Source organism: Coptis chinensis, chromosome 3 (genome assembly GCF_015680905.1).
Source record: "Coptis chinensis isolate HL-2020 chromosome 3, ASM1568090v1, whole genome shotgun sequence".
NCBI lineage: Eukaryota > Viridiplantae > Streptophyta > Magnoliopsida > Ranunculales > Ranunculaceae > Coptis > Coptis chinensis.
In genome coordinates this window covers 119,214,958-119,287,046 of record NC_141458.1, presented here as the reverse complement: position 1 = coordinate 119,287,046, position 72,089 = coordinate 119,214,958, and the positions used below count along the sequence as shown (strand labels likewise).

Here is a 72,089-nt window from a genome sequence, read left to right as displayed (position 1 = left end):
TTACTGTTAACCCTGCTTATATGTCGTGGTATCAAACTAATCAGCTTATTGTTAGTTATATTACATCTACTCTCATTGAGTCTCTATTGGGTATTATTGTTAGCACCACCACATCTCACTCTACTTGGGAGTGTCTTTCGTAGTCACTTTGCACAACAGTCAGTCGCTAATGCTGCCAATATTCGGTTTCAACTTCTTGATATTAGCAAAGGAACCAAAACTGTTTATGAGTTTCTTCAGTACACAAAATCCTTAAGTGATTCTCTTGTTTCTATTAGTGAATCGGTTGCGAACAGGGATCTTGTGCATTATATTCTGCGTGGTTTGGGTCCTGATTTTAAAATGATTGTGACTGCCATTCTTAATTTTCCTCCATTGCCACAGTATGAGGATCTTCGTGCTAGCCTCCTTTCTTTTGAGACACAGATTGCTCATTCTACTTCTGTGGTGCCTCCTCATATAGTTTTACTTGCGAATGCATTTGTCCCTACTACACCTTATGGTCAGCAGCCTCCTTATGGTAATAGGAATAATCGTGGGAATCAACAACACAACAAAAACAACAACATAGGTAACAATGGATATTGGAACAATAATAGAGGCAATACTGGGAACTAGAACCGTAACAGAGGCAACAACTGGAATTGGAACAGTAATAGATGTAATAATGGTAACTTAAATCGAAGTAATTTTCCTGGTATTATTGGTACTTCTCCCGCCATTCAGTGCTATTCTTGTGGAAACTTTAGCCATATTGCTTCTTCATGCCCTCATCGCATTCCCTCCCAGTTTCAACAAACTGTATTTGCTGGCTTACAATAGGGTCCACAGATGGTTCCTAATTGCTATTCTGATACAGGAGTAACACATCACATGACTAGCTCTACTGATTCTATGTTGTATCCTACTCCATATAATGGTAATGACTCAATTCTTTTTGGCAACGGTACTTATCTTAGTATATCCCATACTGGTACTATTCCTCTTCAATTAGGTAGTCTCATCTTAACAATGCCTATCATGTTCCTGCTATGACCAAAAATTTGTTGTCTATTGCTAAGTTCACAAAAGATAATAATGTTAGTTTTACCTTTCATCCTTCTGGTTATTCTATTACTGATTCCAAGTCGGGTCCTACTCTTTTTTTTAGGGCCCATGTAAGGATGGTCTTTAACCTGTCTCCCACAGTTCTCCTTCCCCTCAAGCTTTTGTTGCAGTTTCTTCTCACATGTGGCACAATAGGCTTGGCCATCCTAATGTCAAGACCTTGTCGGTCTTATTTAGGGTCTAGTAAATTGTTAGGTCCAAAATTTACATTTGGATGCTCTTTTTGTAAAGGTTGTGCTCAAGGTAAATCCACACACCTTCCTTTTTCTATTAGTAATGAAATAAGTGCCCAATTTCCTTTTTTCCTTGTGCATTCTGATGTGTGGATGTCTCCTGTATTATCTGTTTTTGGTTATCGCTACTATGTGTTATTTACTAATGATTTTACACGTTACGCTTGGATATTTCCCATGCGTCATAAGAGTGAAGTTTTCACCCATTTTCAAACTTTTCTTAATCGTGTACGAAATTTGTTTAATAGCACTATTAAATATTTTCAGAGTGATGGGTGGTGAGTATGTTAGTACAAAATTTGCTGATTTTTGTCGCTTTATGGGTATTCATCACCGTCTCACACACTAGAACAAAACGGTTTTGTTGAACGTAAGCATCGTCATATTGCCGACATGGCACGTACAATACTAGCGACTTCTTTTGCTCCTCTTAACCTTTGGGTTGAGGCAGTGTCCACCGCGGTTATCTTATTAACCGCCTTCCTACCCTTGTTCTTCATTGGGCTTCTCCTTATTCCTGTCAGTTTGGTCGTTCTCCCTCTTATTTTGATCTTCGTATTTTTGGTTGTGCATGTTACCCGCACTCAGGGGATTATGTTTTTAACAAATTGTTGCCAAGATCTGCTGAGTGTGTCTTTGTAGGGTACAGTACGTGCACATCACAAAGGATACATGTGCCTTGATCCAAAGACAAACAGGGTGTATATTTCTCGTCATGTTCAGTTTTATGAGTCAGTATTCCCTTATGTTCTTTGTACATCGCATGATTATTCCTCTGAAGCTCCTGAGTATGTTAAGCTGGAGCTTACTCCTATTGAACAGCTTACCATCTACCTTTGCATCTGACATTTTAGTAAAACGTACCTCTCTTTCTTCTGGTCGCACATTTGAGAGGTCGTCTCCTATTCTTACTGAGCTACTACCTGCACAAGATCATTCTTCTAGTGTTCCTCCTGTTCATTATGAGGTTCCTGCACTGAGTACTTCTGATGGTTCAGATAGTGCACATATGCCATTGAGTGTTTCATCTACTAGTACTTCCTCTTCCAGAGCATTGTTACACCCACAGCTCCTAATCCACAGACCGATCTTTCGCATCACTATGGTACTCGTCTCCGGGATGGTATTCGTCAACCTCTCATTCGCACTGATGGCACTGTACGCTATCCCCTTCCCAAGGCCTATGCAGCACACCTTGCTTCTTTTCCAGCTGAGCCGACTTGTTATTCTCAAGCAGTTTGAATTCCAGAATGGCGTGTTGCTATGACAGATGAGTTCAATGCCTTGCTTAAGAATTGAACTTGGTCAGTATTGCCTCCTTCATTATCTCAGAACATAGTGGATCTGTAACGCCCGTATTTAAAATATGTATTTTTCTATTTATTAATTAATTAAATTATTTATTTAAAAATCGGTTGGATTGGATTTGGGATACTGGGCCCGATTTTAGGCGAAGTGCGTGTTGGTTTGGGTTTCAAACCCAAGTATATAATCACATTGTTCTGGAAAATAGGGTTCATAGAGAATAAAATATATTAAAAATGGAGGCAGAGATAGAAACTCGTTTGCTAGAGCGTTGGAGCGCAACGATTCGGACGATGACGATTCGTCGAGCTGTTAGTAAATGTGAGTAGCTATTTTTGCTATTTCACCGAATTTATAGTTCAACCGGCCAGATATCTTTGTTAAAAGTTTACGCTCATATTTTCGGTTCATTATTTTGTTATTAGCATTCGTCCTGTTTTGAAACTCATATTGTTCATACTGTTGAGACTGTATTTTGTCCTGCTCATACTGTTATTAGCATTCGTCCTGCTCATACTGTTAAAAATTGGTTAAACTGTATTTTTGAAACTCTGTTGAGACTCGGAGATCGACAAAGTCGTTAAAAATACCTTAAACTAACCTTTGTATTGAACTCGTTTTACTGTTGTGCATGGGTTGTTTTTGTTTTGGTCGATGTCGGGAGTTTAGAGAATGGACGTCGGGATTGAAATGGGTGGTTGAACTGTCGGTGGTAGTGGGGAGTTTGGGCGTTGATTGAAACTTCAAGGACGCGAGAATGGCGGTGGCCGAACCGGTTGTTGGGCTGTTTTTTTGGTTTAATTGGAGTGTGGGGCTATATGTTAGACTGGTGTATAGTTGATTGTAGTGTGTGGGGCTGTCGAAGGAGGGTTGTCAAAGCTCAGAGAGAAGCCATTAATGGCGGCGGGAATTTGTCTAAGATCTAGTTTGGTGAAGTTTGGATTTAAGGATTTGAAGTTTTTGTTTTTATTAATGTTGTTTGGTTTTTATGGGGATTACAATCGGTGGCTTAAGAGAGGAGGACGAGTGGTGGCCGGACTTGAGGAGCTGGTGGAGGAAGAAGCTTGGAGGAAGAAGAATTGTTGACCGGCTGGGCCTGGGGCTTGAGCTTGAGGCTTGGGCCCGGGTTTGTTTTGTTTTGGTTGGGACGACCTTATTTTGTTTTGGTTGGGCCGATTTTTTTTTGTATTGCTTGGCCCGATCCATATTAGTTTAAACTGTTTTGGGCCAGTTTGGTTCAAAGTTTTTGGGCCCAATTTTAGTTTGTTTTGTTTGGGCCTTTTCCAATTAGTTTTTGGGCCTGTTTCTAATATTGCTTGGGGCCACCCATAGGGACTTAAGAGATCAAAAACGTCTTTCAACATTTAGACTTTTGGGTTAAGGTTTAGGTTTGGCTGTTGGGTCCGAACCATTACCTTAATCATGAGCCCATAAGCCATTGACCTTGACCACCTTTATGAACCTTGGCTATGACCGAACCTGTTGAAGATAGAGATGACAGTTTGACTTTGACCATGACGTGTTGACTTTGACGTTGACCGTTGACTTTGACCGTTGAGTGGGGAATGTTGACTTTTTCCAGTTTTTCACATGTTTAAGAATATGGACAAATGTAGTAATAAAATATTATCGAATATTATATAACGTTGTTTGTCATTATCTAATTAAGATTTAACGTGAGTAGTGTGTAAAACATATATATATTGGGCTTTGATTGTGAACTGTGGACTGTTTAATTGTGTTACATTTTATGTTGTAAATTGTATGGACAAATCAAATGCTAAAATGCTGTGGAAGCTTGTATAAATTTGGTGGTCATTATCTAATTAAGATTTGACATTGATATTGTGACATTATATCATATGTTGGTATATATATATTAAATGCAATAGTTTTGGAGAAATAAATATATAGACACTCCATTATTTTATCTGTGAGATACTAGTAGAGTATTTGTAGTAATTTCCCATGGGATTGTGGCGTAGTGCAATAATATATTGGCACGTGAAAGAATGAAAGTGGTTATGAGATATAATTGAGATATTTCTAAATATTGTGGCTTAGTGCAATAAGGTAATTGACTTGCACGTGATATAGTGGAATGATTATGAGTCATAAATGTATGACACCTGAATAAATTACGTAACGAAAATCCTAGAACCTGACTACCACAACTCATGTGATTTGCCATATGTGGGCGTATGTGATATGATTGGCCCTTGTGTAGGGTGTATATATATATGAGATGTTGATTGACCCATGTGTTGGGCAATCGTAGCCGAATAGTGGCTTGATTATTCCGTTCGCAAAATAGAACTAGACGCGCGATATTTTATGCCGAATAGTGGCAGTACTTGCATAATGGCTTCCATGTGAGGGTTTTTGTTGCGGCATCCATTTCGAGGTAGTTCTGAACGGAGTGGTTCATTATGTAAGGGGAGGCATGTGGATGTACATGTCGGCGTTGGGAAGCGATTGTGGTAGCCGTGGAAACTAGGTAAGACATAGATACGACGTGAATTTTAGGAACACACAAAGAAAGCCTTAATTAATATAATTATGGTAATATGTTGGTTAATGATATATCTTTAGGTAGATGATTGTATATGCTTGGCTGGTTATAGTTTAGTTAGAACCTAAAACCTCGTGGAGGAACTAAATGCCTTTTATTATGTGTATGGTTTGTTGTGTGGTTAGTGGGAAGTTAAAGGCCTCGGTGGAGGAACTACCTGCCTTAATTATTGTACTTAAGGATGTTGTATTAGTCGTTGAAAGTTAAGGCGCCTCGATGGAGGAACTAACTGCCGTATGGATTGTGTATATATATGTATAATTATATATTGTATTCTAGAGCTACTCACACCAAAGCATTTTTATAATCTTGACCGATTTGCATGTTTGTTTATCGGGTGTGTTCATTAAATGAACATAGTTGATAAGTTTTGACGGAGTTTAGTGTTGAAGAAGATTGGTTCTTTGCTTGAGGTTTGCGTTAGCGTTGCATTTCAGGATATGTTTTGTTTTCCCTTGAGGTGATATAGAGTTTCCGTTGAGACAAAATTATTTGTATTTTCATTTGTAAATTTTTGTAATGAAGAAGACTTTTGTTTAAGTTAAAATTTTTATTGGTTTTTAATTATCCCATATTTAAACCTGTTTATGGGTTTTGAAGTTGAGAGTCGTCACACCTCGAGAGATCGAATAGTCGGGGAACAAATAATGTTTTTTCAATTCGTCGAAATTGAGTGTGTAATGATTTGGTATCAGAGCATTTGGTTAGCTTAGGCTTAGGTGAGTCTAAGTGATTCTCGGATCATGGTTTATGGGTAGTGTTTAAGAAGTATTATTTTCAAAACTATTTTCCGCTAGTTGTTTTATTTTTTACAAAGAAAATGAAAGAGATATAGAAATAAAGAAAGTCAATTTTTTCTTGATTTGTTTGTATGTGTAATGTGTATATTTATATTAGTTACTCTTGTGGAGTGCATATGAAATGATTTTTTTGTTTTTTTATCGTAGGAGGAGTAGTTACATTTATTATATGTTAATTATTAATGGATTTGATCAAAATGATGTGTACTGCTATAATGTTGTTTTATTGTTTGTGTTCATTTTAACGTGGAGTATGGATTAAGTGCGATAACATGTCTGTGAACTTTGTATTTGAGTGTTATGTTATTATTCAAGAAACAATAAGATATTTTAATCTATATTGAATGAGCTGCATTAACTAGTGACTTTGTGACGTACTGAGTAAGGAACTAATTGCCTCGATATTGGAGGAACTATCTCGCCTCACTTGTACATTGTAATGGATGAATAATGTTTTAAAGTATAAGAGATTAATCTGTTAGAGGTGATTAGTTAGAAATAGACCGAATAATAAATAAAATATACGTGTATTCTTTTTGAGATGTGTATACTTGTGTATACACGTGTATTCTTTTTGAGATGTGTATACTTGCGTATACACGTGTATTCTTTTTGAGATGTGTATACTTGCGTATACACGTTTTTATACTATTGTATATAGAGGAACTATTACCGTGTGTATGAGAGGATTAATATTGTTTTACCAAGAAAACATGCATGTGTAGGTTGTTTTCTTAGGGTCACTTTATTAATGATTAATTAAAATAATAGTGATAATTGTTTTTTTTTAAACTATATTGGAATTTATGTAGAGGATGTCTTAATATAATGTGGATCTTATTTCAACAACAAACGGATTTTTTATTTTTGTTTTATAAGTGTGTTTCATGTCGATAAATTTTGACATGATGGATTATTATTGTTACATTCGTTTTACATTGATTTTTGCATATTCGAGTATTCTTAAAATATATACCTTGATTTATGGTTCATAAATATTACCGTGAGAATATAACTTGGTATGGGTGATATATTAGAAGTGAGTTTATATTATCCTAATTTTTTTTAAAATTCGTGTTATACGGTAGCAAGTCTTATGGTAATTGTCATTGTATATGCAGATTAAATTTTTGAATCTTTTCACCGTTTAAAATAAATAGTACTAATAATAATAGCAATGAGCGTCGAGTATTTATTCTTAATTGTTTTGTTTCAGTCTATATGATTTTGAAAGATGAATATAAACAATTATTTTTGGATATGTGCTATGTTTGATCCAGTTGCAAGCATGAATTAGGATTCAAGGGTTGTTTTAAATTTAATATTTCTGGGAGCATGACTAAACTAAATATAAAGTTTTATTGTAGTATCAATGACATGAGTGATTTTTGTTTTAAGTGTATTAGGGCACTAATTTTTCTTTGGTGCACGATAATGAAAACTCCATATTGTTTTATGTAGGGATGAACTTACCACACATTATTGATTAATTTAAGTAAAATATTATTTTTCGTAAAGACTGCTACGTGTCAAGAAACTGCATGTTAATGAGAAATGATATATTTACCTTGCGTTTAAGTGACAGTAATAATTTGTTTTAATATAGACAGTTAAAATATGATAGATTTTGTAATGGCATGAAGACATATATTATGGAATTATTTAAAATAATTAATACCAACGTTATCTTACTTAAGTTTAATCTATGTACATTCTTGTGTAGGTTCTAAGTTAATAACCAACGTTATTTGTTCGTATAGCTTTACTTCTGAATCTTGGGACGAGATTCTTTTGAGATGTGTATAGTTGTAACGCCCGTATTTAAAATACGTATTTTTCTATTTATTAATTAATTAAATTATTTATTTAAAAATCAGCTGGATTGGATTTGGGATATCGCGGGGCCGATTTACGGGCCGAAGCGTGTTGGGCTTGGGTTTCAAACCCAAGTATATAATCACATTGTTCTGGAAAATAGGGTTCATAGAGAATAAAATATATTAAAAATGGAGGCAGAGATAGAAACTCGTTTGCTAGAGCGTTGGAGCGCGACAATTCGGACGATGACGATTCGTCGAGCTGTTAGTAAAGGTGAGTAGCTATTTTTGCTATTTCACCGAATTTATAGTTTCCGTGTACCGGCGTATACTGTTAAAAAGTTTCTGCTCATATTTTCGGTTCATTATTTTGTTATTAGCATTCCGTCCTGTTTTGAAACTCATATTGTTCATACTGTTGAGACTGTATTTTGTCCTGCTCATACTGTTATTTGACTCTTCAATGAGCAAGAGTCAAATATATTTGACTCTTCAGTTGAATTGGTTTTGTTTTAGACTTATTTGACTCTTCAATGAGCTCTTTGTATCAAATACATAAGTTAATGCAATTCTCCATTTCAATGCTTTGATTGTGAATAATTTTGATGTGTATACCTCAACATTGAGTTTTCCAAAAAGATAGTATAAATGCAAAACTATCTACAAATGGAACCTCTTCAATTATCTTTAATGTAATCATTCATACAAATCTCTTTTTGCTCTGACAACTGTGACATTTTGTGACTATCTACAACTGAATACTTCAACAAAGAACTTGCCAAATAGAAGGAACTTCAGTGGCTCTAACTTTACTTTATATATGTAAATGATATTAGCCTTTTCTTAGGTGTTCTTTTGTGACTTCTGTCTCTGCACTCTATCTCAATAGCTTTGTACACGAACTTTTTTTTTAGCTTTACTATTTAGTCTATAATGAACATAGACGAACCTGGACAGCTATACATCAACTATTCACTATAGCACTCACCCCATTCTATATTTGACTCTCACAGTTTATATATATGTATTTCGTTGCATTGAATTAAAATCTTAAAATGCATTTATCTATGACCCGAATGATTTCAAATGCTATTTTTCATTACTTGAAACTAATTATACGCACTGATGTCGGAAATCATGTGGAAGGATCGTTTCAGTGGTCATGGTTCATATTACCATTTGTAAACCCTTTGTTGTCTCCATTAAAACCTTAATCGCTCTCACTCTCTGATAATCAATTTATCAGCTAATCTATTGAAAAGCTAAGAATTCATTTACATTTGTTGTCAGTCAATACTCTGCCAATGGCAGGTAACGGTAGGTAATACTGTATTGTAGTTGTTAATAATTTGATAAAAGTAAAAACAATTCATCGTGAACTATCAATATAGCAAGTCCGGCCGTAGGCACACTAATTGGCTAGTAAGCATGAAAAACTCAGCATCAAACGTGTAACAGTACTAAACTTTTGGATCCAGGCCAGATCTGATCATAATAAAGCAGCTCACTTAATACTTGGGCCAAGATTTCTCGATTTTTAATCCATGTACATTTAGCTACAGCCCGGCCGTTGTGCTGCAGGTTCCAAAATATAATCCAAGGCCGCTAATATATTCTTGTCCGTGGCAATTGGCAAAGGTGGATTTATAGTTCATTTTCATGGCCGACCGATAAACAACTTTGGGCTGGCTACCAGGTTCCAGACCAATGAAACGTTAAATCAAGGGGTTCAAAAAAATTAAGCTGCTTCTAGATATTGGGCTATTGGCACAGTGGCGCAGTCTCAATACATTCATGTCAGTGAAAACCAACCCAGACGAGATCTTCGAAGCTCGAACCTAATCTAGTCCAGCACAACAAATTTGGGCTGGATTATCAAATGGACAAATAAGAAATAACCGTCTATGGGCCGAGACAATAACCGGGGTAGTCCATATACATAAAACGCTAACTCTTTTCTTTCACAATTTTTTAGTGTTATGTCCCCAACAACTTTGGCAATTAGTATTTCGTCTCCAATTTCACAGCAAGACCAAGTTAGTTGTCATTGAATCGAATCCGTCCATTTGGTGCATGTGTGATTGCACTTTTTACCCCGAATAACCCCGAATAGTGCTACACAGACCTACTTTTTAGACCTACTATTGCGACTAACTATTTGGATAATCTTAGGTTTGATTGCAATTGATAAGTGCCTAAAATTGTATATTCTATATATAGTTTTATAAACACTTTATAATATTATTTATGCTTAATTGTGTATTTTTAACGTAAAATCATACATTTACTTTATTTTATGACATTATGTACATTTTTTAGTCATAAATGTTTATTTGCATATATGTGTATGTCTTTGGAAAAGTCTCATGTAAAATATGTTTATTAATTTGGTTTAATATATTTTTTTAGTAGGAAATAAAGATGTTGGTCAAAGACCGAGCCTATTAGCCAAAAAGAATCATTTAAAAAATCAATAAGTGAGAGCTCATGGAATAAATTATGTTATCAAGAACGAAAGAAAATGTTAGAGAATTGATAATTATGGAAGGAAATAAAAAAATGATAATCACAACTACCACTATATATCCTTACCATTTTCACCCCATTAAATTTCTTTATTTCTATTAATCATTTATTCCCTTAATTTTATCATATCAAATCATTCTTTAATACTTTATATTTTTGCTACCATATATATTCCCCCATATCCTCTATATTCTTGTCAATCACTGTATTCCTAATTCAAAACCATATCATTCTATTTTATCTTTTATTTGATTACCAATTTATATTTTTTTCCCTCATCATGCCTTGATAATATCTCTTCTATATTTCATTTCCAAAAAAAAATTATCTTATATTATCTTCCCATATCACAAAAATTGTTTTCATTTCATGTAAATATATTATGCACAAAGATATTCTTTGTAGAAGCTATAAATAGATAAGAGAATTGGCATTGAAGACTTCCAAACTTGAGAGAAAAATATATCAAGCTAGTTCTTTAGTTAGTTCATTTTTGTTTTAAGGGAGAGAGTTTTGAGCGTGAATTAGTTTATTTTGTTCTCGATCAACAATCAATACAATAATTCAAGTTTCAAGTGAAATGGTGGTATCTACTTCTTATCTTTTTATGTGTTCAAACTCATGATGGGGTAAAATCTTTACCCTAATGGTAGAAGATGAATCCCCTATCATGAAAATGTAGGCTTATTTTTTTGTATTTCAAATTTTTATTCTCCAGTATAATCTTTAACGTATCCAATGATTTTCTTCGTATGAATTAATAATATTGAAACAAAATATACACGAGTTCTATCACCATAATAATTGGGGTATTTATCATTGTTAGTTTATTTCATCATTATTATTTTTATTAAAGCTTGTTCAATTACGTTTTAGTTGTCTATCCTTGATGACTTATACTACTTTAATTTATTTGAGTTGATTTGTCATGCTTAGATAGCTTCCTATAATGCTTGAAGATTTCGAGGATTTATTCTTTTAAAAAAATGTGACTAGCATCCATAAAATACATTTAGTGAAAATCATCCATTAAACTTGCAATTAGCGTTGGAGTTTATTTGATGAAATTTATAAAATAGAAAGGAGAATAAATATTTGGAAATATTGAAATAATCTATTCTTTAAAAATAGAGATGAAAACATTCACCATTAGGATTTCTCATTAATTGAATTCTTGAAAACCGACAAAATTTGGTTTAATTAGTTGATAAAATATAAGCAAATTTTCATTATTAGATTAAATTAGTTTGATAAAATCAAAAATCCAAAAATTGTTTTAAATCTCACGTACTTAGTTAGTTATTGGTTCATTAATTCTTTTCGTTCAAATTTCCCCATTTTAAGGTGTGGTTCGACTCTAACTTACCACTATTCTTTTTAATTGTTGCATGTTTGAAAATTATATTTATTGATTTATAGGTTCTAAACGACAAGAATTTGTGTAAATCAGTAATACACACGGACACGTATCTCAATGTAAATCAATGATTGAGACTTTTGACACATCAGTAGGTTTAAATAGTAGGTCAAACAAGTGGGTCGGTGTAGTATTAGTATTTTTACCCCTCCACAGGTAAAATGACCAAAAAACCCATTGACTCTCTCAAAGCCAAATTCAATCAATTTGCCACGTGGCATCATCACTTTCACTTAATCCAACGAACACATGTTTTTCCTAAATAACACCCACTACATTTTTTAACCTAAAATAACCAAAATGCCCTCACCAATGTTTGCCCTCATGTGCCCCGTGTTAGCATCCTCACTCCATACTGCCTTAGCACCTTCACTCATGTTGACCTATTTCACCATGTGTCATCATCACACAAACATTTTAAGTTAGTGGACCAGCAACTCAAACCACTCTATCAACTTTTATTTTCTATTTTTCTTTTCAAACAAAGTAAAACAACAAATAGATGGAAGAGACTGTGAATAAGCATAAGCCCAGCCCATCCCCTAATTAATGTTATCTTCACAAGATAATGACCTACCCATCATTTAAATTCCATGAAAAGTCAAAATGATATCATACCAAAAAACAAGTTACAACCCAAATCAGGAAATCCAATTTACACACATACACATACCCATCTATTAGGGCATCTCCAATGGGGGGTGTAAAATTACACCTCCACCTAGGCTCCATATAGGTGTCATTAGGATTTTACACCTCTAATTGTATATTATTGTATAGCTTATAAATATCCACACTCTATACTCCCCAATAGAAGAGTGTAAAAAAAAAATAGATTTTAAACTCGTCGTCACTCCAAGTGATGTCCCTCTTTAATTTAAACCTGGGACGTCTTTGCTTCGAAGTTAAAAATTACTTTAGAATTAGAAAGGGACGTTACTCAAGTGGCGTCCGAAAATTATTTCACTCGACGTCGGTTTGAGTGTCGCCCGAAAGCTTTTTATTAACTAATAGCGGTAGGAGGGAATTTTCACCCTCTCTATTAGCTAATACACTATTACCTACGGTATAAAGACCCCATTGGAGAGAGTTTTTGATATTTGGGGTGTAAAATTTCTACTCTATATCACGGTTTACACCCCCATTGGAGATGCCCTTAGAAGTGCAACTTTCTAAGATGAGGTAGAGTATATTAATCTTTAGAAAGAGGGGATCTTTTTTTGTGGCTAAAATTGTATTCGGTTCAATATCTTCGCAGTCGTAGTTTAGTTATTCCTAGGCTTTAAGCTTCAAGTCTCAGTGTTGCCAAGAGGGAAGTCCCACTATAGAAAGAAGAGGGAGTGTGAAATAAGACTAACAACTACAAGTGGAGTTCAAAGCCTACTAGCAAAGGCAATAGCTACAACCACTAAGAGAAAGTGCCAAACGAGGTCATGTTTGTCCCTTAGCAATAAGGCGAGATCAAAGGCAACGGTGGCAGAAGCAAGGACGACTTACAACTAAAACAAGTAGAAGGAACGATGGGGTTGATACCACTTTGAATTTAGGGTTGTCAACAGGCGGACTTGAACATGACTCACCTATGTCTAGGTCCCGACTCAAATTATATTCACATTTAGAAGGTCTAAGCCTGCTCTAGGTCCCATTGGACATGATCGGATTCGGGCTTGGCCTAGGTCCGATAAGATTACATGGAAATAGTTAACTTTTTTGTGATTTCTCCAAAAAAATTTGAAATTGAGTATAGCAAGACTCGAACCCATGCTTTACGTGTGGCACTATATCACTAATCCACCAAGTCTCAAACTTTTTATGTATGCTAATATTTGACAATGTACTAGTATTTAATTGAAAAACTAACAAAACTACTTTAGTTTTCGGACTGGGTTGTTATCAAACTAGAGATAGGTCCAGAACTAGCCCAATAGTCTTATCAGACAATATTTAAAATTTAAGTCCCTATCTTATTAGTTTGGATTCAATCAGGCTTTGAGCCTAGCCCAACCCATTGACAACCCGGCCTATTTGAATCAGGAAGCCAAGAGCAAATAGAGGGTCTCACTGAATTTTGATCACCGATTTAATTTGTTTGATTTGTTTTGAAATTGTTTGATTGGAAAATTATTATTGAATTTTGATCACCGATTGGTTTGATTTGCTTTGAATTTTGGTCGGAACTTGGGGCTTTCAAATATTTATCAAAGTTCTGTTAGTGTCATTTGTTTGATGGAAGAAGATGGTGATGTCATCATGGCATCATCACTCCAAAAACAAATCAAACCAATCCCACAACCGTTCAAATTTTATGATTTTTAGATGTTGTCGATCGTTGATTTGGTGTGTGATGGTGACACGTGTTAGGTGAGCAGGGGTAACAGAAGTCATTTAAGAAAAAAATTGTGTGCGTTGGATTAAATTGATAGGATGCTTATACGTGGCAATTGGAATGATTTTGGTCTTGGGATAGTCAATGGGTTTTTAAGTCATTTTATTCAGTGTTATCAGACCCGGCTTAGCCCGGTGATGGGTTGACCCAATAAACCGATAAACTGGTCTCCTATCCGGGTTGGGTTGATTATTGGATAGTTTGTGTAGTTAGCCCAATTCAAACTAGTTGCCTCATGCAATTTTTAATTAAACCCAACAAACCCGGCTGGTTTACCACTGAACCAGGTTCCCTCATATGGCTGATTGACTAACCAACTACTTGTTATGATAGGTGTTGGGTCTTAAATTATATGTACAATATCTGAAAGTTAATAAAATAAAGCATTTAAAAACTAGTAAAGTGTTGCTGGGTGGGATTGAACCTTGGGTTATCGTGAAAATGTCATGCACTCTATCTATTGGAGAAAAAATAATTTTAATGTACATAGAACAACCTATATAATTATATATATATATTTGTGCGGTTCAACTCAGTAACCCAGTTTAACCCACTAGTTGAACCACCAACCCAATGACCCGGGATGGGTCTGATAACATTGATTTTACTTGTGGAGAGGTAAGGTGTACTTACAAATGCACAAGATAGACGGATTCGAGTCAACAACTGCTGACTTGGTTTTGTTGTGAAAGTGGGGACGAAACACTAATAATGGAAGAAGTGGGCACGGAATACTAATTGCCAAAAGTTGCACGGGACGAACACTAGGAGCCATTTGTTTTTGCCTCTTATAAGACCTTGAGGTCTTATAACCTCTTATAAGATGTGGCCCAGTTATTTTGGACATTTTTTTGGTTTGTTTTTTGCCTCTTATAAGAGATATTATACTAGAAATGTCTTATATAGTTCTCAAATTCTATAAGTATCAAAATGGATCTATTTCAATTCTATAAGTCTTTATAACTCAAAAATGACTCAAACACCCCGGCCCATATACCTCTAACCCCGTTTTCTCTTTATTCTCTTTTCATTATCTTCTTCTCCAAATAATTCTATTTCCCTAGCCACCACCGTCTATCACCACCACCACCACCACCACTACTGCCACCATCATCACCACCACCACTACCACCACCATCATTACCTCTACCACCACTACCACTGTATTATTAAGACTATCACCACCACCACCACCGTGCTATTAAAACCACCACTACTTCTACTACTATCACCACCATCACTACCACCGTGCTATTAAGACCAATATCATCACCTCCACTACCACCACCACCACCACCACTACCACCGTACTATTAAGACTATCACCACCGCCGCCACCGTGCTATTAAGACATCCACCACTTCTACTACTACTACTACTACCACCACCGTACTATTAAGACCAATATCATTACCTCCACTACTACCACCACCGTACTATTAAAATCGATACCACTTTGAATTTAGGGTTGTCAACAGGCGGACTTGAACATGACTCACCTATGTCTAGGTCCCGACTCAAATTATATTCACATTTAGAAGGTCTAAGCCTGCTCTAGGTCCCATTGGACATGATCGGATTCGGGCTTGGCCTAGGTCCGATAAGATTACATGGAAATAGTTAACTTTTTTGTGATTTCTCCAAAAAAATTTGAAATTGAGTATAGCAAGACTCGAACCCATGCTTTACGTGTGGCACTATATCACTAATCCACCAAGTCTCAAACTTTTTATGTATGCTAATATTTGACAATGTACTAGTATTTAATTGAAAAACTAACAAAACTACTTTAGTTTTGGATTGGGTTGTTATCAAACTAGAGATAGGTCCAGAACTAGCCCAATAGTCTTATCAGACAATATTTAAAATTTAAGTCCCTATCTTATTAGTTTGGATTCAATCAGGCTTTGAGCCTATTCAACCCATTGACAACCCGGCCTATTTGAATCAGGGAAGCCAAGAGCAAATAGAGGGTCTCACTGAATTTTGATCACCGATTTAATTTGTTTGATTTGTTTTGAAATTGTTTGATTGGAAAATTATTATTGAATTTTGATCACCGATTGGTTTGATTTGCTTTGAATTTTGGTCGGAACTTGGGGCTTTCAAATATTTATCAAAGTTCTGTTAGTGTCATTTGTTTGATGGAAGAAGATGGTGATGTCATCATGGCATCATCACTCCAAAAACAAATCAAACCAATCCCACAACCGTTCAAATTTTATGATTTTTAGATGTTGTCGATCGTTGATTTGGTGTGTGATGGTGACACGTGTTAGGTGAGCAGGGGTAACAGAAGTCATTTAAGAAAAAAAATTGTGTGCGTTGGATTAAATTGATAGGATGCTTATACGTGGCAATTGGAATGATTTTGGTCTTGGGATAGTCAATGGGTTTTAAGTCATTTTATTCAGTGTTATCGGACCGGCTTAGCCCGGTGATGGGTTGACCTAATAAACCGATAAACTGGTCTCCTATCGGGTTGGGTTGATTATTGGATAGTTTGTGTAGTTAGCCCAATTCAAACTAGTTGCCTCATGCAATTTTTAATTAAACCCAACAAACCCTATTTGGTTTACCACTGAACCAGGTTCCCTCATATGGCTGATTGACTAACCAACTACTTGTTATGATAGGTGTTGGGTCTTAAATTATATGTACAATATCTGAAAGTTAATAAAATAAAGCATTTAAAAACTAGTAAAGTGTTGCTGGGTGGGATTGAACCTTGGGTTATCGTGAAAATGTCATGCACTCTATCTATTGAGAAAAAATAATTTTAATGTACATAGAACAACCTATATAATTATATATATATATTTGTGCGGTTCAACTCAGTAACCCAGTTTAACCCACTAGTTGAACCACCAACCCAATGACCCGGGATGGGTCTGATAACATTGATTTTACTTGTGGAGAGGTAAGGTGTACTTACAAATGCACAAGATAGACGGATTCGAGTCAACAACTGCTGACTTGGTTTTGTTGTGAAAGTGGGGACGAAACACTAATAATGGAAGAAGTGGGCACGGAATACTAATTGCCAAAAGTTGCACGGGACGAACACTAGGAGCCATTTGTTTTTGCCTCTTATAAGACCTTGAGGTCTTATAACCTCTTATAAGATGTGGTAGGTTATTTTGGGACATTTTTTGGTTTTTTTTTTTTTTTATAAGAGATATTATACTAGAAATGTCTTATAAGAAGCTCAAATTCTATAAGTATCAAAATTGGATCTATTTCAATTCTATAAGTCTTATAACTTGAAAAATGACTCAAACACCCCCGTCCATATACCTCTAACCTCATTTCTCTCTTATTCTCTTTTCATTATCTTCTTCTCCAAATAATTCTATTTCCCTAGCCACCACCGTCTATCACCACCACCACCACCACCACTACTGCCACCATCATCACCACCACCACTACCACCACCATCATTACCTCTACCACCACCACCGTGCTATTAAAACCACCACTACTTCTACTACTATCACCACCATCACTACCACCGTGCTATTAAGACCAATATCATCACCTCCACTACCACCACCACCACCACCACTACCACCGTACTATTAAGACTATCACCACCGCCGCCACCGTGCTATTAAGACATCCACCACTTCTACTACTACTACTACTACCACCACCGTACTATTAAGACCAATATCATTACCTCCACTACTACCACCACCGTGCTATTAAAACCACTACCACCACCGCCAATTAAGGTAGTTTCTTAAAATCGATATTCTAATTATCAAAATTGATTTGAAATCGAAAATCAAACTATACGCTTGTTTCAAATTAATCTATTCAAGTTAAATGTGATGTAAAGTAGGGTTATATTTGTCAAATAACCATCTAAGGCGTCGTGTATTTGTTTTTTCTATTTTACTGTTACAAGAACTTGTAAGAGGAACTTAAAATGAAAAACAAATCACTTTATAAGACCATCTTATAAGACCCTCTTATAACAAATGGTCTTATAAGACCCTCTTATAATTTAACCCAAAAAAACAAATAACCCCTGGTAAACCCAGCCCATAGATCACAATGGCACCACTTTTGGGCTTGGACCGAAATAGTACGGATCCACAGGTCTCGAGTGTTATCCAATTTAACCTCAAATGAAGCGAAGAATTTAGCTCGATTGGTACTTTCAGCGAAGAAAATGATGCAAATATAGTCCCCACGCACACCCCCACTAAAAATGCAAATCACGTGTAATATCTCAATTTTTCATCTATATATAAATAGAGTGACATAGCGTTCATTTTTACGTACTATTTAATTTGCTTGATTGCTTCTCGTATGGGCACCGCGGTGGTCCATTCTCCACTTCGTTTCCTGAGGACAGTTGCATGTGAACTGCGGAGTACATTGACTTACGAGTGACAACACAACACAGAAAAATGTCAATAAAAAAAAGGTGGAAGTTTACATTTTTCCGGTTTGTTTTATGTGCAGAGCCCAATGCTCCCACATACACATGGTTTGTCGAGGTCAACTTTAAATTATTTCGAAATCCTATTATCCATGGACGGACATGGGTGTTTAGAAAGTAAATTCATATATCATCCATTAAAACTCTAAGTGATTTGTCAATAATTCACGTTTTTTTCCTTGGCTGTTTCAAGTATGGACCAAAATATTGTCGATATATCTGATATATATTGGTATTTTGATATACCGATATTGATATTTCCGATATATATCTACCGAATATAGAATTCTTTTTTTCTCGATATATATCGGAATTTCTGATATAAAACTTTATATCACCGATATAATCGATATATCCAATATTTACGATATATATCGGTTGATTTTTTAACCATTTTTTAATATAAATCCGATATTTTTAATATATTTTTGATATTTCCGATATATCTGATATATTTGATATTTTAAATAATTTGAATTGGTCACCAAAAAATGGATATATCCGATATATATCGGTTTTTGGGTACACCGATATATTCATCGATATCGATATTTTGGGCCTTGGTTTCAAGAGGATAATTTTTTGAAAATTTTATTGATTCATCATCGTCACAAAATTTTAGACATTGTCAAATAATGTCTGTTCCCATAGTGTAATTAACAAACCTGGAAAAGGTAAAACAAAGAAATTTATTCAATTCAATAAAGGGCGGGGGAATATGGTTGGATAATAAATTAATGTAATATATATCCAATCCAGTTCAAAATGTAGAGAAATTTCTCAATCTTCCTGTTTAACTATTTATGAAGATTTATCGAAACTGAATTAGGAATTGAACTTTTCTCCCTAAGAGTGGCCGTGACCATGCAATATTAGCAATCAATTATTCACACATACAATTTAGGTTGCATGGAGTTGTAGAGCTAGCACTAGAGGTAATGAGGTATGAAACATGCACAAAGAATGACCACATGGGACAATCAATCGAACACTTTGACAGTTCCTTGCTTGTTTTCATGCTCGGTATGAAGTATGAACAATTGAACACCTTTCCGTGTGCATATATCATGCATGAATTTATTCTTCGTACAAAGGTCACTTTCAAGATTTTCGCACGTCAATGGATTTATACTTCATACAACTTCCTGACAAGATCAGTGAACTCGAAACTTTTTGTTATTCATGGCAACCTGAACTGGCTGTTCAATCAATGAAAACATGCACCAAGTTGCTTTTTCAATCGAACTAATTAGAACTAATCAGAATTTGCGCGGTTGGTAGGGGACGTGTGCGTTTTTGAATCGGACAACTAGAATTCCAAATTCTAATTCTTGGCGTAGATAAGTTCAATTATTCACCTATTTCAATTACCATTTCAGAATTCAGACAACCAAAGTAATAAGGCTCTCATTGGACCTATATATCCATTAAATGAACCGAAGAGTTCGACACATTCTATCATTTTATTCAGACACCAACCTATCCCCATCTTGCTTTTATTCTCATTTAAAGCTCAAAGTTTAATAATCTCTACTTCTAGTTCATTCAATTCATTGCATTAAATGTCCCTAGATTTCCTCTAACATTCTTCTTTTTCTTTCATGATATTTTTCTGTCTAGTTATTAAACTAGAAAGAAAAACAAATATTTTTCTTTTTTGAGTGTGAACAAATACCACTATTTTCAAAACTAAACTGCTGTACGTCTTGAAGTCAAAATCGGTCCAAATTCAAAATCCAATCTTTAGTCATTAAATGCAGGATGAGGGAGACAAAGTGATAATGAAATATACGTAGAATTATAGATGGTATGGGGGTGACTAGTTCATGTTCTTCGTACACACCTTGTCTTTTTTTTGGTGAGGTAGATGGTGCCAACAAGCAGCTAGGCCGTCATGGTGATTTTCCTTATTATTGAAAACTGTACACAGATGTTGAGAGAAGTTGTTAAGCGTCCCACTTGCATGTGTCGTTCACAGTTGAGAGCTACAAAATTTTGACTTGCCCCGAAGCGTGAATAATTCAAATCAGTTTCAGTAATAAGGCCCAGATCTATCTTTCGGATAGCCTTTCATTTTCTTGACTTGAAGACGTTTTGTCCACATACCTATCTCTACATGATTCTTGGAACAACTTAGAGCCTTAGATTACTTGATTGGAATTGAAAGAGGAGAGGGGAAATAATCACTCAATGTTTTTTTTGGCAGGGTAAGTTAAATATATTAAAAAGATAAAAAAAATAATAATAAAAGAAAATACAAAATAATTGATGAGTATTGGACAAGAGTGATTTTGGACACACCCATAAAAACACTCCCATACCCCATATTTCCATAGCAAAAAAAAACGTGACCTTTTTTTCGGTAATTTTCTTCTAAAGGCTTTAGTCGGGTTCATATTTAGATTTCAAACAAATAGACTTGACTACAACCTTTAGCTTTATCATCTGCTGTGCCGAGTCTCGCAATATATAAAGAAATGCAATTTGGTACATAAATGTACACTGACTCGAAACAATATCATGTTATGATTTGGATTTATTTTTATTCTGAAGTTTATAATTTAAACTGATTTATGAGTTCATGATACTGTTTTTTAAAATGGATTAGTGGAAATAAACCCTTGTATGGACATATGGTGTAACTACAGTTATAATCGTTGAAGTATCAAAAAGTTTTTATCATATATAAATAATTTGTTTTGTTTTGGATACGCCTAATAAAAAAATTAAGAACATAAATATACTGTAAAAAATTATATATTTATTTCAAAATTAAGAGAGGAGAGAGTGTGTTTTTATAGGTGTGTCCAAGATCACCCTTTAGCCTAATACTCAAATACAAATATAGGTATTTTAGAATACCTCCTTGTCATCTTCATGCCATCATCATCATCCCCCAACCAGGGTTTGATCGCCTGACCTCTTTGTTGGACGCCAACTGTGCTGCCATTAGGTCAGTAGGGTCTTAATCACTCAATGTCTCAACTCTTTAATGTAAAAAATGTAAAACTGGACTGTTGTGTAGTAACTTCAATATTCTGCTAACAATGATTAGAAAATATGAATATCAATTTGTTCGATCACAATTTAGTTATGATCGAAAGGAAGAAAAATTTCCCCGATAATTTCCACCTAAAGATTTGAAACCAGTCCAGACTCCAGAGTGAAGCAGAACGCAGTACTGTCTATGGCTATTAGTACTACAGGAAAAAAATTATCTTGCTTAATTGGTTCAATTTCACAACCTTAATAAGTTCCGTTCCCATGCTCACCTACATTGCAACCGAGAACCGACCGATTCAAAATCGAGCATCCAACAGTTCAGGGCTTCAGGCAAACTTGGCTGTCTCCAAAGTTCAAACTTCACTTTTGCTGGCTAGTGATCTTGGTCAGTGAGTGGAAAATTTAAAAAAAAAAAAAAAAGTATTTTGTAATAGATTGCATGGTCTTGAACAGGAAATCAGCCTTGTTCATTTTTCGAAGAATTACTGAAGTTCGCGCTTTAGCCTTTAGCACCTTACCGAAGTACTTTTTATAAATATTAAAATCAACTGACCCAATCTGCAAAAATTTTACAGATTTCCACTTTTACAAGTACGCTCCAATTATGCCCACAATTGATACTAGCCGCGACTTCACGGACGCTACCATACAATCATTACTATTCCACATTCATCAGCTACACGCCTACAACACAGTTTGCTTCAGTTAATTCACGCGCCTCTACAAGTTGTGCAGCTGCTATTACTCTATCCAATTAACAAGCGGCGACTTTATTGTCAACGTTATTATACCTCTATCAGACTCCACACACAGCTTACAGATTGGTGCCATTGTCCGTCTCTTCATGCAGACCTCCTTTATTATCCATCCATCAATCAATATCATATCCATTAAATACGATCGACAGACGACAGGAGTACCTGTCCCATTCATTAAATGCATATATATACACGCCATATATGGTCCCCTTCATGTCCACACTTTTACCTTCTTTCAAGACGCAGTTAATAGTTAGTATTACATATTTACATCAAATGCCTTGACCACTAGAACGAAAGTGTGAAACTCTTAATTTTTAAGATAAAGCAGTTTGTAACAGTTCAGTGATATAAAATAACAATGCCAGCCTGGCTTGCTGACTTTATAAAATAATAATCCATTTACTCTTGTCCAAACATAACAAATGTAAAAACAATTAACAGACACAAATCGCCCTCTTAAGGAACTCCTTTTCCTTTTCATGTCCCCTTAAATATCATTCTATTTGTATCTCGGGACACTCTGCAGGTCGACGAGTCAATACCCGAACCACCACCCTTGCATTGTGTTAAGAACCAACATCTCAACACCATTCCCCAATTCATGAATTCGAGTTTGGTTTGAATCTTCGTTCAGCTCTTACCACCTTGCAAGGATTGTTGATCGCGAGGTTCGTTCTTGACTCAACCCCCTATGTCAGACCCAAGTCCTTCTCTGTCCCACTCACATTTTGACTTATAAAAATTACTATAAAATAACAAAATAACCAAAAACAACAAAAGGAAAGTCATGGATAAAATTATCATGAGTGGGCCCGCTTTTGATCAACTTTCGCAGTGAAGGGCGGCTTTGATTTTCTGTACTGTGCATGATATCAGATTATTAACTGTCTCCACCGATTCTACCGTGAGCTTGGCTGTAGGTAGACTATTCACCAGTATCTGGAAAGCAACCGTCAATAGGGACCCACCACCACCACCAACGCTTATCTGTGTGGTGGTCCCATTGGGTTTACTATCAGCTGTCGGCTCATTGGGACCAGTACCAGATCCAGGTCCATCAGGGACGATAGCAAACCCGGAAGGAAGAAGTGCCACGTAAGCTGAATCTCCACCACTCATCACAACATGCATTGCTGGTATATCCACTGGTGCATAGACCACAAGTGAACCTGCTGCATCTATGCATGTTTCTTGAAGAATCAGCATGCTGCTCTGATTTGCGTTCATGGCCTGTAATTCAGTAAAAAGTCCAGGGTGTTTTCATCAGTCAAAGGTTATTGCAACCAAAGTCAAATGTTAAACGCTATACAAAAGACAAAAAGTTATCAGGTGTCTTGTTTGTTGACTTTCACATGAGTCCAAAGTTCACATGTTAGCAGTGTGCAGGGTACACAAACTGATTTAAACAGAAGATCAAGGAGAATCGTGGGAAAAAATTTAACTGGATATTATGGAAAGAATGAAACTCACGCTAGCACGGAGAAGAGAGACACAGTTGCCTTGATCACGGCCTTTGGCAATGTGGGTCATTTCTTGCATTGGCCCACCATTAGAAAGTATGTCCCACTCGCTTCTGAGACGTTCATCTCGCAAGAAATCAAAAAGCTTCTGTGGAGATACAGGTAGCCAGACCGATGTTGCGGCACTCAGTACAACACCCGGTGGCTCACCAGGGTCATCAATGCTCTTTCTAGTCATAACTCTAACATCTTCATCCACATTTCCAACACTGAGTTTGTTCCACTTGTGAATTGTAGATGCACATACGCCAGCGCAAAAATTATTAGTCATGCGTTGTGCTAGCTTCAACATGCTTCGCCTACCGGCCGGTTCTATTGCGGAGTGATCATTGGTAGGGACTGTAGACATTAAAATGGCTAGGCATTCGCATTGCCTCTCCAGGGTGGCTATCCATCTTTGTGCTCCAAAGCCCATACCAGAACTGATTAGTGGGCGGTAAAGACGGTGAATTATATTGGCATCATATTCTGCATGTTCAACCCAAGTCACCTGCATTTACTTGGAAATTAGTAGCAGTTTTACTTTCTCAAGGTACACTTCACTGCATTGTATTATTCAGCACCACCCACTTGCCATTGTCAAGGGGTGGTTGGTAGAGACAAATTAACCCAGTGGCTGACAGATAACATCAGATACTGTGAACGTGGAATCTGGAGTAAAATCAGTTTCAGTCCTTTAATTAAAAACAATACACTTTCCCAATGATCAGGGATTTGTCTTCAATTCACCCTTTCTAGATGTCCTTCACCTGAATAAATTCCCCCAGTAATTTCAATCCTTAATTTACAAAATAAATGCAAAAGCATACCCCATTATAGGAACCAATGCAATTCACCCCAGTAAGTCCAACACACGATCACACACAGAATAAAACTTTATAAGCATCACTTCATAAAATCAAGAGATTATGTCTAAACACGCATGCAAAATGAGAACAAGTTAAAAGTGAAGAAAAAAAAATGTATAATGCACTCATTAAAGAAACACATACATATTGGAAACTACAGACTCACTTGGTAAGGATTGAGGAAAAATATCAAGACATGAAAATTATTAAGTAATGGGAAAAAACAAAACAGTGTCGGTCTCAAGAAGCTGAAGTTCAAGGTCTTCATGGATTATAAAAACAATGCATTTGTAGACGGGTTGTAACCAGGTCATACACAATCTTATGGTCCATGCCAAGGTCCAGAAACTTATTAAAATATCTAAGAGGAGATCGAGAAGGAATCACAGATTGGAATAGAAGCATCAAATATATATTTATATAACCAAGGCAAAGATTACATAGCTTACCTACATATAATGGGCTAAATATTTAATGTGTTGGGGCACGAAAACAGGCGTAGAGTCTTCTATTGATATTAAAATGTTCGTAACCTCGATTAGAGGACGTCTAGATTTTATAAACAATAGTTGATTAGAGACACTAAGCAAGCTTGTGTTGAAAATTGAATTTTATCATATATATAAGCTTCAGTAGAATAAGCACCCAGTGTATTAAAAAGAATGGTAGTAGAAGGTCCAGATTCTTTGGGAAATTATAATATATGAGTAAGAAGAAAGTCTTCATCAGAGTAGAGTGTATGAACCAGAACAAACAAAATCCATAGAAGAATGAGCAATTAAAACTGAAAAGTACAAACACCTATGATTTTGACTTGATTCAGTGGCAATTCAATGCTCTCAGCTACGCTCCCAGTGTTTGTTAAAAATCAACTACCCTAATAAAGAGTTGAAAGGGGTACACTAGCAAAGTAAACCCCAGCTCATTAAAGTTAAAGATCCACTTAGAAAAATACATACAATAGCTAAATACCTTGGAGTAGCCATTGGGCATATCTTGTACCACACAGCCAGAAGGAAGCCTCCTGCAGGTTACAAATGAAGCTGAATTTTGAGATTCTCGATTTGTGTCAACTGACACATCAACCACTGCCCACACCCCTTCAGCATGCTGCTTGCAAAACCTTATAAAATTGACCTCACGAATTGGGACCAGCGGCGAAAGAACTTGAAGTTCGGCATGCATCTGCAAACAAATTTAAGAAAATTTGAATTGATTACGCACACATGGTACTCCCCGAGGAGCATTAGATGTACCAGGCCAAAACACAAGAGTGACAAGACTTACCAACTGAAGTGCACCATTTCTTGTGCTGCCAAGACCACTGGAAATAACGTCAGCAGTAGACGTTCGAGCAATCATACAAGGAAACATTTCAGCCCATCGACTCTATTAGATCACAAAAGTAACTCAAATTACCAAATGTAACGAAAATACAAGAGAATTACTGGAGTGAACATTAGACATTATTTCAATGGCTGCTGCTTGTTGTAGCAATTAAGAGAGAAAAATCAGCTAGCTTCAAAATTAGAATACAATGTCATCTAATAACGAAAAGCAGATTATATCTAAAGTACCAAGCAGGTTTAAATTGCTTACTGAATCCATTAGTGTCTCCACAAGAGCCAAGCTGTTGATGATTACCATGCCAGTCTCCCTTGTGGCCTCACTGACAAACCCATTGGGTTTCATTCCAATGCAAGGAGGAAACATCCTCATGTATTCTTCCTGGTTCAAAGTCTCCTTCCCTCCGCCTAAACTAGGCATCCAAAGCGGTTCTTCAGTCTGAGCCATCTTTACCAACTCATCCATGGCAGTCAATGCAAGCTCCAAAAACATGGACCGTTCTAATGATCTATCAATGCCACTCACACCAGACCTAGTTGAAGGAACAGCTGTCAATGCATTTGAGACACTACCTCCATAACCATTCCCCATAGTTGTGGTCACAGTACTCAAAGCATCAAACCCATTGCTTCCAACACCGAGTTCCAAACTTGAGTTTGGTATTTGATGGGGCATTTGATGGGGCATTGAATTTCCCAAGGAGGAGACTGGCCTGCCCAAGAACTTGCCCGCAAGGGCACAAACTCGGTCTAGTTCATCTTTTAAACGGGCATTCTCAATCCTCAGGTGTTGTTCTTCCAAAGACACATCTCCAAGCATTGCTGGGCCACCACAGTTATTGCAGATTGGGTTCCTCATAGCGTCCCTAATCGACATATTTTCAGCTCGGAGCTTATCATTTTCTTGTCTAAGTATTGAGTTTTCATGGCGTTCAAGTTGGGTCTGATTCCAGAAATGATAATATGAGTTCACATTAGTATAAAGTCATAGATAATACATAAAATCAATAACATAAAAGAGTCTTATTATTACCTTCATCTGAGTTCGCCGATTCTGAAACCAAAACTTAACTTGCCTGCTTTCCAAACTAAGCCTCCTGCTCAACTCCATCCTTTGTTTCTCATCAGGATGTGGGCATTCTTTGAAGAGACTATACACCAAAATAAACAACCCACCATCTGTTACAATCTAACATAAGTAACTTACAAAGATGTTACTAGAGACTAATCTTACGATTCGAGTTCTTGAATTTGCTGTGGAGTGTGGCGATGGTATCGTTTCTTCCTCGGTGGCTTCTCGGCATCTTGATCGTCCCCAGAACCACCATCCATGTCACCACTTCCAGATCTACTCTCATACTCATCTTCCTTGGCCCTTCCTACTAATCCACCATCATAATTCTCCCCAATACGACCCATCTCACCTTGTCCCTCCATGTTTGTTTGCTGCATCCATTTTTCCAAAAAAAAAACCCATTACCCAAGTCAGTACAAACCACCACAAAACAACAACAACAAAAACAAAAACAAAGAAATGGGATAGAAAAACTAGTCTTACAAGTGCAAGAGAAAGTCCTGGTGAACTGAACATGGACTTGGCCAGTGAAGGAGAAACGAGACGTTGTTGAGATAGAGCACCAGCAGCAGGCATGTTACTATATGGTATATCAGTTACCACTCTCCCACCACCATTAGGACTATTATCGAAAAAACCCCCAAAACTCATCAAATATAATCTTTTCTTTCCTTTTTATCTTCTTCCTCAAACCCTTTTTTTCTTTCTTTCTTACCAAACAAGCCCGTTAGCAGGAAGAAAAACTGCAGAAGTCCCGTTTCAAGTTATGAGTTGTTAGAGATTCAAACAGTTTTATGTAGAATCCTCCTTTACATATAACATTACAAACTTTCAATAACCCAAAACAGTAAACAAAACAAACATGAAATATAACGACGTATGTGTATCTAAGAAAAAACCCAAAACATCACCAAAAAAACAAAAAAAATACTCTCTTTTTCAGAGAGAAAGAAAGAGAAAGAAGGCAAAACACCCTTTGCACTACGTTCTCTTCCCGTCTCCCTCTTTTCTAAACAAAACCATAAACAAAACCCACAACCATGAAAGCAAGGAAACTGAAAACAAGAGAAGAGAGGAAAAAAAAAAACACTTTTTTAAAGATTTGACTCTGAGCTGAAAAAAAGCTTTCTTGTAAAGAAAACGAAAGGCTGGTTTAAAAAGATGACAGAGAGAAATATAATAGAAAAGAGAGAAATGAGAAGTGAAGATAGTCAACCAACTGACCTTTTTGCTTTTCTTTCTTACAACATTTTTGGTTTCATGTATTTGTAAGGCTTCGAAGAGTCCACATACAAAACTTTAGCATATCCATCTGCTTTTTTTTACTTTGTGTGAAAGTTTCTTCTTTATTCATACTTTTTTAATAAATTTTACATGCAAACTGTGAAAAAGAACTAAATTTTTACAGAGTGGAGATACAGTGAGAGAGATGAAAGAGTGTAATTTTATTCGTTTTCTTTCTCTTTCTCTCTTAGATTTGGGATCTGAAACGAAACGTATACTTAAGGAGTTTTTTTTTGTGCACACCCTTATTTTGGTGTTAACTCTCCATACTCAAATAAGTTACTCCACGTGACATACATACATATGATTCCAACTGTTGATAGTACTTGGGATAGTGTGTGACTGACTGACTGTAGATGCATCAATTAGACGGAATTTTTTCAGGAATTACAAAAAAATTCAGTTACTATTTAGGATCCATTCAGGGGCAGGGAGCCTGGGACGGAACCAGATTCAACATCCAGGGGTGCAGTAGTTGAGAACTATTGTTGAACTGTGGGGGAGGGGTAATAAAACTTAAATCTCAGGGGTGCGAATCCCTTTAGTCTAGCCATTTTTCGAGCAAATTACTAATAAGGTACTAGCATTTCACCCGGCATGGCCGGGATTGTTTTATTGTATGCTTTAAACGTTTGGGTTTACCTGTATTTTAGGCTTAATTTTTATAAAATTATTAGAGTCAACTATACTTAACTGGCTTAGTCCATTTTGGCGACATGGGGATGTAAAAAACGGGAAGAAAAACAGTGAGATGGAATGATAGATCATTAGGGAACCTTTATAGCTTAAAAAAAAAAAAGGAAAATCTGAAATTTTAAAAAAAAATATAAAAATAAATTAGTCGAACCTCACATTTCAACAATCTAAAAGAATAATAACTACATAATATCTGTTAAAAACCAATGACTAATCTTACTTAATATACTACTCAAATTATGGACAATAGTACAGGATCTTGGTGGATTTGAACCACGAATCTCTTGGGATGTATTTCACATTCAAGTGCTCTTCTATGGAGCTAAAGATCAACTTTAAAATGCCAATTTGCAACATAACCAAAACTAAAGATCCACATTCAGTTTTTTACTTAGGCAATCGGCCTTGGTTTACTTGCTGGGTCTGGTGAAAACCTCCATCACCACAGCAGTTGTGAGTGAACCTTATTTGTAATATTCGTCCTTTTTCTAAAACAAACAAACAACGTGAATTATTTGTGAACTCTTATACTGGAGTCCTACCAAAGCATGAAAGCTTACGAAAAGAAAGAATGAAAATTATACGTTCACCTAGTAGTCGAGGACATTCAATCGTTATTTGCATTTTTGGGATGTACTGTCAGTATCGCTAATAAGGTGAATCTCTTCTAAACGCTTACATGCTGCTTCGAGTTGGACCATAAGATTACTCACAGGAGTAGTTCGAGTTGGTACCCTTTTGAAGCCGAAAATGGAAACATAAATACATATGGAAAGTATCATTGTACAATTTGTTTTTCAAAATTGAAACTTCAAAGCTCAAGTAGAAGAAAATTATAAAACTACAACCTTGGTGGAATTTGCAAATGTTCTCCCAATTTGACCATTTCGACAATGCCTTACAACCTGGCAAGCCATCTCATTTGACATAACATCATATAAACCGTCCCTTGCTAATATGACAAACTCGTCTTTTTCCGTTCGCTTTGTTATGCCGACCTTCTGGTGACGTAAATCACATACGGTTTAAAGTATTGATCGCTTACATTCATCATATTTAGATCTTAATTACGCTCGGAAGATAGCATAAACAAAGCAGGAAGTAAGACTAATTCCATTTCTTAAAGGATAAATCATTGGACATACCTATGGATCGAGAAGTAGCAAGCACTCCAAGTACTCTATAGCCATTCCAATTTATGACTCTTCCACCAGCGGCTTCTACTCTATCAATTTCATCTGGTCTATCAGGCTGCAGAAAGATGTAGTATATTGTATAGTGGACTCAAATTGAAATTTTTGTTTGAACTATTATTTTCTTCAAAAATATGGAGGTGGCAATGGCGAATGTTAGTATAGGTTATGATTGTTAGTAGAATGATATATTTGATTTAAGTTCACAACCATCTTCATTCTCTATTACTAATCACTTCCAAGTTTGTTTATAAAAAATAAGAATAATACTATGTATATGTTGTAATAATACTATGTATATGTTGTTGAATCACTTTTTGTGACAGCATTGGCAGAAGAGATTAAGGCTAGGTACGAAAAAACAGTTGTCAAAGTAGTTGACCTGGTATGTCTTACATGTATTTTGTCTATCTCTATGGGATGTCAAATCTATTAAAAGTTTGGCGTGTCATGCTTTAATTATGTGTATTTTCATTAGGATGATTATGCAGCTAATGATGATATATATGAGGAGAAATTAAAGAAAGAGACGTTGGCATTTTTCATGGTGGCCACGTAAGCTTAAATCCTTATTGTGCTAATTTTTTGATAAAACTGTATTCTTTTTTTTTTTTCCTATTCCAAATGTCATTTTTAATTTACTAATTGAGGTGCACATACACGATTTTGCCTAAATGATCATACATACAGTTCATCTAAATGATCATATTCATGTTCCCTCTCAATGACAGGCTGATTATTATATGTGCCAAATGTAAACCCTATAATTTTTTGAAAGACGTGACAAAATTATAATTAATGATAACATACACAAAGAGTCCAAGGGATAAAAGGAATGACCTGATCCTTAAAACCTTTGGAGAGAATTTCATCAGCCTCATCCAGTACAAACATCTTGATGCTATCGTAGTAGGAGGGAGTAGCGATCTTTCCTGTTCGCATCAGGCTTGTTGGATCACATCAAGCCCCTTGCGTATGGTACATTCCCCTTTCTTTTGAATAGCAGAGGGCTTCTCAAAACTTACAAAACAAAAAGAAAAGTAAATCACATGGAATTCTTATTTCTAGGAGAACCAAGAGCTACTCATGATGCAAAGACAATATGCAAAACACCTATTTACAACAGATAATGCAACACAATGAGATGAAAGCAGACTTATGCAACACATACCGCCAAATAATCATTCAAAAAAAAACCCAACAAACTCGATTTTCCTTGTAAATTCAACCAAGATTACCAGGCTAAAAAATATTATTCGAATATTTCTCAAACTCCCAAAGAAAATATCTCACATGCTTATGAAAACCGAAAGGCGAATCGATACTTACCATAAGCATAAATTCCCCGAGAAGGTTCTCTTGCAAATTCATTGCATCAAAACCCGTCAAGAAAGTGAGTCTACACACATCCAATCAAAACCCAAAAATACAATATCATATTCCACATCCAATAATAAAAGCTCAAATATATAAATCCAAGAAAACATACAAATCATTCATCTTGAATCATAATCGACTACCATCGAATCGAGATCCTTACGGTGCTAATCCCGCCATATCTGCAAACCAACAATCGATTATTTATAAATCAGCAGAAAAGAAAAAGATTAAATTATAAAAAATAAAATAAAATTAGATCTAAATCTTGTCGCCCATATACCTCCAAATGATCTATTTGAAAAACAGGAAGACATGTTAATGTATGATGAAGAGCCTAAAATAAAGTTCTTAACCATTCCAAAGACGTCCAAATGATCTATATAAAAATAGGAAGATAAATAAACAGTATAATGAAGGCTTAATCCATCACTTAATTTCTTATAAGCTTGGCACATATGATCTATCAAAATTATGCAGGGAATTAAACCATTATTACTTCCATTTCTTATGTGTTTGATACACACATGTATATATAGACATACAATGAAGTACTCTGTAATTTGTGCAAGCTTCTCAAAGTTATAAAGATTGTACCAATCAGAAAAAATGCAACGGTATCTAGGTGGATCCATGAGAATACAAATACATGTATATTTCAGTCACAAACAGTTCATATAATACAATGTGCAGCCTATGACTTAAGCCTCGTGTATATAGAACTAAAAGTATGAGCATAAGTACTTCTATGGTGATCATGTGGACTGGTATAGGTATATAAAAGCCTATATCTTTGGTGAAACAATCAAGAATTGCTACCCCATTGTACTTTTATCAAAGGTACATCTATAACCTTCTGCTTTTGTCCTCCACTCCTCCAAAGTGAGTCATCTTCGATTTTAAGAAGAGATATGGCCAAGGTACTACAAAAATTACGTTGTTGATTCTCGCTACTTAGAAATGCTTTTGAGAATTATTTCAGTTTATTGGTTTCTTGAATTCCACTTTCTTTTCCGTACATTAGTTAACTCTCAGAATTCTTAAATAAATTGCAGTTGTTTTGTGTGAGTATTACATAATATTGTCTTCCACATGTAAGAAATTGAAAAAAGTTCCAAGTGGCCAATTACGTAGATTAGGATATCCCACATAAGTTTCAAAGCAGGTCTACAAAACTCAACCAATCAGTAGTTCATTGCATTTTTGAACTACAAAATCGCGAATCGCAAAATGGATTAGCAAAATTTAATCCCATATCTGTTCATGTATAGTTTCGGTCATATACCAAGCCGCACTGTGTGAGTAGATAGCCCGAGAAAAAAGGATGACTGAATTAGACCAACAGTTTCAGGATTCCGGTTGTACTCTGCAGACATCGGAAGTATGGCAATGCTCATATTCACCGCCATGGATAGTTTATATTATACACAATGCAGAGTACGCCACAATTTGTAGGTTCAACAACCAATGGTAACTACGCATCGGAAGGTAAGGACTCGTGGTATAGCTTACACGATCCATATTGCGGAGGAGAAATCTTTGAAAACATAGTAGTACAATCACCCAACGTTTTGGGAATTTCTCCCGCCAAGATGAAGTTTTCTCCACATCTGGGACTTCTGAAAATTCCATTGAGTCCAAATTCGGTCCTTCTATGTCATATGGCTCGCTTTATAGTTGGTCCGTGTTTTAGTTGCCTTAAGGTACTCAATCTGCTGCCATTGTGTACCATATATGCCAAGTTTATCCATCCTTCTTGGCTGCCCAAGTGGCACTAAATGTACCTGAAGAAAGAAAGCATTCGTGATCTTCCTTGAATTCTTCGTTTAAGACCACATTTGTGAAACTTTTTGCGAGAATCTTGTGTAGGTTGAGAGAGGTGCTCCAATTCAAAGATTTCGCTTCATACCGCCTCGACATGAGAGAAAGATGCGATGCACAACAGGGGGCTAAAATAGTTTCTAGACATATAGGAATAGTTTCCTTTTGGAATATGTAACATTTTGTTCATTCTGTTCCCCCTTGCACGATCGCGACTGACACCACCCAAATGCTCTCCTTTTGGTGAAGTAGCCTGCTCCAGTTCATAAATTTTTCCTGTCAGAATCATTTTATTACCGGATATTTGAAATTATTAAATGAAGAAACTCTTAATCTTTCCCCCCTCTCCCACTCAGTATTGTGGTGGGGAGTGGGTCATACACTCATACCCCCATAGAAATCAAGATGCAATAGTTAGATGAGCGCGATGAATTCGGATATATATCCTCGATTACTACTTTCGAACTAATGTCATTTATAAAACCACCTTGATTACAATAAATTGCGACATCGGGAAGAAAAATATTAACATAACTAAAGAATCAATATTTCCCTTAGATATTTAAAGTTTCTCTAAAACACATGTGCACATTTCTTTCTTACTTTTTCCTTACTCATCCTTAACATCCATATTGTATTTAAAACTGTTAATTAGTGGGTGATGCAAATTCCAACCACACACACGGACAAATCACAAACGAAAACGTAAACACTTGAACACAAAAACACTATCCGGAAAATTAAAATGAATCAAAGATTTAAAAGTAAATACATGTTAAATTAGCTAGTAGATTATTTTCAGTCCTTTTAATAAAAGCCTAGTTCCATAAATGATTTTCACTAATGTTATTGGTAATTAGATTAAATGATTTTAATGATGCAACTTCTCGGAAGCTCACACGGGGAGGCATCGGGAGAAAAAGACTCCCTTCCTTCAACATCTTCTTGAGGCGCATAAACTGGAAGATATCGATTTGAAACCTTCCATAACGAGTATTTTTGTCGCTTTGCAGAAATATTTTCTTTGTCCTCGAAATATATTTAGAAGATGAACAATATCCACAATCATTTTTTTCTCAAACCCTGCAGTCAATAGGTATGTCCTTGAACATCCTCCGATACTTTACGATGGTGAAACCGATATACAATTTGTTTAAGTCCAAGATGGAAAGATCGACCACTACTACATTCCACGGGTAGTATCGTATGTTATGCCGCATGCCCATGTGGAGTCCAATCAGCAAACAAAAGTACCCAATTATGTAATTCGTGGAATATATGGTAAGTGTGTTAAGTGTATAAGTGTATGTTAAGTGTGTGTGCTATTTGTAGTTATGTAGGTACCCATGTAGGTAACATCGTGCTATATATATCAGTGGCAATGTATCAGCTATCACCGTACAAATAATTTCAAATTCAGAGTAGCAGACTAATCGTGAAAGTCCAATGCAAATTGCAACTATAATGAGCTTGAGACGATCGAGTAATTTCATTGGCCTAATCATTAATACTCGACACAATGTTTTCTACATGCCAAAAGTGTTTCTCGAGGCGAGAGACCAACATCCGCTTCCACTAACGCGCCAAGACCAGTCGGCTTCACTTGTCGAGGCCTCCTACATTGTATATCATTCCTTTTTGGTATTAAAGAGCGTTGTCTTATCTAAAACAATTGTAAAACAGAGTTATTTTAGATAATTATCTATAAATCCATTTAGAAATCTATCAATAAAATCGATTGTTGTGTCACGGAAAAGAAACTTGAGTCCAAATCAAATCTCAATCCTCCAGCCCAAACATATACCATGGGACAGGGGTAGTGTCTATAATAATTGCTCATATAATGATCCTTGAGCAGAATTTTTTTAAAAAATACCGCGTGTGCACGGCTACTTTTTTGAAAACCGGTGCGAAGATCCTAAATTAATGGGTCTAACCATTAGTGACATGCATGTGCAGTTGTGCACATCCTCTTAGTAATATCGATTGACTTGACTTCGATACCCTTCTCCTTCCTATATACAGGTTTCACATCACATTCAATAAGAACCAATAATGCTCAGCTCGAAGCATTAAAAGGCTTTGGTCACGAATCAATAGAAATTGTAATCGTGGAAAAAAAAAAGGGGGGAACATACTAAATCAAACATTAAAACGTCCTAATTAGTGATGATTCATTTAACAAACTCAAAAATGAAACTCATAACACATTTGTATATACAATTGACAAAATCCAAATTGACTTACCTATGTAAAAAACTTTGATCATGGAGACCTAGAACCAAATCAGATGCGCTAACCTCGCTAATTGTAGATTTAATAGTTCAACCATCTTGATCACCTTCTCTAACAACAATCTCCACCTTAGCTTATATATACCACATGATCACCATATGATAAGAGCAGAAAACTTATCAAACCATGTAGCATTTATAAATATGTTATGATTTGTATCAATAACATCACAATAATCTTTCTTTTTTTAACCCTACGGATCCTAAACATGAAGATCCTCAAACCTCTCGGCATTGTGTTTAAGATGAATGAAACGGATGGCAGCAGTTTTCTTGGATAAAACCAACGACGCCCGTAATCCGGTTAAGTGGAAACTCAAGTATCAAATCCCTTTCGTATCCGGTTCTCATCCTCTCAAATCTGTTGTTACTATAAAATTTGAGCCACTTGCTCACACTAAACGATCATCCCTCTATAACACGGGACTCTATTATTAGTGACCAACGTAGTCCTAGAAGTAAAATGGTTGGCCAGCCACCACGAACAAACTCTTAAATATCTAGTTTATGATTATAGATGAAAACACACAATGTACTTTGTCAAATTCAAACTCCTGCCTCTAATTACAAATGAATACAATCACAAAGCACTCATAGTCAACATTTTTGGTGACATCCTTAAAGCAAGAGTTCTCAAAGTCACTCTTTGCCTACTTCAACCTGCTCAGAAGTGGCAAACATACGGCCGTAAAACTTATACATGAGCCACATCATTGTTTTTGTCTCTTCATTGTAAATATGTGTAAATGAGAAACAAATGAAGAAAATGGGAATTGGCCATCGGAATCAAATCTCCAAAAGAATGGGAAAAGGAAACATACCCGGCCTCTTTTGCAATTGAAATAAGTTTCCCTTAACCCCGACACACTCGGTGGATATGGATGGCGTCTTTTCACCTGCACACTCCCTATATGATTTGTTTTCAACCTACAATAACATACCAAATTTTTATCAACTGAATAAGCCGTTTGGTTATAGAAACAAAAGAGGTGTTACCTTAACACGATTCGGATTCACTAAGACACTTTACCAGTTCCATTGCCAACCCTTTGCAAGATTTAGCCATGAATAAAACCGTTCGGGCTCGCCAACCCCTATATAGAGATATGAATGTTGATAGCTCGGATCATAAACTTAAGAATTAGAAGAAAAAGTTTTTGGGTTAGTTTTCTATTTTCAATTGAAGGTTTTTTTTTTTTTAGGATTTGGAGTTTGAGGCGATGGGAAGGTTTTTCTCGGTGAAGGTTTTTCATTTTTGAGGATTCTAGTTTGAGGCTTAATGGTTTTTTTTTTTTTTTTTTTAATCATTTTGTGTGTTTTAATGTTCCGTAGGTATATCACGAATCATAATTTTGATTGGCGTGTAATTGTTTTCTCATGATTTTATGGATCTCAAAACATATAACCAATCTCGAAAGCAAATCCAACGTTTGGTATAATTTTTAGTAAGGGCTGAATTGTAAATAATTAAAATATTGCTTTTTTTTTTAATTAACTTTGGGTACCTACTTAAAAATTGTGCTGATGTGGCCTCCTGAAATCGCAGATGAGCATTTTCGCCCACTGTGCAATAATGGTTTTAGATGTACTTTTTTCCAAAATTGCACCCCTTGGATCCATCTATGTATTCAAGTGTTTAGATTTTAGTTTTTTGTTTTTTTTTTTCTTTGCGTAAAATAAATTACAATCAGTTTATATGTGTATCTTTAGTTGTTTCAACCACGGACCAAAATATCTCCGATATATCGTCGATATATATTGGTATTTTGGTATACCGATATTGATATTTCCGACATATATCCACCGAATATAGAACCCTTTTTCCGATATATATCAGAATTTCTGATATAAAACTTTATATTGCCGATATAATTGATATATTCGATATTTACAATATATATCGATTAACTTTTTGACTATTTTTTAATATAAATCCGATATTTTTGATATTATATGTTCAATATTTCCAATATTTTAAATAGTTTGGAATGGTCACCAAAATATCCAATATATCAGATATATATATCGGTTTTTAGGTATACCGATATATTGATCGATATTGATATTTTGGGCCTTGGTTTCAACAACATTCATTTTCAACAATCCCAAACCGAGTTTCATAGCTTTTGGCCGCACCTACAACATGGTTCAGGCTATACCAAATTACCGACACTTGCAAGAGGTCGTACCTCTCAAAGTGCAAATCCCTTTGGGGCTTCTAGGTTTAGGAAATGCTGGTCTCATTAAACGGGTGTGAGGCGCACCTTCAGTCTGGGAGCATTCCTATAACTTTAGTTTAAACTCCCAAACAAATTTCAAGTTGAATGCCTTGGCAACCAAGTTCTTTTGTTAATGCCCATTATAATAAGATTAACTTCACAAACAAAAATCTCGCAATAGAACAAAGAGAACTTTGTGGGCATGAGGCAGGAACTAGGATTTGGACTTTGGGAGCGTGACTACCGGATCAGTTAGAGATGAATCTTTCTGACAGAAAAAAACACAGATAATCTGGAGAAAGTGTGAGATTGAGTATCTGACTTACTTTATAGTGAATTTAGTCAATGCCGTAAAGTTTATTTTGCCTTTTTCTAACCCCGCATCAGTTAAACTTTTTTTTTTTTTCTCCTTTGTCTCACTTGACTACCATTATTAAAAGAGAAAATCTAGGATGAGCGGTAAGAGAAAAATTAGTGCAGTCAATCTGGGCTTTTATGCAGTAATTCGTGATGCAATACACATATTTTTTGGTGTGATGAGTGGCCTACATTAACTACACCACTCTCTTCTGCACACACTAGATTTTCTCTTCTTTTATTGTTAGAAAACAACAACCTTGAATGTTTATTGACTGTCACAAAGCCTTTCCAAATCCCTCCTCCATAGCTAGTAAATTCGCGTTTAATATTTATTTTATATACGTTTTATATATTTTTACGTATAATATAAATAATATGGCGAACGTTTTAAACTTATGGATTAATACACGAATTCTATAATCCAGGCTTATAATTGCCAAATAATAAAGTCCCTATTTTTAAAATAAAAAAAACATACTATAAAAAATATGATGTTGAAAATCCACTTAAATTAGAATTTTCCATACCTAAAGAATATCGAAAAACTAAAGTATTAGCAAGTAAATATAAATGAAAAATTGAGTTATGTATGTGCAATTAATAAGCAATTATGACAAATTATTGTATTCTAAACTTGTAATGCCACAAAGTATATCCGTTTTTTTTTTGTATTATATGCATATAAAAGATGAATTATATGTTTGGCGTTTTTTTGACCAAATTTTTAAGCGTATTATTATTCAAAATTTCAAATTTTTGATGAATAATTTCCGTATCGAATTTTTACGGTCCGCGAATTTTAGCTATATATATATATATATATATATATATATATATCCTTTTTAGCCTTAACAGTTCATGATAAACCACACTCTCTACCATTGTATTTTGCATATTTTGCGTATTCTGCGTTTTAGTTTGTGTTTAATTTAAGAATGATATAATTAATCCTTTTAAAGAGTTCTATTTTGACAGAACCAAAACTCATAGCATGTCCGAGCCTCCTAGTCCTAGGATCCCAATTGCAACCATCCATCCATGTGTTAGGAAAAGTTAATGGAAAATTTTACTGAATAAGTTAACCCGATCCATTAGAAAAAGATTATGGAAAAAAATACCGGATCAGTTAAGTTGTAGAATCCAATAGAAATTGACCATCTAGCTTACTTGCACTAGCATTTCTCAAAAAGTGAGTATGTGCAGGAGGCATACCATGATATATCCACATCGTCTCACACTGTATAATTGGACCCTATAAATTGTGCTCGTGTTTGTGATGTGATCGAGGACTCTATAAATTGCATGTGCTCGTGTCTTCGATATGATTGAGTAACATTATCGGGAACTATGACGAATTTCACTGGCAATCCACCCTGCTAACGAGATGACAATGAGGTATCAATGTGGGATCTAGAGAATGGGAGCATTTAGTTTGTTTTGAATAATTTTGGGGTTAAAATCCCTTGAGATAAGTCATTGCTCATAATAAACAGATTGTCATATTAGTAAATATATATTTAATTCTTAGCGAGGCTTAGTTCTGAGAAATGTAACTTTGTACTATTAATGCTTTTTATATACCAAATAAAACTGATGATACTTAAAACAATTAAAAGGAGACTGCAATATATTCAATATCAAAACAGGATTCTTAATATTCGTATGGTTGCTAAGTTTTTGAGATTAAATATACATCATACAGAATTAAGACCGTCATATCGGAACCATTCTTTACATTGTTCCTATCTCCATTTCTGGAGATACAGGTGCCAAAAGAACGAACAAGCTGGTGATTAAAAGGACATTAAGTATTTAAGTGTGCCTTGTGCAAATTAACTGGATTTAAGTTTTACCAAATAGGATAACATAAAGAGGAAAGACTAAAAAAAAAGTTTGAGTAAAGGATTCTATCGAGCATTAACTATTAAAAAGGTATAAGAGAACTTCGTATAGGAGGTATGTCGTATATATCATGCAATAAATGGCTTAAATGAAATGACAATTGAATTATTCTCTGAACATACGATAGCAGTCATGTCTCTTTTAACAATGACATTTCCCACAAATCGGTCACTTTAAGTTGTGTCAGATTCGTTGGTGTTGTGGTGATAGTCTACTAGGAGTATTGCGGGAGATCTACAGTAGCAGGGACACTTCTTTGAGCTCCGAAGAATTAAAGAGAAATTAAGTAAGGCTGTGTTTTGTATTTGAAGTTTTGAACGTTAAATAGATGCCACGAATGTCAAACTAGTTGCAATTAAATTCCCAGTTTGATTTGGATTTGTAATTGCAATTCTACATTCGACACAACTAATTTCAAAGTTGACAGAGAGCTGCCTGAGACTAATAATAATACGTTCGAGTATACCGCAGACCTAGAGTGTCCCTTTGAAATATAAAAGTCCATCTAAAATGTAGCAAGGGGAGCATAACTAACCGTCTTAAATTCTTCACACATCAAAGACCCCAGACCCCAGCTAACAGTACAATGACGACGACGAAGGTTCATAAAAGATGGCAAGTCAAAAACTCGAAAAGATGGATGCACTTGCTTCTCATCTTTCACCATTGACAATCTCACATTACTTGTGAGTTGTGAGTTAGAGCAATTGAATTTTATTATGTATATTGGTTCAATAAATTCCAAACCTATTGGATATGACAATACAATAATTCTAAATTGTGACTCCTTATAATAAATATTCTGAGATTTAGATCTTGAGTGACTCACGATTAAATAAAAATTCATCTCTGTTCATATGTATTCTTATCATCCATTCAATACATGCATAGTTGCATACCCTACTATTATGAAGCTTGTTCTATCAAACCACATTTTAATCAACTGGTCACAAATCATACAAATTAATTGGATAACCACTAGTTAGATGTTTATTAACAAATCCAACCTACCCCAACCCCTGCAATTTAAACATCATACATTCATGCTTCCACAAAAATATGAGAAATTACTGCTTACTCAGAATCAATCAACCGTTCAATGAAATTTTTATTTATTTAATTCCTATAATTTCCTCTCCTAAACATATTTCAAAATTTAGACCTATCATTCTTTGCAATTTTGTTTATAAAATTATTTCAAAAATTTTAGTTAATAGATTAAAGTGTCGTATTCATAAGATAGTGTTCCCTTTCCAAAGAGTTTTTGCCAAGGGTAGGAATATAGAGGATAACATAGGCCTTGCTAGTAAAGTGTTTTACAACATGAAGAACATGTATAAGAAGAAGAAAGGTTGAGTAGCTTTAAAACTTGATATGGCTAAGACTTGTGATAGAGTAGAGTAATTTTTTCTAAATAATATTTTTGAAAAGCTTAGTTTATGTGAAAAATGGTTAATTTTTATTAATCAATATTTATTTTCTGTTTCTTTTAAAGTGCTCCTTAATGGCTCTCTTTTGGAACAGTTCTTCCCTCAAAGGGGATCTTTTATCTCCTTATCTTTTTATTCTTATTTTTAAAGCTCTCTCTCGCATCTATATAATAAAAAGCAATGATGTGGGGCCTGTAGATTTCCATCCAGTGGTTGTCATTGTCTTTTAACAAGTTGTGACATGGCTAATCCAAGTGTTTGGAGGGTTTGTGCAATTTTGTTAAGTGTAATTAATACCATGAGATCTGTCCAAAAATCAACCAAAAGTCAACAATTACGGTTGGGCTTATAAATTGTTGGGTTAGCCCATAAACTGTTGGGCTTATAGATAATGAGTAATTGGGATAGCCTTGAGGATGGGCTTATAAATTGAGTTGTTGTGTCAATATTTTTTGCTTTAAGATGCGTACGCCTTTACCGGAGAAGGCGACGAAGTTGTCGGGGTAGTTAGGCGCTGCCGAGGTCTCTTGGGTCGAGGCAAGGCGCATCCTAGTATCTAATAAAAAGCAATGGTGTGGAGCCCGCAGAGACTCCATCCAATGGTTGTCATTGTCTTTTCTAAGTTGTGACATGGCATATCCAAGTGTTTGGAGAGTTTGTGTAATTTTGTTAAGTGTAATCAATCTTATGGGATCTATCCAAAATCAACCAAAAGTCAACAATTGCAATTTGGACTTATAAATTGTTGGGCTAGCCCATAAACCGTTAGCGCCAATTGATTTGGGCTTATAGATAATGGGTAATTGGGATGGCCTTCATGGGCGGTTTGTATTTATAAATTGAGTTATTTCACCTGGTCTTGTGTCAATATTTTACGCCTAAGATGCGTAATGCCTATGCACGGTAAGCCGATGAGTTGTCGGGATAATGTCGCAGGCGCGTCGAGGTCTCGCGGACCGTAGGCACGGGCATACCCTAGTGATTAATAAAGTTGAAAATGATCATGTTATACATGGTATTAAAATTAGGAAGTATGCTCCTCTCATTGCTCATTTACTATATGCTGACGATTTATTGTTTTTCACTAAAACTTCTTTAAGTGAAGCAGGTGTTCTTAAAGATATTTTGCATGAGTATTGTATGACCTCTGGCCAAAAGATCAATTGTGACAAATCTAATATCTATTTTAGTAGAAACGTGCATACTAAACATAGAAATTTTTTGAGAAAATACTAGCACATGAGAGATTTTTCAAATAAAGATAAATACTTAGGGGTACCTATTTTACTCACGGGCAGTAAGAAAGCTGATTTTGATTACTTGGTGGATATTGTACATAATAAGATAAAAAGTTGGAGAGCCAGACTTTTATCCGAAGTTGGTAAAACAATTTTGATACAAGCTGTAGCTCAAGTTACACCCCTTTATGACATGACCTCGTATTCCCTCCCTATATCTGTTTGTGACAATATGGATAAAGTGTGTAAGGGAATTTTGGTGACATGGGCATGATGAATCTAAGAGTATCAACACTATTAAGTGGGATAAACTTTGCAAACCTAAGTCCCTTTGAGGACTAGGTTTCAGAAAATTTTCTGATATGAACAAAGCTCGATTAGCCAAACAAAGTTGGAGAGCTTTAAAGGATGAGAATTCCATATGGTTTAAGACTTTTTATGCGGCTTATGGAAAAAAAGGTATGGGGACAGAACATAAGTTACAACCTAATGCCTCTTACTTCTGGAGAGGGGTCAATAAAAGTTTTGATCTGATGCATAAAGGGTCTATCTAGACCATCGGGGATGGTGCTCGCATCTCTGTGTTCAATGATCCTTGGCTTATGCTCCATGATCACCCTATAATCGATAAAAGATTTGCACCCACCTGTGGGGATCCGAAATAATCTTGAAAAGTAAAAAATCTCATGAATAAGGAAGGATCAACATGGAATGATCAACTTATTGACGAAGTTTTTGATCCTATAGTAGCAGGGCTTATCAAGGGAACACACATTAGACCACATGATGATGGAAATGATGAGTTAACTTGGTGGCCCGCTACTAAAGGAAAATTCTCTGTCAAATCTGCTTTTCATATGCTCAAAGCAAAGGATTATATGATGATGGAAAGGATGAGTTAACTTGGTGGCCCGCTACTAAAGGAAAATTCTCTGTCAAATCTGCTTTTCATATGTTCAAAGCAAAGGATTGAGAGGGAAGTGACTCTACTTTTCAAACAAAAACTATCAGAAGAATTTGGAGAGCTCGTCTGGCAGCTAGCTAGGGAACACATTTTCATGTGGAAATTATATATGGACATATTGCCAACTTGAGAGAAAATACAGAAGAGGATTATAAACAATGATACTATGTGTTGCTTTTACTTCAGGCAAAAAGAAACGGTGGAACACAACTTTTTTTAATGTGTTTGGGCTAAAGCTTTGTGGTTTGCTTCGCCACTGGGTTTACGAACAGAGGTCAACAGAGGATGGTCCATTAGAAGATGGGTGGATGAAATCATGGAATGATGTGAAAACAAGGTCCCTGAGACCCTGACATAGCAAATTTGGGTATGTATGCATACACCCTAATACAAACTATGTGGGATAATAGGAATCTGGAGAAGTTTGATAAAGGAGCAACGGATATGGAGTCTATACTAATAGCTACTATGATTCAGTGGGAAAGAAGACATAAAGCTTTTGACAGGGAGAATCCAAACCTTACTTCTTATGTTAATACTACACTTAGGAATATAAATTCAAACCATACCCACATGCTTCAACATCTACTAGTAATAATAATAATATATCTACTTTGCATTATCATATAAATAACACCGCCCACATGCCTGATTCTGTAAATATTAGGTTTGACGCTGCTTTCAATAATAGATCTCTGTCAGGATCTGCTGCTGCTATGGCTTGGAATAAAAAAAGAGTTTTATTTGCTGCTGCAGTGAGGAGATTCACAGCAAAGTCAGTAGAGGAGAGGGAACTTCTTGCAGCTGAGATAGCAGTGAAGTTGGCACAACACTTGGGAAAAGGAAAAATTCTTTTTTAGAGGGACAATATCAACGTTATCAACACTTTGAGCTCTCAGGAGTCTAATATTGTTTAGTCTTTACAAAGCATTACGAAAGTAAGTATAAGAACTGCTAATAAATTTAAGTTTTTCATGTTTTAGATTGTTAAGAAGATGTTTTAATGGTGAGACTCATGATCTAGCTAAATAGGCTTATAGTTTCTCTGACATGGGTACTTTACCCAAATATTGCTCAGACTTTCAGTGTATCCTTTCAATTCTGTAATATATAAATGTGTGATTTGTAGTGGAAAAAAAACTAATAATCAATCAACTGGTCGAGCGACATTTAGTTATGTAGTTATTTTGTGACCACATAATTAGTATGTACTATGCACCGCCATGGTGTAATTTAGCAAGAGAGCTAAACAAAGAGACACCCTGAACTCTTTGTCTGGGACGAAGTAATGACTGCACAAGTACCCTAACTACCTTCGTACAGATTGTTCTCTCCCGACTATAGTTGAGATAGAGGTGTAATTTTGCCCTACCTAACATTTATTTGGCACGCCACGTGTGTGGTCAACTGGTTTGGGCCTAACAACACAAAAATCCAATTTTCGGGTAAGTGGCAATCTCACAATTATTTGTAAAATAAAAAGCATTGTAATAAATCATGAGAGAAACATCTGAATTTTATCCCTTCATCAACAATCTACTCTGTAATGAGGCGCATGCCAGTGAGCCGTTTGCCATGGCAAATTCCGTTCGCACCAATTTAGACGATTATACCCCCAATTTCTATCTTAAAATACATAAGAGTCAGCTAAATACAAATGTAATAGTTGATTTATTTAGGAGCTAAACGGTAAAAGACGAAACTTACTTTATTGATGGCGTGGGCTAACTTTCTTGATTGAGTTGTCTCTGTCAATACAAATTATTGGACGATTCTGTCCTTATTTTGCATCTTCAATTACAAGATAATTGGCGTAGCCACGTGCTCAAAACTAGTAATTACATAATGTCTTTGTGTCTGAGATCATAATAATTAAAACCAATAATAATTAAAACCATATACTACCATTTTATTCCTGTGAAAAGACAAAATAATAAAATAATAAAACAAAAAATGACATTGAGATGTACTATTCGTGTTTGGCAAGAGATAAAATCGGAAAACAAATTAATGGCGTGATGAATTTACTGTTGAAGCTCTCGTTTTCTTTATAGGAATTAGACATATATAAGAATATAATTGAAAAATGCCACTATTCACCAAATCATTCTTTAAAACCATATAGGAATATAATTGGAAAACGCCACTGTTCACCAAATTATTGTTTTTTTTTTAAATAGTAAGATTTGGACTGATAACACTACGTCGTTGGGCAAGATGCATAATGAAGTTGACACTTCAAATGTTTCACAAGGTTCAGTCAAATTGCTCACCCTCTTTCAAAAACTCAAAATTTGTTAGTTGGGTAATCAGCTATTCAGCAAGTGGGCTGGTACAGGCTGGGTAACGCCAAGGTGTGGATCCCCATTAGTTATTTACGAATAAAAAATATGCAACCTTTGCACGGAGCCCATTTCTTCAATAGGCTCTGTATCAGGTTGTCTCTGTCTGTGGACCTGTGGCGATCTGTACTAATGCTCTTGCTCTGAAATCTTCAACAGATTTACTCCATTTCCATTTGTTTAAACTTTGAAGAGTACAATTTATTGTTTCATAAATTCCTTTACCTGCAGTTCAAGTGTTCAACTAATACGCTTGCTCAACAGATTACAGATTTACTCTATTTTCCTTTGGTTGAACTCTGAAGAGAACAATTCATTGTCACATCAATTCCTTGACCATAAAATATCCTGTCACACCAAATCATCCTAATAGACGTATCCAAAAAATAAAAAAACACATAGTGAGGTTCCCTTCATTTCTCTATGCCACAGCGCTGGTATTGTTATGTACTGATGGTAATTTCATTGCCTCTCAACTATATGAATATGCTTGTCCTCTCTGCGATTGAGAGATTTCCAAAATAGCTGGAACTGCCAAATGGGTTGAGCATCTAGGTATGCATGACAAGAGAAGCACCAAGTTGATAATTCAGTAAATCACTGTAACCAGCAACCAAGATAACCATAGAAGCCCTTTAGAAATCTTCCACATGCATAAATTATGATACATGAAGAGAAAATATAATAATGGATACATGTGACTTACTAGAGAATGGTTTCTTTCACGATAAGGAAGTGGACATCTTTGCAGCACAACAAAACCAGTTCTCCGCTGGATGGTGGCACCCAAAAGTGCATGCTACTCCACGTCGCCACATATTAAAAATTGTACCTTAGGATCAACAGCTATTGCATCATACTGTATATATTACCCAGCAAGAAAAAACAGAGGCTAATAAAATGAAGGCTCTATGCCATCTATCTTACAACTGCATTTCTCTCAAACGCTAATAAATATATAGCTTGTTCTCGTTTCCTCCAATCACAATGTAACATCACAACGTATCCTAATATCATTTTCTCCACATGAATGGAATACAATAGATTAGTATCTTTTTGGCCTAATTGCAATTATACGCTATCATAGTTTATCAGTAGCATTAACAAACTATAGAGTGGTATTACACAAGCTATTTTATTTGCAAACAACAAACCAAATTCCCTTCCCGTAATTGGATCCAAATGGATTTGAACCATCAACCTCTCAATTAGGAGCGCTCTTACCATTTCGAGCTTATGAATCAATTCGAGGAAACACATTCACAGACATACACTACCAAAAGCGCTCATAACCAAACAACTTGCCTTTGCTCCATTTCTGCATAACCACCCAAAAAATCAGCTCCCTAAATCTCATAACTTGCTCAACCCTACAGAGAAGTAAAGGTAGAATGTTGATGCCTAAGTTGAAATAACAGCTGATAATCCTATAGAGCCAGAGAGTGGTCTAGCCCAAAATGTAAATCATTATCCAGTCCCAAACAACTCCAATATATAGCAAATTAAAACAAAGCATCAAGTCATATATATGGGAACGGCAAATTGTTTCTATGTAACTCTACCTCACGCCTTACAATTTATTTGGTTGACACCAAGTGAAACTGTTCAGATTTAAAAGAACTAAGAACACATGACTAAAATAAATCAAAACCCTATACCACTACTCAATTAGTTAACTATGACCTTCTGACCACCTTCCACCAAGGATCCAAGAGGTTAGTTTTTCACGATCCAAATATCCTTCAATGAGAAAAGGTACCCGGACATCTACAATAGTCTGCCAAATACATTCGTCATACCTCCATTTCTACATGTCACGCATAATTGGATGTATTCACATGAACTATGCAAGACAAACAAGGTTTTGGGCTGCAAAAATGATTAAAATTATGTCCTAGACGAACAGACATTTTTTCCCGTTTTTTTTTCCTGCTTAAAAGACATTAACAACTAAGACATTAAAAGACATTAACAAGTTACAATTTCCATTCCAACAGACAGAGCAACCAACCTTAGCATAAGCTTCGTAAGCAAAAGGGAACCAGGTCAATGAGTTTCGGTCCAATAATAATAAATTAAAAAAAGAAAGAAAGATAAACAAATTCCTTCCCAATGATTGGCAACACCAAGCAAAAGCAAAAAACGAACAAAGAAAAGAAACCTTCATCACTTTTAATTCCATAATCCACCGCCTTGGCTAGGGCTGGTCATCGAGCTACCCGAGTCGAGTTTTGCTATACTCGAGCTCGACTCGCACATGCAAAAGCTCAACTCGAACTCACCTTCGAACTTAATATTAAAGCTCAGACTCGACTCGTCTAGTTCTACTAATAGACAAGCTCAACTTGACTCGACTCGTTTTACATAACGAGCTCTAGCAAGTTCGAGCTCGAGTTAAGTTATGCTCGTTTGAACTTAAACTCGAGCTCAAACTCAAAAAAATATATATATAACATTAAAACTAGTATAAATTGTAAATTACAGTTGAATAAAAAGTATAAAATGACATATAAATTATAAAATATATACTATGTATGGGCTTATAAAACAAATAGCTCACGAGCTTCTCGAGCCAAATCGAGTAGCTCGTACTCCAACTCGAACTACTTGCTATCTAGATTGAACTTTAAATTAAACTCAAGTTTGACTCATATTTTTGTGCGGATGAGCTTGAGTCGAGCCTTTGACGAACCGAACTCAAATTACTCACGAACAGTTCAATTCGATAACAAGCCCTAGTATGATTATGGAGTTCTTAGAGCATCTTTAAGTGAGATACTATCAAATTTCCGAAGAGACACATGTTAGTGAAAACACCAAACCAAACACCAAATCAGCCAAAATTTGGTTCCAGCTTTGGTGCTATATCAAATCTCTCTCAAATCACGCAATTTTTTGAACACCGCATAGGTTTAGGCTAGAGTGTGGGCTTCAATCATGCGGAGATTTAGAAAGAAAAAAATAAAGTGCGGTTTCTGGAAAACCACATGGGCTTGGGCTTTTAAGAGGCCACCGCGTCATTTGATATTAAATATTTGATGTTTATCCTGAAGTTAGATAGTGTTTTTTTAGTTTGGTGTTTAATTTAGTTCAAAAATTTGGTATTTTCTTAATTTCTCTCCTAAAAATGCTCTTAGTCACCATAAAATAAAATTACCCTAAAAAGATCGGGACCTTTTCAAAGATTAGTAGGTCAAAATAATTCATTTTGCTTTGACAGCTCTTGCATAATGACCATTCCACATATAAAACATGACTAAATTTCACAAAATAGATAATTGATAATTGGCAATGATTAAAATTAGGCACTTAGTTTTATTTAATTTTTGGTAGTAAAACAGACCTGGGACAAGGGATATGGAGAGTATGAAACCTAGCATACAAACATTCCAACTCCTTTTCTCGCTCCTGAAAAAGGAAAATAATAGCATTCAGCTTTTAATCTCAGTGTTCTGTTTGGTTCGGTGCACCGAGTTGCAAATGACAAACAGTTGCAAATAGCATGTGATTGTATTACATCTGATTACATTACATCCAATTTACTTGTGTCTGCAAGTGGATGTCACGGAAACTACTTGTATAGTTGTCACGGAAACTACTTGTATAGTGCATATAATTACAACTTGTTGCATCAACCATAGTACAAAATATCAGGATATGAGTATTTATCAATATTCAATTTCTAGATATGTATCGTAAATATATCCCTCTTTGGAGATATTTGACATTGTTTCATATGCAAATATCGTAGATATATCCAAAATATCGACAAATATCGTAGATATTTCTTGATATATCATGATACATTATTTATATTTATTTAAAATATAATAGTAAATATTAAATAAAATAATTATATACACAAAATAATCAAATATCTCCAAATATCTCAAAATATCGTAAATATCGTCAAAATATCACCGATATTTGCAATCGTATATATCTCTGAACATATCGAACATATCGTGATATTTATATATTTTTTTTCTGAAATCTGAATAGATATCCCCAAATATTGCGATATATTGAGATATTTTGTACTATGGCATCAACCACCTATTTACATTTTGCTACCAAATACTGTTTTGTGGGTGGTTACATGGAAATAGATGCAATTCCATATAAATACATCGAACCAAACAGAGCATCTAATAATTAATAACTGCCACATTTAATTAGTTTGAATTTCTGAGGACTGGTTGCAATTTGGTCTAACCCTAACTTTTTATTAGAAAGCAGACAACATAAATACCGAAATAAACAAAACATATATTCATTCGCACCAGCGACTTCTACCAATTGCTGTGGCTAAAAAAGGACTACTCAGTTTGCAGTAGCTTCGGCTCAAGCAAGTACTGCTAAACAAAGTTTAAAACTCTTAATGAAGAAAAAACTCGAATCAAAGTTTAAAAACCAATTACCTAGTAAAATTATTCAAACAAACACCAAATAAGAAAAATGAACTAAAAAAAATGTGAAACTATTTTGGCGGTGGTGATGCTCATATTCTATGGGTGTATATGGAGTCTGTCATGCAATAGCATTAGCAAGTCAGTACGAGGAATTTGTATAATCATAGCAATCACCAATAAACCAGTTTCTTATCTCTCTTTAATCATAATCGTAATTGTAATCAAAGCAATTCTACTACCTGATAAATTAAAAAGAAAAAACAAATAATATATAGGCTCAGACACGCACAAATACAGTCATCAAAATTTTATGTCATAATTAAATTAAATAAAAGACTCAGTATCGAGAAACGTTTTCTGTCATCACAGCCACAGTTCTCACAGAATTTGCAAACAGAGAAAACAAAAACAAAAAATATGGAGGCGAGCGTAACCCAAATCTCTGAGTTTTTAAATTTCGACAGATAAAGGCTTTAATCGCCACTCATCCATATCAGGGTGGTTATTTTACATTACATCGGTTGATCGATCCAATGCAAACAGAATAACAACCACCCTCAAACGAAAAGGAGAAAAATAAATATTTAACGAAAACCAATTGAAAAATAAATCTATGAATATAAGAACCAAAGTTGCATATGAATCAAAAACAAAAGAGTTTAAACCTTTAACTGAAGATGTTCGTGCGGTGAAGCTCTGTTATGAGTTTGCGTTACTTTATATAGACAACCAAGAGTCCCAAATCTAGTAACTTACAAAATTTCGGACTTCGGGGAAACCCTAACCCTAATGGGCTATCGGTTCTATGAAAGTACGTATCTGTCCTTTGGGTGATAAGGAGTAAATAAGAGCAAGTCCAATGAAGAGCAGCTATAATGGGCTGCTAAAAGGTGTCACGTAGGTCTTTTAGCAGCTCAGCCAAATTTGGCAGCCCAAATTCGAAAAACCAGTCCAATGGAAACTTTTAAGAATGTTAAGTTCGGGATAATGGATCCCAACGGCTAAAAACGGCTAGTTTTTCTGAAATTGCAAATTTATACAACTACTTCACACAACTCTCTCAGCATTTGCTCCCAATTCTCATACAATTTCTATATACTACAACTACAACAATCACTGCTCCAAGTATAACAATGAATCCAAATAAACATGCAACCACATCAAAATAAAATAAATCTACAAGGTCCGCCAATTTTTTAATTCAAGAAGACGAGGCTCTTTGTAAAACGTGGATATATGTTAATGAGGATCCAACTGTTGGTGCGGGGCAACTAGTCACACACTATTGGGAAATAATATTAGAGAAATTTCGAGAGAGAGTTGGCGAAAACAACAAAAGAAGCAAGGATTCGGTGTCCACTCGATTTGGACACATCCAAAAAGCTTGCAACCGGTGGGCGGGAATTATCTCGTATTCGGAGAGGACGCAAGAAGTGGCACAACGATCCAAGATTGGTTGGTCGAGGCAAAAACAACATATATGTTGGCTCATAACACACACTTTTAATTTGAGCATTGTTGGGTCCTCCTAAAGGATAGCCCAAAAATGGAATAAAGAATTGGAGAGTCGGTCCACAACTACATCGAGGAGACGAACGAACGTCATTCTCGATGTAGATGACGAAGTCATGCCTTCAACACCTACAACGCCGTCGGCAACTATTGGTGTCGTTCCAATTGATCCATTTTCTACACAAGTTGGGGATGGAAGTGGAAGTGGAACCAAGAAAAAACGACCATCGGAACAAGGGGTGAGAAAGATAGGATGAAAGAAATAGGAGAGAATTACAAGATGATGGAGAAGTATTTGGCACAAATGATGAATGCCACCGCCGATGGGGTGAAGATGATGGAGCTCAAGAAGTGGAAAGAAAGACAACAAAATATTAGCACAAGATACTTCTATTCTTGAGCCAAAAATTGTCGAATACTTCAAGACGATGAAAATAGAGATAATTTGCCAAAAGAGAGAGAGTATAACGTTTGGAACTCCAAGTGGTGCTTCTAGTACTTAGATTAATTTCAATGTTGTTTTAGTTATTTCATTTCCATTATTATTGTTATTTCATTTCTATTATTGTTGTTAGTTCATTTCCAATATTGTAATTTCAAATTTAGTTTGAATTGTTTTGAAACAACATAAAGTCAAACATAGATAATACTCAAACGATATAACAAACATATATAATACTCAAACTACAAACATATAAATACTCATACTACATTCATTGTAGGGGTGATAATTTGGCCCTCCGACCCTCAACCCGGCTCTCAAAAATGCGCGTCAAAACCCTCAAAAGTTGGCCCTCACAGATTTGAGGGGCGGGCTGGCCCGGCCCTCATGCTTGTTAGGGGCGGGCTAGGGTCTAGGTTCTGGAGCATAGGCCCGGCCCAAGATTTCCAGCCCCCTTCCAGCCCCTTTTTTTTTTTTTTTTTTTTTTTTTTTTTTCGATAAGATATATTTTATTTTTTTACATTATATATGTAGGGTACCACAATTATCTCTATTTGAACTAAATATTTTCACTACAAATGATGTTTAATAATAGTAGTTTACCACATATCATATGGGGTATTTTGTAATTTGAGTAAAAGAGGTCAAATATAAAAAGAAAAGTGAACTATGATTATTTTGTGTAAACCCAAAATAGGAGTGATAATTTATGTATTATACTATAATTATCTAAATTTTATAAAAAAATCATTAAATTTGTTTTCAATAGAGAATAAATTATAACATAATATAATATATGGACTTTTGTAATTGATTTAATGATATGTATATAAGTCATACATAAAGCAAATCCAACCTAACAACATAGTTAAGTATGAAAAATGTAGATGTTTTAAGAATATCATCTCTTCCACCATCTCTATATATTTTTTTCTAAAGATATAAGAATTAGTTTTGTATACTTATATACATATCATTAAATCAATTTAAAAAAAAAATCACAAAAAAAATAGTAAACTAGTGAAGTATAATTAGACCGGGCCCGACCCGGCCCTCATTTGGCCCTAAAAAATGAGGGTCGAGGGGCGGGTTAAGGGCTTGAGTTTTCATGCTTGACCATACTCGACCTCGCCCTCAATATCAAATAAGGTGGGGAGCCGACCCGGCCCTCAATCATGAGGGCTTTTATGGTTTGAGGGGCGGGCTAGCCCGGCCCGGCCCTTTTATCACCCCTAATTCATTGATCTGCACGAAATAGCCAAAGGTGATTGATGAGGTCAACTCTTAGTTGAACATTAGTTTCTCTGCTCTGAATGTGACGAAGTGTATTGAGTCTTCTTGCAATTTTCTCATTTCGATTCCTGACAACATACAATGCGACTGGTGGCTCCCAATCCATATCAATTTGCCAATCTTCAATATCAATCTCTCTCGTTCATCATCGACAATCATATTATGTAAAACTATACATGTTTTCATTATCCGATTAATATCATCCCTACTCCACATTCGCGTCGGACTCTTGATTATCCCCCATCTAGCTTGTAAGACACCAAATGCACGCTCCACATCTTTGCAACACGTTTTTTGCATCTTAACAAAAAACCCCTCTATTTGAGTTATTGGGTGAGGGATTGTTTGTACAAGTGTAGCCTATTTAAGATAAATCTCATCGGCTAGATAGTAACCCATTTTGTAATGGTGACCATTCATGATTTAATTGCAACGAGGAGCATCACCATGCATAAGATTGTCAAAGAGGTGAGAACGTTGAAGCACGTTGACGTCATTGTTTGAACCCGTCATACCAAAAAAAATGTGCCAAATCTACAAGTCTTGATCGGCAACGACTTCCAAAATAATTGTAGGTTTCTTCTTATGTCCTACATGTGTACTTTGTCATGCCGTAGGGCACATTTTCCATTGTCAATGCATACAATCCAAACTTCCAAGCATAGCCGAGAAGCCACGATTTTCACCTTGTGCAAATAGACGTTGAATGTCTTCTTCATTTGGAGCCCTCAAATATTCTTCCTTAAAGACCACCAACATGACACCACAAAAATGCCTCAAGCTTTTGAAAATAGTGTTTTTTGCGATTTATACCTATTCATCCCACGCATCCGCACCACAACCATATGCAAGCAACCACCTTTTGCATATCTGTCAAACATGGCTTTCCAATGCCATCAATCTTGTATGTGAAATACTTGTCATGGTTGGAGATGACTTTCAAGATTCGAAGGAAGAGATGGTGGTGCATCCTAAACCTCCTATGGAAGATATCAAAGGGATACTTCGGGTATTGCACGAAATAATTCTTCATAATTTTATTGTGAGTGTCGATTCAATCGCTATAAATATACTTTCTACCGGGGACCGAGGCTTGATGATCACACGTAGCTTTGTGCATGTCTTGCAACAACGAGAAAATATGTACGAACATGTTCTAATCATCATTCATCATGTTCTCATTTTCGGATGAGGAACTTGATTCAACATAGCGATAAGAATAAGCCATTTTGAATGTGAGAAAAAAAATTGCAAAGTTAATAATGAATGTGAAAAGAAAGGTTGCAAAGTTGATAATAGTAATGCAAAAAGTGTGAGTGAAGGCAAAATTGAGAATAATAATGCAACAAATGTGAATAAAGGTAAATTTGAGAAATTTGTGGTCTATAAAGTTGACACAAGAAATGAGGTTGGTGGTTGAAGAGTTGATGGTTTAGGAGTTGAGGCTTGAGGCTTTGATGACAAATAAATGCATGTGAGTGAAAAATTGATTGAATTTGGCTAAGTCTAAATCGGGTTGAGTGTCTGAAATGTACAAACGGCACAGTGTCTGCCGTCCATCAATTTAATTAAAATGGGAGACATACGTCATAGTTTCTGCCGTTTGTACATAAATAACTAACAGACGACAGATACTATGTCGTCCGTCTTCCATAACTTATTATGGCAACTGCTAGCGAAGGTCTTAACTTTGGCTAGGTTTTTTGACTCCTTCCAAATTTAAGACCCTTTTAGCAGCCCCATTGGAATGACATTTTTGTGGTTGGGGTGCTATATTTGCCTTTAGCAGCCCATATAACCCCCCATTGGACTTGCTCTAATAATAACTCGGTACTTGATCTAGTGTTCCAGAGTCCATACTAGAATCTTTTTTCATAAAATCCATTCAACTCAAAAAAGTAATCTTATGAAAAAAAAATGTTATAGAACGAAAACTGTTTGAAAAGAGTTACTAAAATTTAAACTGTCAGACACCCCAAAGACCCAACTTCAAAGTTCAAACAATCAAACGAAACATTTCACCAAACCGGATTTTGTCCAAGCCTCCTCGAATGATATTGCTGTCGATGTATGGACTAGGAAGGTAGCTTGATCTAATAAGGGGCTATGCAAACTCTAAAATATTTATGAATAATTGTTCGTTTGTAGTAATCAAAGCCTAGGATCCATATAGTGCGCACACGTAGATTACACAATCCCACCATCCAAGCCTCCAAGGTGGCGATTAGATTTTCCACATTAAAAAAAAAAGAAAAAAAAAAAAAGGGTTTTCCTTTCGACCTCGCAACACTTTTTTCCCATGATTATGAGCCAAAATCGTACGGCTCAAGTGAAATTCAAAGGCTAATTTCTAAACATTGTTCTCCCATATTGAATGTTTTGAACAATCTCCACATAGCCTTTGAAATCAGTCTATTGTGTAAGAACCTAAATCCCCACATAGAAATGGCAAATAGGTTTGGGCACTTGAAATACTTCGGTTCCAACAATCTCCCTAGAAACCAATAGCTGAAAATGAAAAAAACCAATCTACACATAGGTGTTGTAGTTATCTAACTTAAAGTAGTTGATATGCTCTCTAATGAGTAATAACGGCCACATTAAATTAGTTTGAATTTATGAGGATTGGTTGCAATTTAGTATAATCCTAGCTTTGTATTAGGGGATATTTGTTTTTTTTTTAGTTAAGTTATAAGAGGGTCTTATAAGATGGTCTTATAAAGTGGTTTGTTTTTTATTTTAAGTTTCTCTTATAAACATTTGTAAAGATAGAAAAAACAAATACACGACATTCTATAGATGGTTATTTGACAAATATAATCCTGCTTTACATCACATTTAATTTGAATATATTAATTTGAAACAAGTGTATAATTTGATTTTCGGTTTCAAATTAATTTTGATAATTAGAATATCAATTTTAGGAAACTACCTTAATTGGCAGTGGTGGTGGTAGTAGTTTTAATAGTACGATGGTGGTGGTAGTAGAGGTGATGATATTGGTCTCAATAGCACGGTGGTGGTGGTAGTAGTAGTAGTGAAAATGGTGGATGTCTTAATAACACAATGGTGGTGGTGGTGATAGTCTTAATAGTACGGTGGTGGTGGTAGTGGAGGTGATGATATTGGTCTTAATAGCAAGGTGGTAGTGATGGTGGTGGTGGTGGTGGTGGTGGTAGTGGAAATCGTTGTGGTTTTAATAGTACGGTGATGATAGTGGTGATAGTCTTAATAGTACGATGGTAGTGGTGGTGGAGGTGATGATGGTGGTGGTAGTGGCGGCAGTGGTGGTGGTGGTTTTAATAGTTTGGTGGTGGTGGTGGCCGGTGGCTAGGGTAATAGAGTTATTTGGAGAAAAAAATAACGAAAATGGAAGAAGAGAGAAATAAAGCTAGGAGTATATGGATGGGGGTGTTTAAGTCATTTTTCAAGTTATAAGACTTATAGAATTAAAGTAGATCCAATTTTGGTACTTATAGAATTGGAACCTTTTATAAGACATTTATAGTAGAATGTCTCTTATAAGACGCAAAAAACAAACAAAAAAATGTCCTAAATCATTGGGCCACATCTTATAAGAGGTTATAAGAGGCAAAAACAAATGACCCCTTAGAAAGCAAACAACAGAAATACCGAAATAAACAAAACATATCTTTGCACTAGTGACTTATGCAATTGTTGTGGCTAAAAAGGGACTACTCAGTTCGGATTGGGTTAGTTAGGGCATCTCCAATGGGGGTGTAAACAGTATAAAGTGTAAAATTTACACTCTAAGTGTCAAAAACTCCTTCAAATGGGGGTTATATATCGTTATTAGTCAATAGATGGGGTGAGAAATTTCTCATTAGACTATTAATTGATAAAAAAGCCCGGACGCCACTTATAGCAACATCTGTATAACTTAAAAACTCGGGCATCACTTCAATTGACGTTTGAAGCTTTATTTTTTTGTTTGTGATGGTCTAAGTCTGTCGCTCAGTGATTAATAACTTATTGCAAAACACGGACGTTGTTTTGAATGACGTATGAAAGTGGACCACTAACGGGCCAAACTCTTATTTTTTCATTATTTTGAATGAGCTGTGATAGTTTAAGTCCGTTGTTATCTCTTTTTACACATTTGTCTCCACCTACCATTGGAAGAGCCACAAATAGAAAATATATACTTTATGTATTTGGGAGTTAGATAGAGTGTATAATCCTAATGACGTCTATATATAGCCTATGTGGATGGGCGGATTTTTACCCTCCATTGGAGATGCCCTTATATAGGTATATGCTTAGCGTAAAATATAAGATGCGTAGTGATTAAGCTGCGCGGTCCAGCTCAAGAAACATAATATGGGCAAATAAATCCTGGTAAATATAAAATATGAATAGAGCCCAGACCAAATAGGAAAAACGTACCCAGCCCAAATTGATGCGATGGTAGTTTAGTAAATAATAAGTAAAAAAGTGGGTACAATGTAAAGGTTGTAGCCCTAATTCCATGCTTGATATATTTAGAGTTTCGAAACGATAGGGGTTTTCTGAACTCGGCAGCGGCAAGGTAGGTAGGTACGTACACAGAGAGATCAAGATTAGTAGCCGCCATGGTTCTCAAGTGAGTATGCATTTCTTTATTCAATCTAATAATCTCTGTTAATACACAATGAGACAGTAGTGGTTTAGTGTTGTTGTTGATGAGTAATCTAAGCACCATGATTGAAGTAAGAGTATGTCGATGGAAAATGAAATGCATTTTAATGTGGTCAGTGGTAACAATATAAACTAAAAGAAATAAAATCTGCCTTGCTGGACACAAAAGCTCAAAGGGAGATAATATTGCCTTGTACTCTATAATAATATTCTTGTTGGAGTTAGTATTTTGGAGAAAGTTTTAAACTGAATTTGTATGTTTGGGTATTAGGACTGAACTCTGCCGCTTCAGTGGGGCTAAGATTTACCCTGGTAGGGGTATCAGATTTGTTCGGGCTGATTCGCAGGTAAGTTGGGAGTTATATTTTATTTTCTTGTCGCAGTTTTTTTTTTCCCAATTTTATCATAGTTTCCTTTTCGTGTTTCAATATCTTGCCTGATTTGTTCATGTAGGTCTTCCTTTTTTTGAATTCCAAATGCAAGAGATACTTCCACAACAAATTGAAGCCATCAAAGCTTACCTGGACAGCCATGTACAGGAAGCAGCATAAGAAGGTCTTTACTTCTGACACGGCCATTTTCTTACAAATCTCAGCTTCATTTTTGTTTTTAAAGGTTGTCCATTTTCTGAATTTGTTGATTGATTATTCTGCAATGCTTCAAGGACATTGCTGCAGAAGCTGTGAAGAAGAGGCGTCGGGCGACCAAGAAACCCTACTCGAGGTCCATTGTTGGTGCTACCTTGGAGGTGATTCAGAAGAGAAGAACTGAAAAGGCTGAAGTCCGTGATGCTGCTCGTGAGGCTGCTCTTCGGTAAGGTTTCTTTCCATCAGTGCACTTTTGATCCTGTGGCAGTGAGTTAAGGTTGTTTAGTGTTGGAATTTCTGAACTTTTTCTCACTGTTGAACAATTTCATGTCTTCTGCAGTGAAATTAAGGAGAGGATCAAGAAAACTAAAGACGAAAAGAAGGCGAAAAAGGCGGAGGTGATGGCCAAGTCACAGAAGAGTTCGGCTAAAGGTAATATGCCCAAGGGTGGTGCACCCAAGGGCCCAAAACTTGGAGGCGGTGGTGGGAAACGCTGAGCTAGCATATCTTCTTTCACTGGTTTAATATAGTGGACACCTAAATATTGGTTTTTGTTTATGAATTTTGTTGTAGGGTGATATTAGTTTTGTTGCTTATGGTTTCATTATGTTTGGATATTTTTACTTGTGAACTGTTTTCTTTCTCTATTCTTTTTTTCGATTTTGGTTTTGGATCGCTAGCCTAAAATCCTAGATACACAGATTCGTACTGTCTCCATCGCTTGTATGGGGAATAATTTTATAAAGCATCTAGTTGTCTGCAGATTTCTTTTTAAGGTTTGTAAGGGTCAATGATGTGTGTAGTTGTGGCAACATCAAAGTGGTATCTATATCGGAATGTTGGCACCTCTGTATCAGTTTCTACTTTCTAGTGGCATATACTTCAATCAGAAAACCATTTAGAGTTTTGTGGTTTCACCGTTGAGTAAGTATTAGTAGTCATTTATTCTACAGTATTGTAAAGGTCGATGCATTTACTCTGTTTCATCCTAGTTAGTATTTCACAGGAATGAATTCTTCACTGATAAAGCAATGGAATAGATTCATATATAACTAATGAAAACAACAGAAGTCTCTGGAATTAGCTATGCGACTTGCTGATATCTGGATTCCATTCTAGTAATTTAATAAAGGGTGAACTAGTATTACCCACTATTAGATGAGCCAATTAGGATTTCTCCCCACTAGATGGGAAATTAGGGTCTCCCCCCTAAATCAGTCAATCCACTTTGATTTTTTTTGTGTGTATTTAGGGGGGAAATCCTAATTGGCTCATCTAGTGGGGGTAATACTAGTTAACCCTTTAATACTAGTTAACCCTTTAATAAATCTTAAATTGATGAGGGTGATTTCTCATGCACACAACATCAGATTGAAAGTGGTGGTTTAAAAGTGTTTCTATGAGCTCGATGTTGTAGGCAGCCTTTGATGGGGAAACTGTTTAGCGTGTTTTTAGTTAAATTAGAGATAACTAGAGAAATGACATTTTCCTGTGTGAGGATCATTTTACTGTCTTTATTAATAAAGATATTTTTAGAAGTCGAAGGAAGAAATTGGTATCAGATTTGGTACCAAGTATTTGTAAGTAGCGACTAAGCACCTACCAACCTTAGATTTTCTTCAGCTTAATCAAGTATGGCGTGCAATACCATATTACTATGTTAGGAAATCTTAAATGGATCCAAATGTCAGCGGCTTCCACAGTCATCTTTGAGTAGAGGTAAGCAACAATAGTGAATAGTGCAAAATTCTTAAGTCCTAACTCTTAACTGTGTTACATTTTTTGCCCCAATGATCTTTCCCACGTCCGATTTCAATATGCACTCACTAGCGAATGCTCATTCATCACAACGTGAATTTACTTTGGGCAAAAATCGATAAAAGAAAGTTGGAAAGGTGTGCAAAAAATCGATAAAAGAAAGTTGGAAAGGTAAAAGAATGACCAGCCCAGAAATGCGATTGTGTGAACCGTGGAATTCTCATTACACGCAATGTTCAAGTTAAACACCGAGTGCGTGCTAAATTGCTAACCGAGACTCCTGGCACTTGGCAGCAAGTTAATTTCAAAGCTAAATTATCCACAAGAATTTTGAGACTTGTCATGAACCAAATGGCGTAGGTGATCTGTGTTCATAGCAAGTGCCACATGTTGCCAATTGGTGAATGCGGTGATGAATTGATGATGCAAAGAAGGAAGTTAAGGTTGAATATCTGTCGTTCTGACGAGGGAGAGTAGCTTGTAAGCAACAAACAGAACTACTCCCCAGTCCCAACCGTTCCACGTTTAATTTCTGGACAAACCAACTAAATCCACTTCCTCACATAACGTGTTTTGGGTTTTTAACTGTTAAACGTGGCTGTCCCATTTGTTCGATTATAAACTTGAGCAGTCACAAGTCAACTCAGTGAACTCACAATCACGATTGCACCTTTTCATTTTCATTATGACGAAAATGCCCACAGTATTTTAGAAACACGGCATTGATATAAAATAATGTTTGAGAGGGAAAACAAAAGATTTTCCAATGCCACAGATCAGCCTGCGTCGTTCACATTTTTTATTCTTTTCATTACTATTTTTCCTTTTTGGTGACTTTTTCTTTTCCCGTTTTGTAATGGTAAAGTTGTTGAAAGACTTTTGTACTAAGACACAGGCCTCATTAGACATAATTATTTTGATAACTTTGTTTTCAATAGTATCTGAAACCGTGTGGACCAGGCCATCCAAATATGGCTAGCTACTTCGTGTAAATATTGAAAATTTGCTAGCTCCCTTCTTTGCTCGTGGAGGAAGTTCGTTCATGCCATTTGTAATTTCGAAGTCTTGAACAATGTTTATGCAAATGTTAATACTTCGACATTGTCTACTAATTAGAAAATGTGAAAGTTTTCATGCTATGCATAATGTGACATGAATTCTTGAAATATATATTTCTATATTATTTGGTAATATTGAAATTCCTAGCAAATCATTTAAATGCATTTAGATCCATTCCAGCATGTATTTAAAAGCGATATAAAGCATATGGCGATAAACGAAATTTTCATGATTGGCCACGATTAAATATTTGAAGAGGCAACATATATAGGCATATAGCACATGTGGTAGAACTCTGTCTGATCTAGGCCTTAATATTTTTTAGTTTCCACCTTGGTCTGACCCATATAAAAATTGATAACAAATTTGGTAATCTAAAAGACTATAACCACTGGATTTATTAAGTAACAATTTAATTTGTAGATTCTTTTCATTATTAGTTTATCTTCCAACCTGTTCTAATAATTGTAGATTTTCTAAAATTACTTCCTAACACCAATATTTACCAAAATTAAATAAAACTTGCTGCCATTGTTTAGGAAACTCATTGCCATTGTTTAGGAAACTCATTGCCATTGTTTAGGAAACTCATGCAAGGACTCTGCCACTGTCAGTACTTCATTTTATTTCTTTTGAGCTTATCTATGTTGATTCTCTCATCAGCTTCCTTGCCCACTTCTCCGCCAGTTAACAAAAAAAATAAATCAAATATGTCACATTTCCACTGAACCTTCTTGTCAGTTTCAGTAATAAAGGGACCCATCATATGATAAATTAAAAATCTTCTCTACTCGTTCAGGAGTCTTCTCTTTTTACAACTGCCAACAACTCCCTTCCAAGCCACTCTTCTTCTTTATCTATAACCAACTCCAATTTAAGTATTCAACAAACCTTTCTTAACTTCCTTCATTCATTCATTCAGAGAGAGAGAGAGAGAGAGAGAGTTAACATGGCTGGAGAAGATTTAGAAAGCAGGGGAGTGAAAAACAGAGGAAATGGAAACAATCCATCTTCATATTACTCAACTTATGAAGAGAATACGGAGAAAGTTTGGACATCATGGTTGATTCCAGTGTTTGTTGTGGCAAACATTGTTGTGTTCGTAGTTGCTATGTATATCAACAACTGTCCAGACAACATTCAGTCATTTGAACGGAAATGTTTTGCAAGGTTTCTTGGAAGGTTTTCATTTCAACCCCTCAAAGAGAATCCACTCTTAGGCCCTTCTTCATCCACGTAATGATTCTTACGTACCCTTTTATTTGTTATTTGTTATTTTCTTAGTTGTTTTGGTTTCTAGTGGCTTTGATTCTTTGATCTATGTTGTTATAAATGAATTTTGGTGTTTTGTTCTTGATTGGGAAGTCTTGAATTGAAGTGAAACCAGTGTGGGCTTTGCACTGTCTGGATAGTTGTTAAGCAGTTTTAGAAATTTGCATTCAACTTTTAATTCTAAATTTCTAATCACTTTTGTTTAAGGTTTTGTTAGACATTTTTTTTACGATTAATTGGGCAAGAAACTCAACAAAGATGGATGCCTCAGCCTATGTCGTGGTTGAGGATTTAGAAAGATGTCTGTTGTGTACAAGTCATAAGTATGCCTCTGTGATTGCATGACATTCTATCTTTTAGGCAGTTTTTGCATCTTCAAGTCCTATTTCCATGGGTAGGTCTCTCGTCGCCCCCCGTTATTGGCATCGTCACAGCCACATAAACTCTATCAAATCATTTTGATGTTCACGACATTAATCCTATAGTAAATAGTGGGTGATTTTTATGTAAGAACCTTGTCTTCTTGACAAAATTTACTAGATTACAATATTTGAATGTGCAAAGGTTAGTTTGGTATTGTAATCCATTGTTATAGTCAGTTTCATTGGTCGGATTTATCTTTCACTTTTATTTTCCCCTTTCTTTTTGATTTGAGTTTTCTTCAAATAGTTTGAGCTCTTGCTACATGTATATAATTTGCCTTTCATTAATTCATTATATACCACTCATACATTCACAGGTTAGAGAAGTTGGGGGGTCTCAAATGGAACAAAATTGTTCACAAGCATGAAGGATGGAGACTTGTCACTTGTATGTGGTTGCATGCTGGTATTGTCCATCTGGTTGCAAACATGTTGAGCCTGATCTTTATTGGCATTCGCCTTGAACAACAATTTGGATTTGGTAAGCTTTACATTTTCTACAATCTGAATTGTTACTTCTAATATACTGAAGCTTAATTATTATCTATGTAGTTGAATTTAACTCTTTGTTTTTAATTTGTTTTTCCTTTCGTCACGAAAAGTTCTTCCTGACACTTACGATATTTCAGTCAGGATAGGGATAATCTACCTTCTGTCAGGATTTGGCGGGAGTGTCCTCTCAACCCTTTTCATTAGAAACAGTATCTCTGTTGGAGCTTCCGGCTCTCTTTGGACTTCTTGGCGCAATGCTCTCGGAACTTTTACCAACTGGACTATTTATACCAACAAGGTCAGACCTACCCGCCTCTGCTTTCTATGAATGTTTAAAACGCCACTCATTTTGGTGAAGATATGTTATTTCGTGCATTTTATGCAAATTATTAATATGTTGTTTGCAGTTACCATGAGTTGAATATCTTACTTGGCTGTTCTTCTCCTGTAGGCAGCAGCAGTGTTCACGCTTGTGTTCATCATCGCTATCAACTTAGCTGTTGGAATACTGCCTCATGTTGATAATTTTGCCCATATTGGAGGATTTCTGACGGGTTTCCTTCTCGGCTTTGTAATGCTGCTTCGTCCTCAATATGGATGGATGGAACGTTTGAATCTTCCAGCTGATGTTCGTGTCAAATCTAAACACAAGATGTACCAATACGTACTGTGGATCATAGCTTTTGCGTTGTTGATTGCTGGGTAAACCTCAAAAATACAAACTCACACTATTGAAACCGTGTCCTGCAGACATTTGCATTTTTGTCGCAAATTAACTTAGACTTCTCTTGTTGCAAATATTGCAGATTTGTCGTGGGGTTGGTGATGCTGTTCCGAGGAGTAAATGGAAATGATCACTGTAATTGGTGTCATTACCTTAGCTGTGTTCCGACATCAAGTTGGAAATGTGACAATTGATGAAGCAGTTTCCCATTTCCTGTGATTATGTTATTTTTCATTGTACATGCATAGTTTATACACTATAAATTGGTTTGCTTTAAATTCTTTATATGAACTCCATTGGTGGAGGTTGTCTTAGTCCTCCTATTCTAATTAACCATTGTTTGAACCTATTGATGTATTACTACATATATATTTTTCCTGGTGTTAATTTATCATTCTTAAAGATGGTCTGAAGGAGTCTCTGCACTGCCATGACTAGGGATTTCAATGGATCGGTTTAGGTTGGGTTCTCGAAAATCCGAACCCAAACTGATAAGAAAATTAGGAACCTGAAACCAAACCGAACCGATAAGATATATTACAAACTGAAACGAACCGACCCGAACTGAAAACTCTAAAATCAATTAATTTCAACTACACAATTAATTAATAAATATATATAAAATTAATTATAAATATTACTAAAATGTCATATTAGAGCATTTCTAGGTAGTGGTAGTATACTCTTCAAATTTGAAGAAATTTTTTGAAAAATCTGGTCTCAAATTTTGACAACTCTAGGTGGTCGCAAATATCATTTGCAAATTTGGGATAGGGCTACCTTGCGCGACATTACCAATGTAAGCCCCAATTGAAAAAAAAAAAAAAACTCGTAGCGATAGTACCACCGGCGATGGTCGGGTCAAAGTCAAAAAAAATTGGGGTGACATTAAGAGGAAAAGGTATGTACCGTGAGAAAACATAGATATGTAAAAGTGTGGTGGAAATGTAATATCTCGCTCTGGTTTGGTATATCTGTGAAAAGAACGGCGGGGAAAAGAATCTAAAACAGTTGATACTTACAAAAGATAGCGGCAAAAGAAGAACACAAAGTTGTTGAAAGAAAACAAATGGCAAAACAAAATCACGGGAGCAAAGAATCCAACAACCAGCGGCAAGTCTTGGCGGGGGTAATACTACTCATGGAGGAAAACCACAGAATCGTTAATGGTAGGTCGACCGTTGATTTTTACTATTGCATTAGGGCGGTAAAGAAATTTGTTTCCAACACTAATCCGATGAAATTGGTAGTTGGAAGCGAGAGATGTTCAAGCTTGGAAGACGAAGTGAAGGGATCGCCGGATTACGCCCAATGGAAGGGCTCGAAAAATATCAAAAATGTGACTAGAATCTGGAGAACAACGGAGAATATGACAGAGCAATGTCAATGATCTTCGATAGTATAAAACCGGAGTATGATAGTATTATTTTATCTTATTGCAAACTTGTGTTTAAGTCGAAAGATGATGAAATCAGATTTTTTTGCAGAGGTTAAAGCGGCGATGAAGTCACTGGCCAAAGAAATTCATGAAAAAGTCAGCGAAGAAAAAATATCGTTCGAATGAAGTCAATGCCTTAGAAGAGATAGAGAAAGCGAAGATACTCAACCAAAATTGGAAGAGGCAAACAAAGCCGTTAAAGCGGAACCATCGAGAGTTAGAAGGCGAAAACAAAAACTTAACCGGCCGGACGGAAGAAGCGGAGGAGAGATCGACGAAAGAATTTGGGAAAGCCTGTGAGATAATGGAGGAACACAAACACTTAAAAGCAGATGTGGTAGAATTGAAGTCCCCGTGGCGACCAAAGATCGGGAACTTAAACGGCGCTTAAAAAGAGGTAGAGAAAAATAACATGTTTAATGACAAATTTAAACGGCGGCTCCGGCCAAGATCACGCGTGCAAATGGCACACGCGTGAATCGTCCGTAAGACAACCGACGGAGACTTTAATAGAAACGGGCGATGAACTAGAACGCGAGAAGATGAATTACGAGGATTTGTAATGAGTTGTATATGCGAAAAGTTGGGAAGAAACCATTGGATTTTCCCCAAACCAATGATCATGTGATTGCGGTATGTAATATCGTAGAGCTAAAAAATTCTTTTTATGAAAATAAAAATAAAGTATGTGTTGGCTATTGAATATCATTGTGATGTCGGATAACATACCTATATAAAACTTAGTGTTGTTGATTTATGAATGTAAAAGAACTAAACGCCCCATGTAGAGAAAAACCTCCCAATATAGAACCATTGGAGAAAGTTATTGAAAGGTAAAGGGGACATGATCGCCCTCCATGAACCTAGCTATTCAGGTGTTAAAATATTTGTACCAAACGCGGAAGCACGGCACATAACTGTTGGAGTTGTCGCGGGTTCAAAGTCGTCACCCGTGCTAATGGGACCAAACTAAAACACAACGTCATTGCCTTAGTAGTGGAATTAGCACGAATATTGTATTGTGGGAGTATTGCAATAATTGTTCCGAGCAAGAATAACCATCTTATTGACTCGGATTTTCGTAAAGTAGGCATGAATGCGACTTACTTGGACCGAAAAAGGCATAATATGAATTACCTCCGTAGAATGAACGTTAATGAATGACATTGTTTAAAGTAAAAGTACAGACGAATAGAGAAATGTAAATGACAACCAAACTAAGAGAATAGAAGTTGAATGCCTTTATTGATGGATAACATATAACGAACTACATAGATGGATAGATTTGTTATTGATGGAGTAATGTAAAATTGCAAAAAATTTTCAGAACGGTAAAACTTTATGCGAAGGTGGTAAGCATTCCATGGCTTTCTATTATTCTTCCGTAAATAGTACGGAGGAAATATGACCCCTTAGATGTTGGACGATCTATGATGTAGGGTCTTTGCCAATTTTCCCCAAACTTTCCTCGATTCTATAAGCTTTGGGTTTTACAGAGAACCCAGTCTTCAGAGCAAAAGACTTAGGGCGTATCTTCTTGTCGTAATTCCGTTTCATGTCGACTTGATACTTAATAAGTCATTGTAGTCCCTCGAGGAGCTTAACCTCATCAATAAGAGCTTTTTGACCGAGCCAAAGCAGCCGTCATTAGAACCTCGCTTCAACAATTGGCCGACCGAGATGTAATCGAAATCAGCCGTAGGTAAGGCTGCTTCGGCCACCATATGCAAGGTTAAAAGGTGATAATGCGGTTGAATACTTTGGCGTTGTCCTATAAGCCCACAAGACGTTTGGTAACTCCTTGACCCAATTTTCTTTTGCCCGTCACAAACGCCTCTTTAGGTTGGCCAAAATCACCTTATTGGTGGCTTCGGCCTGCCCATTGGCTGGATTGATAAAGGTGCGGAGAAGTTATGCCCGTATCTTCAAATTAGTACGCAATGCCCGGCAATTTCTTGAGATCGAATTGTTTACCATTATCCGATACAAGTGTCGCAGATTCCCAAAACAACAAACAATATTTCTCCACAAAACATTTTGACATTGGAAGCATGGATTTGGACCAAAGGCTTTGCTTCTACCCATTTGGTAAAGTAATCGGTTGCCACAAGAAGGAATCGTGATACTACCCGGAGCTTTAAGTAAAGGACCAATAATGTCTAAGCCCCATGGCAAATGGCCCGCGGCTTAGCATGGGATCTGGTCAAGAATGTAAGTAGTTTACTCATATTCGCGTGCTTTTGGCATGGCTCACACCTCTCGATAGGTGTTTTGCATCCTTTTGCATCTCTCGCCACCAATAGCCCATCAATGTCATAGCCTTATGAGGCCCACCCCTTTGGAGTGGCTTCCGTGATAAGTTGGGAGTGAATCTCTTCCAAAACTTGAAGTCCTTCCTGTTTTGAGAGGCATCGCAACATAGGGTTTAAGTCCGAGCCTTTGCGATATAAGTGCAAACTTCCGTCGGTAATAGATATCACCAAAACTTCCATGCATCGCGTTTGATTCTTTCAGCGAAGTTTTGGTTCCGGAGGAGCGAAGAAACTTGGCAAGTAGTCTATATAAGGTAGGCGCCAATCTGATGCGATCGGAGATTATCACCGGCTCGATAGTATCATATCGGGAACCCGGGACTATCATCCGCTTCATGTATCAACTCACTATCTGTTTTGGGGAGCCAATTCAGGAGGAACAAATGGATCTATAGATTCTAATGGAAGATCCAAAGTATGGTCATGTTGTGAATTTTCCATCTCCCTTTTCGCTTCCGAAGTCATGATTGGGCGCGATTATCGTGGGTAAGTATTTATTTGTTGCACAAGCAAAACAAGTAATTGCTTTCATGTACATACAAGTCATGAAATTCTTTTTCGTAAAGTCAATGCTTGGCTCTTTTCGGAACTCCACAGTGATGATGTCTTGACTCTTGCGCTTAACGGCGGGCGGATAGATAAGCCAATGAATCGAGATGACGTATGTCATTTCGGGTCTTTGAGTGATAGAGATGCTATCAAACTGTCGAGCAAGCAAGGCTATGTATCAAACCAAGATAAATCGCCATACAGTCATCTCTTGCTTTCAAAGGACCATGCAATAAACCGACTGGTACAAGGCGAGAATCGGTATAACCGAGCCCCGGTTTCAAAGTCGTTCTCAAGGCACAAACGACAGACCTCATACTCGGCCCGTTATTCGTTCGGGCGAAGCCAAGTCGCATTGCAGATTTCTCAATCTTCTCTCCACGGGTTTAACAAAATGCATCCAATTCCGGACCATTTATTATGGGAGCCATCCGAATAAACAATCCATAAGCCAATTGGATTGGAATTGCGTTTACAAGTTGGTCTTAAGCCCAGATTATTGGTGGCGAATGTCTTCCATAGATTCTTCTTGGCGAAAGAAATCGTCAATGGGAGAATCATCAATCGGAAAATCCTAGCTATCAAAGAAGCTAGAGCATGTCCTTTTCAGCAGATGCGACTTTCAAAAAACAATGCTATATGCACTAAGATAACTTTCCCATTCGGCTAATCCGCTTTGATTCCTCGTGCATTTAAAGATCTTGCGTAAGGGATACTCAATATAATAAACTCGACCAACCTCCACGAAGTATGGTTTTAACCGATGGCGGCATGAACCAATGCAAGTGCCATTTTTCCATCTTTGAATAACGAGACTTCAGCTCCGGTTAATGTCTTATCGATAAAAAGACGGTCTACCATCATCGACGAAAATAAAAATACTAACAACTTGAGTTGTAAGCCGCTAGGTACATGCCAATCGGGCTGATTGGAAGGACTTGTCAATATAGGAGGATGACCAAGTATTTCTTCAATTGTTGCAATGCCATCTCACAATCAATGTTCCAAGTTTCCGCTCCCTTTTTAAAGTCCGGAAGAAGGGATGACAACGATCGGAATATTTAGAAATAAATCTATGAAGAGCTATGGCCGACGGTGCAGCAGTTGAATTTCCTTCTTATTTTTGGTGATGGCATATCAATAACGCATCGATTCGATCGGGGATTAGCCTCAATACCTCTACGAGTCATGAGGTATCGAAATTTTCGAAGAGAGGCCAAAAGAACATTTGGCGGGATTGAGTCTCATGTTATACTTGTTAAGCCTATCAAAAACAAGTTGAAGATCGGAAAGATGATCACCGGTAAAGCTTCGATTTAACGACTATATCATCAATATAAGCCTCCATTATTATCCCCCCAGATCGGAAAAATTGTATTGACAAGCTTTTGATAGGTTGCACCGGGCATTTTTCGGACCAAAAGGCATAACGATTAGCGTAAAATGCCTTGGTCGGTAATGAAAGCGGTGAACTCTTTGGTCATCAACATTCAAAGAGATCGGTAGTACCACGAAGAAGCATCCATGAAAGATAGGCGTTGGAATCGAAATGGCATCCACTAGTTCGGAAATTCGTGGCAATGGATACGGATGAATCGGACAACAAGCCGTGTTAAGGTTTGTAAAATCAATACAAATTCTGATTTGTCCATTCTTTTGGCAATCGCGACGACATTAGCAAGCCATTTCGGTAAGTAACTCGTCGGATAAAGTTAACCGCAAGTAGCTTATCAATCTCCTCTTTAACTTTGAGCTTCGGATCGAGGTGCCATTCTTCTTGGTTTTGGCTTAACCGGAAACTTGGATCAATGTCAAGTTTATGACAAAAAAATGTATGGTCTATTCCCCGACATTTCCTCAATTTTCAAAGCTTAAGATAAACTTTATTTTCGTAAAAGGGAAACCAACTCTTGTTGTTCTATCGCTCGAAAGTTCACCGGAAATAAAAGTGGTTTCTTCATTTGAATCTCCTACTTGCACTTCCAAAAGTCGATCCACCGCCGGGCGGCCCTCGCACATGAGCCTCAATATTATAGATGGAGGCACGCGCTTGGTAACGTAACTTGGGCGGGGGCACTTGCAAGGATATTACCTCGAACTTCGATTGTTTATAGTCATCCATTGCTTTGTCATGACAGGGAATGGGCGGATACTGGTCACTACTGAACCTTGCAAATATGCCGAGAGAATGGGAACTTGACACACGATGAAATGTGGAGACTATCGACCCCCATGGAATGTATCCAATCTCTACCCAAAATTAGCGTTATAGTGGGATCGACAATCCATCAATAAGAAATCGAGCTCAACTTCTTTGTTCATTAATTTGATTGGTAAGGTAATTCTTCCAACCGGCTGAAGATGTTGTCGATCAAAACCGATGATAGGATTGTCTTGGCGATGATCATACCCTCGGTTGCATCGAGAATAACATCCACCGAAAATGACACCGAAGTGGCCCCTCGTGTCGATCATTACCCGTTGAACACGAGAAGCACCTATAGATTACGTAAATTATAATGCATCATAGTGAGGGTGATATACACCACGGAGATCATCATCGCTGAATCGGAGGGCTCTCTTCTTCGAAGTTTCGGTGCGGATTCCTTTGACAAAATCGACTTTGTTGATACACGGTTAAATTCACCAACATAACTAACTTTCAAACGCTTTTGATTCTTACTCGACTTTTGGAAAGAGACTCAACATGAGAATGGGAGACATTAATGACATGCTCATAAGTTGCAAAAGAATCGCCTGTTGAGAGTTTTTAAGTAAGATATTCGTTCAAAAGTCCTTTCTCCACTAATTTCTCGAATCCGACCCGGAGAGAAGCGACAAAGTTTCGTCTCATGGCCATAGTCATTATGGAATTTACACCACAAGGCTTTGT

At 36.2% G+C, this 72,089-nt stretch overlaps 2 protein-coding genes, 2 long non-coding RNA genes, 2 other non-coding genes and 2 pseudogenes across 8 annotated transcripts; 2 read left to right on the top strand and 6 right to left on the bottom strand.

Moving 5' to 3' along the window:
• Nucleotides 1-22,725: 22,725 nt before the first annotated feature.
• On the bottom strand, nucleotides 22,726-28,315 carry LOC147513679 (homeobox-leucine zipper protein ANTHOCYANINLESS 2-like). Its single transcript, XM_086596853.1, has 8 exons — nucleotides 27,650-28,315; nucleotides 27,326-27,537; nucleotides 27,125-27,242; nucleotides 26,345-27,034; nucleotides 26,033-26,134; nucleotides 25,718-25,930; nucleotides 23,848-24,387; nucleotides 22,726-23,607 (listed from the first exon to the last, which is right to left on the bottom strand). Exons 1-8 carry the CDS (start codon nucleotides 27,815-27,817, stop codon nucleotides 23,200-23,202), a joined length of 2,451 nt encoding a protein of 816 aa, XP_086452979.1. The 5' UTR covers nucleotides 27,818-28,315; the 3' UTR covers nucleotides 22,726-23,199.
• Nucleotides 28,316-29,340: 1,025 nt separating this feature from the next.
• LOC147513678 (uncharacterized) lies at nucleotides 29,341-29,881 on the bottom strand. Its single transcript, XR_015215586.1, has 2 exons — nucleotides 29,737-29,881; nucleotides 29,341-29,634 (listed from the first exon to the last, which is right to left on the bottom strand). It is a non-coding gene; the product is annotated as an uncharacterized LOC147513678 (long non-coding RNA).
• A 6,589-nt stretch (nucleotides 29,882-36,470) lies between these two features.
• Nucleotides 36,471-36,897, bottom strand: LOC147513677 (cytochrome c oxidase assembly factor 5-like; annotated as a pseudogene).
• A 9,533-nt stretch (nucleotides 36,898-46,430) lies between these two features.
• Nucleotides 46,431-51,507, bottom strand: LOC147513674 (uncharacterized). Of its 2 annotated transcripts, none has more exons than XR_015215583.1 (4): nucleotides 51,364-51,507; nucleotides 49,630-49,694; nucleotides 46,993-47,656; nucleotides 46,431-46,886 (listed from the first exon to the last, which is right to left on the bottom strand). It is a non-coding gene; the product is annotated as an uncharacterized LOC147513674 (long non-coding RNA). The 2 variants fall into 2 exon arrangements; XR_015215584.1 differs by lacking the exon at nucleotides 51,364-51,507 and adding an exon at nucleotides 50,570-51,357.
• LOC147513676 (small nucleolar RNA snoR8a) lies at nucleotides 50,783-50,872 on the bottom strand. The gene has a single exon (XR_015219713.1). It is a non-coding gene; the product is annotated as a small nucleolar RNA snoR8a (small nucleolar RNA).
• LOC147513675 (small nucleolar RNA snoR126) lies at nucleotides 50,971-51,070 on the bottom strand. The gene has a single exon (XR_015219707.1). It is a non-coding gene; the product is annotated as a small nucleolar RNA snoR126 (small nucleolar RNA).
• Nucleotides 51,508-58,390: 6,883 nt separating the features above from the next.
• Nucleotides 58,391-59,817, top strand: LOC147513673 (large ribosomal subunit protein eL24). Its single transcript, XM_086596849.1, has 5 exons — nucleotides 58,391-58,548; nucleotides 58,855-58,930; nucleotides 59,037-59,138; nucleotides 59,248-59,396; nucleotides 59,511-59,817. The coding sequence occupies exons 1-5, from the start codon at nucleotides 58,538-58,540 to the stop codon at nucleotides 59,665-59,667; spliced, it is 495 nt and encodes a 164-aa protein (XP_086452975.1). The 5' UTR covers nucleotides 58,391-58,537; the 3' UTR covers nucleotides 59,668-59,817.
• Nucleotides 59,818-62,796: 2,979 nt separating this feature from the next.
• On the top strand, nucleotides 62,797-65,244 carry LOC147513672 (RHOMBOID-like protein 2; annotated as a pseudogene). Its single transcript, XR_015215581.1, has 5 exons — nucleotides 62,797-63,223; nucleotides 63,999-64,162; nucleotides 64,311-64,471; nucleotides 64,625-64,875; nucleotides 64,980-65,244. The product of XR_015215581.1 is annotated as an RHOMBOID-like protein 2 (transcript).
• Nucleotides 65,245-72,089: the final 6,845 nt, after the last annotated feature.

Excerpts from the sequence above, each read along its gene's own strand:
- LOC147513679 (XM_086596853.1), bottom strand. The coding sequence starts at position 27,817 with ATGAGTTTTGGGGGTTTTTTCGATAATAGTCCTAATGGTGGTGGGAGA. Across the intron at positions 27,243-27,325 it reads CAAATTCAAGAACTCGAATC|TCTCTTCAAAGAATGCCCAC; the intron begins GTAAGATTAGTC and ends TTTGGTGTATAG. Across the intron at positions 23,608-23,847 it reads TCTCTCTTCTCCGTGCTAGC|GCCATGAACGCAAATCAGAG; the intron begins GTGAGTTTCATT and ends ACTGAATTACAG.
- LOC147513673 (XM_086596849.1), top strand. Across the intron at positions 59,139-59,247 it reads ACAGGAAGCAGCATAAGAAG|GACATTGCTGCAGAAGCTGT; the intron begins GTCTTTACTTCT and ends CAATGCTTCAAG. Across the intron at positions 59,397-59,510 it reads GCTCGTGAGGCTGCTCTTCG|TGAAATTAAGGAGAGGATCA; the intron begins GTAAGGTTTCTT and ends TGTCTTCTGCAG.